This window comes from Corylus avellana, chromosome 2, assembly GCF_965113065.1.
Source record: "Corylus avellana chromosome 2, dhCorAvel1.hap1.2, whole genome shotgun sequence".
Classification (NCBI taxonomy): domain Eukaryota; kingdom Viridiplantae; phylum Streptophyta; class Magnoliopsida; order Fagales; family Betulaceae; genus Corylus; species Corylus avellana.
Window position 1 is genome coordinate 20,395,716 of NC_142491.1, and position 72,089 is coordinate 20,467,804.

The 72,089-nt window shown below is 38.5% G+C and overlaps 3 protein-coding genes and 1 pseudogene across 3 annotated transcripts; all 4 read right to left on the reverse strand.

Moving 5' to 3' along the window:
- Window positions 1-756: 756 nt before the first annotated feature.
- Window positions 757-2,810, reverse strand: LOC148587455 (cation/H(+) antiporter 4-like). Its single transcript, XM_088512622.1, has 3 exons — window positions 2,556-2,810; window positions 1,683-2,469; window positions 757-944 (listed from the first exon to the last, which is right to left on the reverse strand). The coding sequence occupies exons 1-3, from the start codon at window positions 2,808-2,810 to the stop codon at window positions 757-759; spliced, it is 1,230 nt and encodes a 409-aa protein (XP_088368748.1).
- Window positions 2,811-21,899: 19,089 nt separating this feature from the next.
- LOC148587456 (uncharacterized) lies at window positions 21,900-22,865 on the reverse strand. Its single transcript, XM_088512623.1, has 2 exons — window positions 22,470-22,865; window positions 21,900-22,370 (listed from the first exon to the last, which is right to left on the reverse strand). The coding sequence occupies exons 1-2, from the start codon at window positions 22,863-22,865 to the stop codon at window positions 21,900-21,902; spliced, it is 867 nt and encodes a 288-aa protein (XP_088368749.1).
- Window positions 22,866-32,698: 9,833 nt separating this feature from the next.
- On the reverse strand, window positions 32,699-35,684 carry LOC132169550 (cation/H(+) antiporter 4 pseudogene; annotated as a pseudogene).
- Window positions 35,685-43,946: 8,262 nt separating this feature from the next.
- LOC148587457 (uncharacterized) lies at window positions 43,947-44,303 on the reverse strand. The gene has a single exon (XM_088512624.1). The coding sequence runs from the start codon at window positions 44,301-44,303 to the stop codon at window positions 43,947-43,949; it is 357 nt and encodes a 118-aa protein (XP_088368750.1).
- Between the last annotated feature and the right edge of the window lie 27,786 nt (window positions 44,304-72,089).

Consider the following 72,089-nt stretch of genomic DNA (forward strand, 5'->3'; position numbering starts at 1 on the left):
TCTTTGCCTATATATACAATGAGAACGAAGCTGAGACTTCATTCCGCCAAAAGCAATTTTCTTTGCTTTCTTTCAACAGATTCATTAACTGTATTGTTAAGCTTAACATCCTTGAGTATCTCAGAGTCAAAAAAATATTCGTCCCAGTAGGCATCACCTTCATTGTGGGCGGAAACAAAGTGAACCACAGTTAGAGTTATTTTAGAGTGATTGGCCATGCGTTTGGCAAAAGTAAGTGCCTTTCGATCATCATTACCTCCAAAGAAGAGCATTGCAATAGAATATGATGAATTTGATGAAACCATTGACTGTCCTAGATGACCACGGTCAATCAAGATGCCAACAGAGCAGGGGGCTAGGTCAAGCACATTGCAATTTAAGGTCCTCATGGTATTGTCCTCTGATTCAACAATAGAACCATCAATTGACCATTTTCGGTGGAACGGCAATACTATGATGGATGTGAGTTTGTCCAATCCAAGGATGCAAATGTTCTCGTGCATGGACTTCAGTGGAGAGATTAATGTGAAGAAGTTTACAGATACAAAACCTGGATTGTCTTGTTCAAAGCGATCGAAAGCAATAATGATATTATCGGAATATGAACTATTAGATACAGTCTTTTTCTGCATTTGGTGGGAAATAAAAATAGGAGAGGTCCGACCAATTAGTTCGATAAGGTGAAGAACATAAATAGCAAGGGGCCTTTCTCTTGATGGGCACGAGACTTCAAGTAGTTTGGTTATAGCACCAATGTTATCTGGCTTGTGAATGCATGTGAGGATTCGAAGCTCTGCGTTGCGTGTGCAATGCATTACATTTCTTTTCTGGTAACCTGCGTATTGCCATGAAGGATCGTACAGGAACTTCACCAGGAGTGGCACAAAAATTGCAACCAATAAGATGTGTAAACATATCAAAGCAAACACCTGGTCTGTAAGGACCTACACTTAAATAAAACAAAAATGTTAGAGAAAACCATCTAATGACCTTGTTCAAGAAATCACAGTTTTTAACTACTACAAAATATGTGCTAGAAAATGTATTTTCCAATATAGTATGATGTTTCAAGAAGATTAATATTTTTTTCATACTTAATTATAGGACCTTTGCAAAAAATACTCTATAACCATGAAATATCAACCCATCAAATTGGCAAAAAAGATAATTTACTATAATGCTTTGTTCCTTTTCTTTACATCTACATTTTTATTTTATTTAGGGTAACTATTGTATGTTGAAATCAAGAAAGAGGGAAACGAAAGAAAAATCCAACAAGCAATTTTTTTTTTTTTTTCTCTATGCTACCAATGTGAAAGGAATGAATGGTAGGTATGAATTAAAGAGGATACAAAAGTTAGCCAATCATTAAAAATTAAATCAAAGGCCCCCGTAGTGGAACCAAAAAGAGAAAGGCAATTACATTTTCTAGGAAAAGAAATAGGGAGAAAAGATGGTTACCTCGATATCTCTATTGAATGTGTTGATAGAAAGTTGGACTACACCTTTGCAACTCAATAATAGAGAGAGTGCAAGAGCATCATTTAAGGGCATTTTGGAGTACAAGGCAGGTACCAAACAAGCCACCATTTTTACCACAAAAATCAAAAAAATGATGACTGCGGTGATTTTTACGAAATTATTATCAAATTTGATTTGGCTGAAATCCACCCTCATCGCACAAGTAGTAACGTAGAGTGGCAGAAACACATCTGAAGTGAAGCAGTTTAACTTGTTGACAATAGCTGATCCTAAAGGTGGTCCGTCTGGTATTGCGAATCCCAGAATGACAGGCCCAAAGATTAGAGTCTGACCAAAAAAATGAGAAAACAACGCGGAGCCAAGGAAAACTACAATGATGGCATCAATGAAGATGCCTTTGACAGGCCTGCCTTTCGGTGTCTGTCTGACTATCCAAAGCATTGCTGGATGTATTGCAAATATACTGAAGATAATATAAATCATGAAAGCTCCGGACTCTTCCGCGGCGATCGTATTACCACAATCCCTGCTAACTCTAGAGAAGGAGGCCACGACGGTTATAATCACGCTTAACAAATCGGTTACCATTGCTGCAGAAAGGCTTAATCGGCCCAGCTCGGAATTCAGGATTTGGAGGTCTTCAAGAAGGCAAACGAGGACCGGAAATGGAGTTACACAATGTTGTATTGTCACAAATGGAAGTAGAAATGCTTCTTTTTTATTTAGCGGCCACAATCTTTCAAGTTGCATTTCGACTAACAACCCAATTAGCAATGGCGACAATATGCATGCAATCCCGGTAACCATGGCTTTTCTTCCTGTTCTTTTTATCATTCCTAGATCCATTTTCACAGTACTCAAAAAGAAGAAGAGTATGAAACTGAAGTGAGAAAACATATCAATTATTTCTTGACCTGTCAACGAGAAGAGAACTTTTTTGATTATACCGAAGCGTCCCAAAAGAGACGGACCAAGGATTATGCCAACCTGGTTCACAAAAAACCAACACAATTGACTCCCCTCGAATGCAAACAATTTCAAACGAGGAAAACAAAGAGGAAGAGAGCACATACAAGAAGTTGTGTGGTGAACTTGGGTAGTCCATGACGCTTAAGAACGTAGTGGGCGGCTTGGTTGAGGGTGAAAATGATAACCATTTGCAGCTGAAGCAGTGGCAACGTAAACGACAAACTCCCAGAACCAATGTAGTTCCACGAGCCGAATGAATCGATGGGGCCAGGCAACTGAGTGCAGTCGATTATGGAGCTCCTGCCGCTTGTATTTACATATGTGATTGTATCTTCCACAAGCAGATCATTTCCTGCCATGCCTCTTCTTATTTTCTCACAGACAAAGTTGATGGAGAAGAAAAATTTAATTTTAATTTGTCAAATTAAAAACAATATTGGGAGAAACTATTTCTCAGAGTCACTATATATTGTATTCTCAGAACATGTGATTTATAAGTTGGTCATCTTCTAGAAAAGGATCGGATCATCTTATGGTTGTAATCTTGTTAACATTCACCTTCTAATAATGGGTTTCTCTTAATATGGTTTTCATGTATTGAAGATTATATATTGTCATCCCTTTCCAATGTTTATCTAATCTTTCGAGAATTTAGGTCAATGCCGGGTCAGCCTAGGTTGTTGGTTTCATCTGTACACGTGCGCTTTATATATAGTCCTCTTTTTTATTTTTAGGACATATGGCATGTTTTAGGAGTGACGCGTGGCAAATCTTTAGTTTTCGTTAACAGAGTTATCGATTTTATCTTTTCTCATATAGGTCAGGTACCATTTTTGATTGTTTTGGAAACCTAGGGAGAAAAAAATAATAATAATAATAATTACTTAACCCTAAAATTTAAATGTAAAGTTTTACGTAATTAGCATAAATAAATGCTAAAGAAAACGAGAATAAAGTTTTAATCGATAAAATAATAAATGAAAGATATATTTTGATGAAAATAAATTGCGCACATAATTAAGGGTAGACGTACGTACTACCTAGCCACTTGATGAAAATAACTTTAGCACATAAGATCATTTCTATTGGAAGAGCCAAATGTTACTTTTATTTAAAATTGCTCTTCAAATGTTTAAAAAACCCCTGCATTGGATTAGCCAAAAGAAAATGTAAAATAGATATTTAATTGGAAGAGCTAAAAAAAAAGGCTAAATGTAGCAGCATTTTTTAAGGGAGCCATTTTACTTTTTATTGTTTCTCACTTGTTTTCTCTTTTTCCCAAATCTTTTCCTACTTTTCTCTGCATATTCTCTTTTTCCCAAAACTTTTCCCATTTTTCTCTCACATGTTCTCTTTTTCCCAAAACTTTTCTCACTTTTAATAATATTTAAATGATATAGATAAAAATATAGCTAATCGGATGTGGATGCATTTAAAATTCATTAGCTAAACTAGATAAAAGTGAGTTTCGATGAGCTATTTTGTATAAAAATTTGGCTCATCCATTGGGAATGCTCTAATCAATAAACATTTTATTGGACACGATGCTTTCTTTCCACTATAGATCTCTTCTATCTACCTTATCATTTTATCTCTTTCCCTCCTTTATGCTTCAATGGATTCCACGTTCCAGGACATGGAGGACCTCATTTCCCTAGCTCTTGCTTCTTCCAACAATCTCTCCCACTCCCACTCCCTTACCCGAAATCCACCATCAAGAACAATCTCACGCACCCACTACAATCAGCTTGCTTTTCCTTATTTACCCCCATCCAACTACACGTGGCCTACATCTAACTCGATCTCCTTCCAACACATAAGAACCAAACCCTCTACTAAACGTTACCACTCGTATTCCAAACCAGAGGATGAACTCCTTTCTATTAAGAAATCCAAGCTGGATGACAGCGCTCCTATCGAACAAGACACTCATTAGATCACAGGTCTGGTTTACTCTGAATGTCTCTGATCCTCCCCATCAGCCTTGGATGTTTTCTTTTGTGTATGCTCCCCATCGGCATCTTTTACAGCCAGCTTTTTGGGAGCATCTATTTGACATTGGAGTAAAAATATTATCAAGAGAGGAGATATTTGGCCAAGATGCTTTCTGCAGCTTTATCATTGAACTTAAATAGAAAAGAGTTACACTTGTATTTGATCACATCAAGCTAACAAGATAAGCTTTGATCTGATAAGAAGATTTAAACAAAGAATAAAAGATAAAGATATAATATAGAAGATTACAAACAATCAAAAGAGAAGTGATACAAAGAAATAACTCTTACAAGGGATAAGTAAGAGTCCTAAAGTAATACAAATAAATAACTCTTACAAGAAATAAGTAAGAGTCCTAAAGTGATACAAATAAATAACTCTTACAAGAGATAAGTAAGAGTCCTAGTGATACAAATAAATAACTCTTACAAGAGATAAGTAAGACTCCTAAAGTGATACAAATAAATAACTCTTACAAGAGATAAGTAAGAGTCCTAAAGTGATACAAATAAATAACTCTTACAAGAGGTAAGTAAGAATCCTAGCGCATTTCTTCTGAGTAGCAGCAGACTCCTTAACAGGCCCCCTCAAACTCATGGGAGGAGGAAGAATCATGAGTTTGTCACGCAATTCCAGAAACTGAGAAGAAGTTAATCCCTTAGTAAAGATGTCAGCGCATTGATCAATGGTGGAGATAAACTGAATCACAATATCCTTGTGCATAACCTTTTCTCTAATAAAGTGATAGTCTATAGCTATATGCTTTGTCCGAGCATGATAAATAGGATTAGATGCCAATGCAATGGCTCCAAGATTGTCACACCAGAGCTTTGGTGGAGAGAAAAGGGAGATCCTCAACTCCTTTAGAAGCATGCGTAACCAATATAGCTCAGCAGTGGCAATGGCCATAGATCTATACTCCGCCTCTGTGCTTGAACGAGATACAGTTGGTTGCTTTTGGATTGCCAAGAGATTAAGAAATTGCCAAGAAAGACAACACAACCACTTGTGGATCTTCAGTCAATTGGATCACTAGCTGAATCAGAGTCACATAATGCTTCTAGATGAAGACGTCCCTTAGTGAAAGACAAGCCATAATCTGGAGTTCCCTTCAGATACCTTAATACTCTCGTAGCTGCAGTAAAATGATTTGTAGTAGGACGGTGTAAAAACTAACAAAGATGATTCACTGAGAAGGATATATCTGGTCTTGTGAGAGTGCAATATTGAAGTGCACCAACAATATGCCTATACAGGGACTGATCTTCCAATGGTTCACCATCAAATTTAGTCAATCTTTTGCCCGAAGTGCATGGAGCAGAATAAGGTTTAGCTCCTATCATATGAACTCAATGTAGAAGATCAATAATATATTTGGACTGATTAAGATACAAACCAGCAGAAGTACGATGTACATGTATGCCCAAGAAATATGACAAATTACCCAAATCCTTCAACTTGAATTCAATTTGCAGTTTTGAGATGAGATCATTAATGCTGGATAGATTATTTCCAGTTATAATGATATCATCTACATATATAAGCACAAAGATGGTAAGAGAATCTCTATGAAGCAAAAATAAGGAAGTATCCATCAATGATCCTGTGAAACAGAGTTCAAGTAGAGCTTGAGTAAGTCTATGGAACCAGGCTCTTGGTGCCTGTTTTAAGCCATACAAGGCTTTGTGAAGCTTACAAATTGAATCAGGATATTGAGGATCAACAAATCCTCTTGGTTGTTCCATAAAAACTTTTTCATCAAGTTGTCCAAGGAGAAAAGCATTTGATATATCAATTTGTTTCAAAGACCAATTATAATGAACAGCTAATGCTAGAATCAATCTCACAGTTGCAGGTTTTATCACAGGACTAAATGTTTCTGTGTAATTTATACCATCTCTTTGTTCAAACCCTTTGGCCACTAGCCGTGCTTTATACCTCTCAATGGTTCCATTTGGTTTTTGTTTGACTTTATACACCCATTTGTTTATGATGACATTTCTGTTGTGTGGTCTTGGACAAAGAGACCAAGTATGATTTTCCTGCAAAGCTTGGAACTCACTTTCCATGGCAACCAGCCAATGGGGATTTGAGGCTGCTTGAGTAAAGGTGCTCGGCTCACTAAAGGTAGAGATAGACACATGCATGGCTTTTAGGGGATGTTTGGTAGAATAGTAAAGCTTGAAATCAGTAAATGTTTTAGGTTTTAGGCTGCCTGTTTGGGATCTAGTAACAATATGAGGTGAGCTTGGTGGATTAATTCAGGTAGGTAGTGAAGAGATGGAAGGAATATGGTCTTCTAAGATTGGAAGAGATATGTCACAGGTAGGTGTTGATTCTATAGGAGAATCAATGGTTGTAGGTGCGGTTCGTGTGGTTGTAGGTGAAATAGGTGGAGAAGGTGTAACAGAATCTGTTATCACAATTGGATTGGATTCTGTAGGTAAAGAGCTTGAAGTTGGTATTATTGCAATGGGAACAATTGGAGGGGATAATGGTTCAACAGAAATTGGTTTATTTGTGATCAAATCAGGTGAAATATTGTTAACTTCAATGAACTGAGAGAGTAAGGGAATAATACCTTGATTCAAAGAATAGTCACTTGCTGAAGCCATGTGGAAGGCAGTACCTTGTGCCGGAAACAACTTCTCATCAAAAATCACATGCCTTGAGATAAAGACTCGTTTGGTGGAGGTGTCTAGGCACCTATATCCCTTTTGATTTAAACAATATCCTAGAAAGATGAATTGTCTACTTCTGAATTCAAGTTTGTGTCTATTATAAGGACAAAGAAGAGGATAACAAGCACAACCAAATACCTTTAAATTACTATAATCTAGTTCCTTATTGTGAAGTTTAAAATAAGGAGTAGACCATTTTATAGTTTCAGTAAGTAATCGGTTAATCAAATAGACAGCAGTATGGCAAGCCTCAATCTAGAATTTAGAAGATAAATGAGATTGAGCAAGAAGTGTAAGGCCAGTTTCTATGATAGGTATGTGTTTTCTTTTTGCTATCCCATTTTGTTGGGAAATGTGAGGACATGTTATTCTATGAAAAATACCATGAGAAGAAAAAAAAAATTTTGAATTGATGAGATGTATATTCACCCCCACCATCAGTTTGGAGCTGTTTGATCTTTGTTGAGTGAAGATTTTCAAGTAAACTCTTAAATTTGACAAAACAATCAAATACTTCAGACTTTAATTTTAAAGGAAAAATCCATGTATATCTTCAAAAATCATCTACAAATATAACATAGAATTTATAACCACTAACAGACACAACTGGAGACGTCCAGACATCACTATGAACTAATTCTAATGGAGAATCGGTAACATGAGTTGAATCCTGAAAAGGTAGTTGTTTGCTTTTGGCTAATTGACATCGCTCACATAAAGAAAAACTAGACTCTAAATGACTGACAAGTAGATGTTGAGACTTGAGAACAACAGAATTGGGATGTCCAAGTCTATTGTGCCAAGTGACTTCACCAGCTTTGACTCCAAGAAAGGCAACATGATTGCTGTGTTTATTGACTCTAAGAAAGACAACAGGCTTGTTATGTTTATTGATGAGAAATTGTTTCAGCTAAATTGGGTATAGACCATCCTCACTTGGCCCCTGCAATATTATCTCCCCCGAGAGGTTGTCCTTTACAAGAAAATAAGAATCTGTGAGTTTGAAGTGGCAATTATTATCATGACAGAAACGATTTATTGAAAGGAGATTAGCTGAAACATCAGGACAATGTAAGATATGTTTTAAATGAACAATAGTGTTTTGGAGTTTGAAAGAAGAAGAACCCGTATGAGTGATGGGAAGAGAGCTACCATTGCCTACAACAACCTGTTCTTCCCCATTGTATGGCTATTGGATTGTGAGATTTTCCAAGTCAGCAGTGATATGGTTATTAGCCCCATTGTCAGCTAACCAATCATCATCTTCACGAAGAGCATTAGACTGAGCAGTCATGGCTGCAAGCTCACTTGGAGGGTGTCTTCCTTGGTAGGCATAGTCCATGCGATGATAGCAGTCAAGTGCTTGATGGCTTGTCTTACCACAAATTTGACAAGGAACCCGATTAGTGCTATTAGAAAAGGTAGAATTTGTTCTACTTGAAATTGAAGCACAATTTGTTTGCTGAGGAGAATAGCGCTAACTAGCACTATTTGTTTGCTGAGAAGAATAGCGCTGACCACCAAAAGGCTTATGTGGTTGATTGCGTGCATTGTTCTTGTAGAATTTGGGCCTATGAGTATTTGGCTTTTGAGAATAAAGCGCAAATGAGGTGGTCTCATACAGTTTATTCTGCTGCAGTAGAAGACGTTCATGGTTGAGCAGGGCAGACTAAAACTGATCTAGAGGCATAGCATTGTTATTTGTAACAAGAGAGAAGGTAGTGATAAAGGCATTAAACTGAGGATTCAAGCCTCCAACAAGGTAAGAGATAAGGTCTTCCTCTTCAACTTTCTTTCCAACAAGAGCTAGTTCATCGACAAGGGACTTGACTTCTTGTAGATACTCAGAGCAAGTCTTAGTTCCTTGATGAAGAGTTTGTAATTGGTGCCGTAATTGACTGATGCGTGTCCTAGAAGGGCATGCAAAACGGGTAGCCAATGCAGTCCACACCTCATGGGAGGTCTTCAAGCCGTAGACTGTTAGAACCACTTTCTTAGAGAGACAAGTGATAAGCCAGCTAAGAACATACTGGTCTTTTCTTTCTCATATAGCAGCTTCAGGATTGATAACATCATCCTCTTCAGCAGTTTTGGGAAGGAATTTAGGTGGGCATGGTTCTGAGCCATCAACGATGTTCATAAGACCATGAGTACGAAGGATGGGATGAATCTGAAGGCTCCAGAATAAACAAAGAATAAAAGATAAAGATTTAATATAGAAGATTACATACAATCAAAAGAGAAGTGATACAAATAAATAACTCTTACAAGAGATAAGTAAGAGTCCTAAAGTGATACAAATAAATAACTCTTACAAGAGATAAGTAAAAGTCCTAAAGTGATACAAATAAATAACTCTTACAAGAGATAAGTAAAAGTCCTAACGCACTTCTCCTGAGTAGCAGCTGACTCCTTAACAATTGGCATGTCTTTCCCAGGTTCTTGGCTTTTACTTAGGGATTTTAATTCCATTATTCCTGCTTCAGAGAAGAGTGGTGGACGTGCTTTGAGGATTTTGAGGATTTTGTTCATTCCAATGGTCTTACTGATCTGGGTTTCAATGGAAACATATTTACTTGGAGTAATCACAGACCGGGCATTAGAAAGATTAGACAGGGGATTGGCCAACCATGATTGGGTTCTCCTTTACCCAAACTCCTTGATAAATCATCTTCCCATGACCAACTCAGATCACTGTCCTTTGTTGCTGTCTCTAAAGGGTTCTTATCATAATCTCCCCAAGCCTTTCAGATTTTAAGCTTTTTGGACAAGGGATAGTTCCAACCATGAAGTGGTTGCAGAGGCCTGGTTACCTAACTTGAGAGACTCTAGAAATTCTGCTGCTTTCTCTCTGTTCAAGAAATGGAAAAGTACAAAATATGCTCTTAAATGGTGGAACCAAAATCACTTTGGTAACATTCAATATCAGATCAAGAAGTTGTTAAGAGAGATTGATTTAATACCATCTTGAAGTGCCTATATATCCATATATTCTATTTGTTCTGGACAGAAGTTAAATGTCTCCCAAGTCCTCTTTGTTCCTGAGCAAAAATTGTAGGTCCTCCCTATTACTGTCATGAAGAGCATCCTCAATCTCTCTGTCATTCCTGCAAAAGCCAAATACTTGGGCATTCCTCTTTTCTTCAACAAAAGCAAGAAGCTTACCTTTGCAGATCTCAAGCAAAAGCTGTTAGCCAAAGTTTCTGGATGGAGATCCAAGCTTCTTTCCCAAGCAGCCAGACAACTCTCATCAAAGTTGTGGCAAACTCCATACTAGCCTACAATATGTCCATTTTCCTACTGCCAAAAGGTTTTTGCAAGGATTTAAACTCTATTTTAAGGAAATTCTGGTGGATTTTCCTCCCAAAAAGAGTCACAATTCACTTTACTGGCTTGGGATAACATTTGTTAACCTAAATCTCTGGGTGGTTTAGGCATCAGATCCTTGGATACCATGAATCTATCATTACTGGCTAAGCTGGGATGGAACCTGACTATTAAGAATCCTATGCTTTGGGTGAAAGCCCTTGCTGGCAAATATTTGAACTTTGGTCAAAGCTTTCTTAATGCAACTCCTAGGCCTTTAGATTCTTGGCTTTTGAAAGGATTATTGAACTCTAGATCTATTGTGGAAAGGGGTGCTTGCCTTGCAATCTCTATGGGATCCAACATAAATGTCTGGTCTGGTCTGACCCTTGGATTCCAAATTTGGACTCTTTCAAGCCTTGTCCAAATCCTAATATGTAATAGCCGGAATTATTTTGGAGAAAATAAATATTTAAGGATAATTCGGTATTTGTTATTATGGGTTTTAATTGGTAATTTTATTTTATAAGATCCGAATTTGTTAATGATGAGATAATTATAAGTTTTGATTTTCTATAATATTAGAGGGTTTAAATTGAGGTTCGTAGATTTATATGATTAAACCACAAAAAGGAAAAGACAAGAGGTGGTAATTGTGGATAATGGGTCATAATTTTGTGGTTTAAGGAACTAAGAAAAAGAGGGGTAATTTGGTACACTTAGAAGTAGGTAGAGGGACTTATTGGGAATTAGCTTCAAGGGAAGGAGACAAAAGCATAAGAAAGAAATGGAGTGTCATGTGTATGTTGGGAGCACAGAAGAAAAGACAAAGAAAGAGATATGGTGGACAAGGAAGAAAACAAGAGAAAGATCAGACCAAAACAGGGGGGCATGCGTGAAGAGAGAAGTTCTAGGATAAGAAGACAAGGAAGAGAGAAAATAGAGAGAGAGAAGAGACAACCTGCTGCACGGCAGCAGGCCTGCAACAAGCTGCTGCAGGGAAGCATGCTTGCTGCAGGCAGCATGCGTGCTGCCCTCCACGTCTTGACGTGGAAGGGCAGCTGGCCCGTGAGTGAGAGGGGGAGCGCCCCCCTCACTTTATAAGAAGCAGGGAGCTTGCTCCCTGCATCCGCTAGATGCATGAACAAGAGAGAGAGAGGAAAGCGGAAGAGGAAGAAAGGAAGGGTTTTCCCCTCTGCCCAGACCAGACCGTGAGAAAGAGAGAAAGGAGAGCTGAGACCAAGAGAGAGGAAGAAAGAAAGAAAATGAGAAGAGGAGAAGAAAAGAAAGAGAGGGCTAGGGAGAGATGGGATTTTGAGAGAGACCCAAGAGAGAGCTACGATTTTTGGAGCGGGTCACTTGCTTGAGGCTAGGTGGCGCCGTAGGCGGAGGAACATCCCCAACACTAGCAGTTTTCGAGTTTGAGATGTGTCGGTAAGCGATTTCTAGCAATTTCTAGTAATTTCCTTGGGTTATTCAAGATAGGCATTTTGTTAGATGATTTTTATTTATGGCTTTTAATCCCATATTTAAGGTTAGCATTTGGTGTTGATTCCTTTAAAGCCTTGTGATTTTTGGGGGAATAATTATGGTGGCTAGATATTAAGGGTTTAATATGGGGTTATAGTGTTCTTGGCTTATTATTTTGTGACACTTGGGTTGTTAACTAATAGAGTTCTAATGCTTTGATTTAGAGGTAGCCGGTTGGGTATTAATTTTAGGGTATCGATTTTATATGGTTATGACCAAATGGAGAAGAGAGTTAAGATTCTCTACTAATGACCAAAAGTATGGAGATGTGCTTTGTAGTTGGCCTGTTATGGTTTTGTTCTTCTTATTATGATTGGGTACCTTGGGTTCCTATTAATTAGTGTTTTGATGTGTCGTATTGTTAGCTTGAGAAGGTGGGTTGTTTTATGAGTTAAAGTTATGGCATTGCATGGTTCATGGCCGAACGAAATGTATTTTAAGGGTCGTCTTTGTGGGCGACAAATGATATTTCCATGAGTTGCTTATGTATAGAGGTTGCGATTGTGTTGAGGTTTAAGATCCTAGAAGGGGTTGTAGATGGTATTATACTAACTAGGATATTATGTGACGCTAATGTAGGGTTTTTATATAAAGCCTCCAAGAGGGTTTTCAAGGGATCGACCGCAATTATAGAACACTACACGTCAGTGTGTGTCGAAGGAGAATATAAGGATCAAGGTAAGTGGGCTATCTTGTGTTAGTATGTTCATGAATAATGACCCGGTGCATTTTATACATAATGCTTTCAAAGACAAACACGGGTTATCTCTTGAACTAAATAAAATAACATTTTATGCATGAAAAGTGTGATATGAGCTATTTTTATAAATATTGTCTCCAAAATATACATGAACTGTTTATTGGGCTACTTGATAATATTATATGTGATGTGATGCTATTTATGATGTGACAAATATGGTGACACCGGTACCGTGTGTGTGTGTTATGTGTATATGATTGGAGGCAGTGCAACACACCATTTGTTCGATGTGGCCTCATAAGCCGTTAACCCTAAGTAAAGGGAGTTAGGTTAATAGGGTTCCGTAGAAAGGGGATGAACGGACCAGTCCTTGTCGAAAGGTGATGTGTAGGACAACCACAACCTTACTATGTGGGTTAATCAGAGCGAGCTATGTTATGGAAATCTAGTCTTACTTTGTAGATGGTACAAGCAGTTGCAAACAAAGGGCTTGGTTAATATCATTTAAAGCTATAATATTGTGAAGGCATCCCAATAAATATTTTGAGAATAACGATATCCATGCTTAACCTTTTTATCTAGATATAAACTATTCACTATCACACACTAGCACAAGATTACCTGCTTTCTAAGTCGTTGAACTTACCCCTTACATTTCTACACCAAGGGAGCATGATGGTGTTTTATAGAGAGGCTAGCTAGGGTTGAGTAGACTGGACCTGAAGGTAGATGCGACCGTTCGATGTAAATGTATTTGATGCAGAGTAGGATTGTGGTGAACATGAAAAACAGCAAGTAGAAGGGATAAATATTCCTAAGATTGTGAGACTATCACAAGAATATAAGAAATCTTCTTAAAAACTAGAGCCTATCTAGGGTTTAAGGAAAAAACACAAAGAAACTCAACTCTGAGTATTCTTATTTAACAAAACTCAATAATAATCATAAACTGAATTGTTAAAGGCTATAAGCATATATTTATAGCCAATACTCCTAGTCCTAAGATAACAATGAAATAAAGTTAATTTAGAAGTCTAAGAAAGACAACTAAACCAAATAAAAGACTAACAAAGAAACCTAATAGAAATAAAGACTGAAAGATAAGATAGAATAAATGACTAACAAAGAAACCTAATAAAAGACTAAAAGATAAGATAAGCCTTGAATTCCAATCTACATCATCCTCCCGAGGTTGGAGAGAATTTGCCCTCGAATTCGAACTGTCTTTTCCATGGTCCTTCGGGTGCCCTATTAACTTGTTCTATTCTTTGTTCCTCAAGATCACAACAAGACCACACCCCATAAGAAACGTGGTGGCTCTAATCATCAGCAGACTACGACAATGATGTTGAAGGCCCTGCACCTCCCCTTGCCGTGTAGACTTGTCATGCTTTTCTCGTGCCTTGTCTTTCCCATATACCATGAAAATCTTCAAATGACTCACAAAGACCCTTTCAATCTTTGACAGAAAAGCCTTTTCCACCATATAGATCTCATCACAATTTTTGTTAGAATAATTTGATAAAATAGCATCTATCCCAATGAAATCAACATAATCATTTGGATCAACACTAAAATTGAAGACTTTATTTTCGGGGCTCTTATCAGGCACATGATATGTAGAATTGTCGTCAAAAAGTGCAAAATTATCCGAAAGATTTACCTCTTCCAAGGGTTCCTCTTCTTCATGAAAAATTGCAAAACTCTTCGAAACACTTACCTCTTCCAAGGGTTCCTCTTCTTCATGAAAAATTACGATACTCTCTGAAAGGTTTACCTCTTCCACTTGTTCCCCCAATTCTTCAAGCTTTTTAGGACTCTTAATGACGTGCGGATGATTATGAACATTAGACCCCGGCACTAAATCAAGTTGAGGTTGAATTTCTCACAATGATGGAACCGCTTTTGATAATTTTGCTCGAACCATGTCGACAAATCTTCCCAGCAGCTACTTTATCGGCCCCGGTACCACTCTTTTGATGTCACTTTCCTTGTCCGTCATCTCCTGCTTGGCTATAAAGGATTGACCATCCCCTTGTGAAGGTTTTGGCTCTGCCTATGGGCTATGTAGCAACGTCAATCTAGTTTTACCCAACATGAAGCTGTACGTGTTCTTTGTTTCATTATGGATAGCAGCTTTATCATCTTGCCATGGCTTGCCCAATAACAGGTGACATGTCTCCATGTCGACCACATCACACCACATAGTATCCCTATATTTAGCTCCAATAGAAAAGGATACTAAACAACGTTTAGAAACTGTTACCTTGTTTCCTTTCACAAGCCATTCTAATTGATAAGGAGTAGGATGTCTCTTGGTCTCGAGCCCTAGCTTCCAAACAGCTTCCTTCGAGACTACATTCATATCACTCATTGGATTGATGACAAGCTTGGCCACCTTGCCTCCCATGGTGCTTGTAGTTTGAAATTGTCGGTACGTACCTCCAATGTATCGAGACACCGATTGATGCTTGACCTTCGCCATCTCCCACGACACCTTTTTTTTGTAGGAATTTTCTATTTTTTTCTTTTTGGGTGTCGAGCTTGACGCCTGCATCCCGTGATATAGCATGGGCTTGTGCCGTTGAAAATTCCTTCTGCACTCTGTGCCCCACATAAGGATTGACAGGTTCACCCTCGACGATAAATTTGTCTTCTGCCCCCACATATCTCGGTTTTGGTTGACGCCGACAAACACTCGAACCATCCATGTCGACCAAGTGATCGATAGGGACCCCGTGTTGGGTGCACGCACGCCCCTCCTTCTGCATGGTTAGACCACCAAACCTCTCCTCCATGTGCCGCAAACGAATCGCTAGTTGCTCCTTATGTGCTGCCTTCATGCACATATGCACCTCGTTCATGTCTGCAAAGCAATTGCTCCTCTCCATTCATGGAAAGTAATTGAGCTTTGATACTAACTGATGCAGTGTAAGATTGTGATGAACAAGAAAAACAGCAAGTAGAAGGGATAAATATTCCTAAGATTGTGAGACTATCATAAGAATCTAAGAAATCTTTTTAAAAACTAGAGCCTATCTAGGGTTTAAGGAAAAAACACAAAGAAACTCCACTCTAAGTATTCTTATTTAACAAAACTCAATAATAATCATAAATTGAATTGTTAAAGGCTATAAGCAAATATTTATAGCCCAAGACTCCTAGTCCTAAGATAACAATGAAATAAAGTTAATTTAGAAGTCTATAAAAGACAACTAAACCAAATAAAAGACTAACAAAGAAACCTAATTCAAATAAAGACTGAAAGATAAGATAAAATAAACGACTAACAAAGAAACCTAATAAAAGACTAAAAGATAAGATAAGATAAGATAAGATAAGATAAGATAAGCCTTGAATTCCAATCTACATCAATATTGATCGGGTTATGACTTGAAGACCTATTGTAGAACTTCGAAGGTTATTTGTGATATCTAGCATTTTGAGATGTATTTGTATATTCTAGGAGGGTCCAAATATTATTTGTAGTATCATGTATAAATAAATTGATGACTCAGCTTACATTGGGATTTTAGTAATGCTTTGATTGTAATGATAAATAGTTACACAAAAATAAATTCATGGACTTCCCCTGCTTAATTACTCTGATTGAGAAAAATAGATCCCTGTGGACTTACCAGCTTTGTGGATAAGTCTGGGAGGCACGTGACAATTTAATTACCAAATAATTAAATTTTCGGAGCTTTACATTGTCTGATGGATCAACTTCATTTTTGTGTTGAAGATTTGATCAGTTAGTCCAACAGAAGTTGGAATTCTTCTTTGCTTGAGGATCTTTTTGATATGAATTCGGTTAACTAAATAAAGAACATCCATATTCCTCTTCTTCCAGCAGCTGACAGATGGACTTGGATTCTTACCGAAAATGGTCTCTTATCAGTTAGTTCAGCTCATGAGTTATCTTATAATTCTCCCTCTCATAGGCCTTCTCCTCTGACTCCTGAACTTTGGAAAGACCTTTGGAGTCTAAAAATGCAACATCGGCTCAAGCATCTTTTATGGAGACTTACTTGGAACATTCTACCTATTAGACAATGCTTTGTTAACTTCATAGACAGCAATGACCAAGTAGATTAGTTTTGTCCTATTTGCAAGACAGCTCTGGAATCTTCCTCCCATCTATTTCTTGATTGCGGTTTTGCCAAGATTCTTTGGGAGGAATTCTCCTTGGCCTTTCAACTTTGAGGTATTTAGCTTTTCTCGTTTTGCAGACTGGATCAAGGTAATCCTGAAGCCTTCATCTTTTCTGCCGACAACATCCAACTCAACCCTATCTAGTCTCTATAGATCATAGCCAATTCAGTTCAGGCTCACAAAAGGCTTGGTTAGATTCAGCACTTCCCTTTACTTGGGCTCCTCCTCTCCCGAGCAACTTCATGGATAATTTTGATATTGCGGTTAAGAGTGACTTCTCAGTTACAGCTATGGTTCTTAGTGATTCTAACGTTAAAATTATCCATACTGCCACCAAACGTCTCTCTACTATTGATGCAACCATTGGGAAAGCTCAAGCAGCTCTGTTAGCCTCTTAAGTAGCTTCATCTCTTGGATTTTTTTCTTTAACCTTGGAAGGAGATTACATCGCAATATTATTCTTGCTATTCAACAACCTGAACTTTTCTTAGTGTGGAACTTTGCTTCCATTATTTCTAATGTTCAAGTACATTTGCTATCTTTGTATAGCTGAAAGGCTTGTAAAGTATTTAGGGGTACCAACTTTCGTGCACACTGTTTAGCTCGATGGGCCGCTTCCAACCTCGTGTTTGGAGGCATTCCCGACTAGTCATCCATTCTCTCTTCCATTCATACAGGAGTGGGAAAGACCCTCCCTTGTAATCCTTACCTCATTTGCTTAGAAAAAAATTAAAAATAAATAGAAAAATGGAAAAATTCACTTTAGGTAAAGTTTGTGGTGTTTTTCAATTTGAACCCCAATGTTTAAAAATTTACAGTGTACCCCGTAATGTTTCAAAATTTTGCAATTGAGAATCTTGATGTGGTATTTTTGTGACCAAAAATATCAATTATAAAAATTGCCACTCACAATAGAACGAATCTCGTAGGATAGGGCAATATTGAGGGTGTCGAACCTCAAGGACTGCATGGGTTTAATTATCAGAATTTAAAAAATTAAAATTAACTTAATTAAAAGAGAATGATTTGTTTGTGTGAATTTAAAGTGCATAAAATAAACGGAAATAAAAAAAGTAAATGTATGAGAGAGAGAGTAGGGTATTGACTTCACCACAATCCACACATCAATGGTTAACCATATTTAATTCTAGCAATTCATTCTATCCATGTTATAATTTTAACAAGAAAATAATCTCATACAATCAATGGAATAGCATAACCCATCTTCGGTTGGCACGGACTGTCTACCTAAATTGCACTAAACTAGGGTGTCCATCTTCCCTTGGCATGGCCTATCTAACTCTATTGATTGCATGCTAATTAAGAACCATTGTATAACCATCATTCTTATAATCACAGAAAATAAGAATGATTTGAGTTCAATAATAGTAAAATAATTTCTAAGACAAGATAAGAATTTTACTAATATTGAATTGGAATTTAAAGAACAATTGCATTTAATATGAAGAACAGAAATCAATTGTAGCAATCCTCAGAGTTATACAATCACATGCATAAATTGAAAGACTAAAAAAAAAATACAATCAAACCATTGTGCATTGAAAGGGCTACATCAATACCCCACAATTGGGTTTAGCTGCTTATGATCTTCTAAGCTCCACAGACTATTTTACTGAATTTTGCTCTAAGAGGCGGTGTGTCTGTTTACAATGTTTAGAGCCTTATTTATAGGGAATTAGAAAACCCTAAAACCCTAGAAATCCTTAGAAAATCGGAAGTCAGTCTCCCAGTCCAATTGGGAGACTGAAAACCAAGCCCAAGCTGGAAAGGAGTCTTGCCGTGCACTGTATGCCCGTGTGCGCTCGATCCAAGATTTGGTGCTCTCGAGCGCAGTGCGCTCGAGCCTAGCTGATATGCGTGCGAGCGCAGGTATGTGCTCGATCCTTGGTTGCAGACGCTCGAGCGCAGGTGCACTCGATCCCAGGAGTGCTGCGCTAGATCCTAGGTCCAGAATGCTCAGCTTTTTGTCTTTTTAAGCCCAATTTCCAAAGGTTTGTCAAATGAAACCTGAAACTCAAAAACAAAACAAAATCAAACAAATAACAATGCTAAGGAATTAACATATGTAAATTAAGGGGCTTGAATGTGCAACATTCGGCGCTTATCACACCCCCCAACTTACATATTGCTAGTCCTTGGCAATATAAAACTGAAAATAAACTGAAAAACAAAAAGATAAATCCAGCTTTCGTGGGATGTACGGTTGCATTTAGCATAAGCAACAAGTGTTTTAAACCCCTAAGAGTTCCCTAGAGAACGAGTGAAGTCTCGTGAGGGTTTTCCAGGAATGATACCCACAAACATTTTATACCTATGTAGTTCTCAAAAATGCAATATCATGACCATCATGGTTCTCAGTCACAAACAGGCTTAATAAAACAAACACTATCTTCACAATTTCAGGCAATCACAACTTAGCTTCAATCATGGCAGTTATGAGATATCACAAGATTCAACTAGTGAACTCAACAAATAGTCAAGGGATTTCAAAACTAATCTCAATCATGCATGGATTAATAATTAAAATTCATTGGACTTCCTATCGGATAAGCAACCAAGGCAAAAATTTCTCTCTTTTTTTTTTTTTTTTTGATCACTTATAGCTCCCTTAAGCTTTCTAATTGACCCATGTATCGAGCGTTAAGCCAATGACTCCCAAACCAGTTGGTTTTAGGGCATTAGGTGTAAAGACACCCCTAAGGACTTATTAACTCGGGCCAAAAAGGCTACAAAGCTAAGCTTTTTTTTTTTTTTTTATCAACCAATCCAAACTTCTCACTTTTTGACGCGAACACTCACTGCTTAATAAGGCAAGAGGTCCGGTTACTTGGTGGAAAGTTTAAAATGATCATTTTTAAAAAAAAAAAATTGAAATTTATGCCAAAGTCGATTTCCCAATAAGTTGCCCAACTACATTCCGAATATTAAAACCAAACATTCTTGATTCCAGATTTTATACCCCACAGACTATATGCTAGTGTGCTTGTGAAAATCAAATTGAAACAAGTAATATTTCATGCTGCCAATGAGAGTAACCCAGTTTTAATTCCTTAATCAAGTGATCATGTATTCGTCATATTAAGCCCATCAATGAATTTCAAACCACAACAGGAAAATCAATTGCATGCTTAGAACTATCATGTATATGCCCACACCCCCCAACCTAAAGTGCACAATGTCCTCAGTGTGTGGAAAACAACAGTAAAACAGTGCAATGGTACAAATACCGAACCCGTCACTGTGGCGCAGAAGAAGATGCTACTGGAGCAGGTGGCAACCGTGCTACAATGGCACGTAGCAGGTCTTATTGGGCTTCAAATCGTTCACTTGCCTGCGCCTATCCTCTGCTCTCTAGGTCATAAGCTTAGATTGGAGATCTTGCAGTTCTTTGTGGAGGGACTCATATTGTGACATGGTCATAGTAACGGTCGCCGCCGCTCCCGTGCTGTAGACCGGCTCCGCTGGAGGTGGCTCATTGTGTATAGGCCCATCAGCGTCCCTAACAACCTCAGCTGCTGCAGGCACCCGACGTCGTCTCGGCATGTGGGAATAACTTTGATTCCACTGGATCAGGCCAAACTGAGGATGTGTAGAAATAGGTCCATCAGCGGGTGTACCCTTTATGCCTCAGGTCTGAAAGATCTGGGTGAGGAGAAAAGGGAATGGAGGTCCCCATGACGCCGAACCCTGAGTGCACCTCACAATCGCCCTGTCCCAAAACTTATGTATCTGATCCCAAATGAGCTGGGGGATGGAAATCCAAAAGCCTCTCTGAAAGGCGCATAGAGCCGCAAGGAAGGGGCTGCGCCTCTGAGTCTTGTGTCCAAAGGGACACACATTCCGCTGCAAGACGAAGTCCACGAACCATAGGCGGGATGGCAGCAGGACCTTGCTCGTGCAGTTGCGGAGGTCGTTGGTGTAACGTCCACTGCAAATATCATCCACAATGTACTGCAGTGTGAGGTCGGCCGGCAAGTCCGAGTACCGAGGTGAGCAATCTCGAGCCAAAATGTCCGACGAGCAAGTATGCGAACATTGCAAAGCAGCAGCAATGTCGTCGGGTGTCAGCTCAACGTCCATGCCCGCCACTGATGAAGAAAGAAGACCCGGCCGAGTACAGTCGAAGGTAAGGTGGGCATAAAATTACCGGACCAGCCCTTCGTAAGTGATGGGGCTGACTGGCTGGAACAGGGCAGTGAGGCCGCGGCGTTGACATTCTTTGACCGCCCACTTTGTTGCTTGGAGGCTGCGGAAAATGGTGTCGACGGCAAAGGAGGTCTCCAAGATCAGCTTTCGTTGCTTCCCACGGCGTGGTAACGGCTGGGATGGGGCCTCGGGGGTGGTATCCCTAGGAGGGGAAGAGCGGGATGTGGAAGCAGTGGCCTGAATCATGATGTTGCTTGGTTGAGCCAATTCGCCGAGCACTTGGTGGGCACTCCAAAAGGGAGGGGATGGAGAACCACCTTACTGGGCTGCCCAACCCCCTGTAAAACAGAGAAAAACCAACACAGAGCAGTCTGTGGACTCACGGACTGCTGATTTCTACAAAAAAAAAAAAAAATTGGAAAAAATGGGGGCAGTGGAGTATTGGGAAGAATGGGAAATGGTAGAGATGAAAGTGGTCAGAGAGGGAGAAAAATAGCGGGGACAGGACGGTGGGGCGGTGGCGTGTGGTGGTACGGCAGCCGTAGGGGGTGCGGCGGTGGTGAGGTTTCGTGTGGTGGCTGTTTGATGGTATGTGCGCAGAGGTGGGGCAGAGAGACGGCTGTGGTCGTGGGAAAGAAATGGGGGAAAAGAAAGAGGGATTGTAACCTAAAAAGGTCACGTGAGGCCTCCGGACAAGTGCTCGAGCGGGACTCGCGTTCGCTCGATCGCACTTGCGCAGAGCGTGAGCATGGGTACGTGCGAGCGCTCCTGAAGGTGCGCTCGAGCTTACTCGTGCAAGTGTGTGTCAGTGTGGAGCTTCTGCACTCGATCCCACTCGTGGTGGGCTCGAGCGCAGGGCCGTGTTCTGAGATCGATCGCATAATGTGTGCGCTCGAGCCCAGGGTGTCAGTGCCTTATTCACAAAGATAGACAGGATCCGTCAAATCGACGGATTCCACGTCTATACCTAGCTCGAAGTTTTGGATGCAGGGCTTCAACCTTTGACCGTTGACCTTGAACAAAATGCCATCCTTTAGGTCCCGCAATTCGACGGCGCCATGGGGCGACACCAAGGTGACTATAAAGGGGCCGTCCCATCTGGAGCGGAGCTTGCCAGGGAAAAGCCGAAGTCTGGAATTGAAGTGCCATACTTTCTGGTCCAGCACAAACGTCTTGGGCAAGATATGTTTGTCATGAAAAGCCTTAGTCCGCTCCTTGTAAAGGCGAGCACTATCATATGCATCTCGCCGCAGCTCCTCCAATTCTGTCAACTGAAGTTTTCGGTGGGGACCAGCTGCTTGCATGTCGAAATTGAACTGCTTGATTGCCCACATAGCCTTGTGTTCTAATTCTACAAGGAGGTGACACGCCTTGGCATATACCAGCTTATAGGGAGACATTCCAATGGGAGTTTTGTAAGCTGTGCGGTAGGCCCATAATGCATCATTGAGGCGCAAGGACCAATCCTTTTGGTCTGGCCTAACCGTCTTCTCTAGAATATGCTTAATTTCCCGGTTAGAAACTTCCATTTGGCCACTTGTTTGAGGATGGTAGGGAGTGGCGACCTTATGTGTGACAGAGTACTTGCGAAGCAAAGCCTTGAAAAACCGATTGCAAAAGTGGCTACCTCCATCACTGATGATAGCCCGAGGAGTACCAAATCTGCTGAAAATGTTGACTTGGAGGAATTTCACTACAACCTTGTGATCGTTGGTCTTTGTGGCAATGGCTTCTACCCACTTAGAAACATAATCCACTCCTACCAAAATGTACTCATACCCGCAAGATGGTGGGAAGGGTCCCATGAAGTCGATACCCCAGACATCAAAAATATCGACAATAAGGATGGGGTTCAATGGCATCATGTCCCTCCGAGACATAGCTCCTAGGCGTTGACATCTCTCACAAGCTCGGCAGAAGTCATAGGCATCTTTGAACAAGGTGGGCCATGTGAATCCGCATTGTAGAACCTTGGTTGCTGTCTTCTTGGCACTGAAGTGTCCACCACAGGCTAGAGAATGACAAAAGGTAAGAATGCTGGAAAATTCACTCTCAGGGACACAACGTCGGATGATCTAATCAGCACAATACTTGAACAACTCTCGCTCTTCCCAATAATAGAATCGAACTTGCTTGAAGAAGCGGTCCTTATCTTGCTTAGACCAATGAGAAGGAATCCGACCTATTGCTAGATAATTGACAATATCGGCATACCACGGCGAATTTCTCAAAGTAATTTCCAAGAGTTGCTCATCTGGGAAGGAGTCATGAGCAGGAACCCGCTGGGGTGTCTCAAATGAAATCACTGACAAATGGTCAGCAACAACATTTTCAGTGCCTTTCTTGTCCCGAATCTCAATGTCAAATTCTTGCAGACGTAGTATCCAGCGGATCAACCGAGGCTTTGTTTCCTTCTTGGCCAGCAGATGTCGCAGAGCAGCATGATCAGAAAAAATTATAACCTTTGATCCCAGAAGATATGAACGAAATTTATCCATAGCAAATACCACAGCTAGCAACTCTTTCTCAGTGATTGTGTAATTAACTTGAGCATCTATCAAAGTCTTACTAGCATAATAAATGACATGAGGAAGCTTGCCTACCCGTTGTCCTAAAACTGCACCCATAGCATAGTCAGATGCATCACACATGATCTCAAAGGGCAATGACCAGTCAGGCGGCTGCATGATGGGAGCAGAAGATAATAGAGAGCGTAGCTACTGGAATGCCTCATGACATGCTTCATCAAAGTGAAAAGGGGTGTCCTTAGCAAGCAAACTACATAAGGGCCTTGAAATTTTGCTGAAGTCTTTGATGAAACGACGATAGAAACCGGCATGCCCTAAGAAAGAACAGATCTGCTTCACTGAAGTGGGCGGGGGTAAATTTTCAATGAGCTCAACTTTGGCCCGGTCCACCTCAATGCCTCTTTTGGACACTATATGGCCCAAAACTATACCTTCCTGCACCATGAACTGGCTCTCCAAAAATTTCTCCACCATGTCGGAGAAGATAGACATCATACATCTCTGGAATGTGGCAGGTGCATTGCATAAGCCGAAGGGCATGCGTCGGTACACAAAGGTGCCGAATGGACATGTGAATGTCGTCTTCTCTTGGTCTTGGGGATCAACTGCAACCTGATTATACCCAGATTAGCCATCAAGGAAGCAATAGTAACTTTGGCCAACAAGACGCTCCAAAATTTGATCAATGAATGGGAGCGGGAAGTGATCCTTCCAGGTATGGGAATTGAGTTTCCGGTAGTCAATGCAGACACGCCATCCCGTGGTTGTGCGTTGTGGAACCAATTTGCCAGAAGAGTTCTCAACGACGGTGATGCCTGATTTCTTTGGAACCACTTGAGTGGGGCTCACCCATTTGCTGTCGGAGATGGGGTAAATGATGCCTGCATCAAGTAACTTGACTACCTCTTTCATTACTACCTCCTTCATGTTGGGATTCAACCGGCGCTGTGCCTCGCGAGAAGGTCGAGCATCTTCTTCCAAACGGATCTGGTGCATACAGATAGAGGGGTCGATGCCTTTCAAATCTGCCACTATCCATCCAATGGCCTCTTTCTGCTCCTTTAAAACTGCTAGCAGACTGTCCTCTTGGTCCTTTTGAAGATCAGAAGCGATGATAACCGGCAGAATGTTGTTAGCTCCGAGAAATGCATACTTTAGCTTTTCTGGCAAGGGCTTCAACTCAAGTTTCGGTGGAGACAGTAGAGAAGGAACAGGAGGAGTGCTTGATGTCACAGGTAAGGGCTCCTTTACTACTCTCCATGGATGGAAATCTGCACTTGCAGCAGTCTCTAGCAATTCATGAACCTCTTTGATGTACTGGTCGGTGTTGAATTCTTCAAAGTCGAAGTAAGTCAAACAGGCTTCCACTGGATCCTTTGTCAGGAGACTAGGTAGTGAATCTTCTACATAATCTTCAATGCTGTCCACAAAGAAACACTCATTCTGATCAGGAGCATGCTGAAAGGCAGTAAAGATATTCAACCGAACCTTCATATTGCCAAATGAGATCTCCATGACTCCAGTTCGACAGTTGATACATGCGTTTGCTGTGGCTAAGAATGAACGCCTAAGGATGACAGGAACCTGCTTCTCAAGATTGGGCACAGGCTTGGTATCCAGCACGATAAAGTCCACTGGGAAGAAAACTTTATCCACTTGGATGATCACATCTTCTACAATCCCTCTAGGCTTCTTAATCGACCGATCAGCTAGTTGCAAAATCCCTATGGTGGGCTTCAGCTCCCCTAGGCCCAGATGCTGATATACTGAATAGGGAAGTAAATTCACTCCAGCTCCAATATCTAAGAGTGCCTTATCAATCTCTCTTTTTTCGATGATGCATGAAATTGTAGGAGCCCCGGGGTCCTTGAACTTCAGAGGAGTGTTGTGCTTGATCAGGGAACTCACTTACTCAGTCAGAAGGACTTTCTTGGGGATGTTATTTCTGGTCTTCCTTTTTTGAGTACACAAGTCTTTAAGGAACTTGGCATAGGCAGGCACTTGTGCAATGGCATCAAGAAGGGGGAGATTGATTTTTACCTGTTTGAACATCTCCATCATACTTTGTATTTTCTCTCCTTGTTTCCCAAAGTGGGAAGGTGCGTTGAGACGTTCGGGGAAGGGGGCCCATGGCTCATATGGGATCTCTGGGGTGGATGCTGCTGATGATGAAGCCTCATTGCTCACTTGCTTTCTTTTATCATTCTGCAAATTCTGTGCAACCTCCATGTGTTCATCCTTCTTCTCCTCCACATGATTGTCAACTATTTTGCCGCTTCTCAAGGTGGTGATGGCTTGAACTTGCTGATGGTATGAAGTGCCCTCATCTATCATGTAGTGCCCCTTAGGGTTTACCACTAGTTGACTCGGAAGTTTTCCTTCGTCCCTTCTGTTGATAGTGTTGGCAAGTTGCCTAACTTGAGCTGGATTGGGAGGGTGAGTTGACTATTTCCTCTTGAGATTTGATTGACTGCTTTATCTCGCTGGTCAGCTCAGTCATTGCTTTTAGAATCTAATCCTCAAAATTAGACTCTGAGGGAGTCTGGTAGTGCTGCTGTGGAGGTCGGTAAGTGGACTGAGGTTGGTAGGGCTGCCTGTTGGATTGAGTGTGTGGCCCTGGGGCTGAGTTGCCCAAATTTGAATTCTTCCACGAGAAATTTAGATGATTTCTCCACCCGGGGTTGTAGGTATTGGAGTACGGATCATTACCCAGTCTGGAGAAAGCTGCATTAACCTACTCATTAGAAATGTCAGTATAATTTCAAGTAACAGGGCAGTTATTTACATGATGCATAGGACTGGAACAGAATGAGCATGCTTCAGTGTGCGTGTGAGCAGCAATAGGAGCAAAACCAGCAGTCAACAGAACTTGATCTAACTTCTTGGTGATAGCCTCAACTACTTGGTTGGCCATGTTTGGGGAATGGCCGGCTTCATACAAACTCTCCGTCTTGGGTGCTTTAGGTGCTGGTGCCCTTCGTCTGGCGGAAACCTGTTGAAGAGAATTGTTACTCAAGTTTTCAAACATAGACCATGCTTCATCTTCGCTTTTCAACATGAATGTCCCCCCACATGATGGATCTACTATTTTTCTATTGGACTCGGTCAGGCCATCATAAAAACACTGCACTAGCTCCCATTTTGAGACAGCGTGGTGTGGACATGATCTAAGCAGGCTCTGTAGTCTATCCCAAGTCTCATGGAAATCTTCTCCCTCATACTGGGAGAAGGTAGTAATGGCTCTCCTAGTATCATTGGTAATGCCTATGGGAAAGTACTTCTTAAGAAATTCTTGTTGCAATTGAGCCCAAGAAGTGATAGAATTGGGTATTAAGGACTGGAACCAATGTTTGGCTTTTTCCTTGAGGGAGAAAGGAAAAAGACGCATCCTTAGGGCATCCTCAGTGAATCCATTCATTTTAGTGGTCTCACAAATTGCTTCGAAATCACTGAGGAATTCATAAGGATTTTCAGTGCTAAGCTCTAAGAAGGAAGGTAAACTTCGTATAGTGCTAGGCTTAATTTCATAATGGGTTGCCGTAATTTCTAGCAACCGAAGACATGTGGGAGTAGTGTAAGTGGTAGGAAGATAGTGATCTTGCAATGCTACGTGGTTACCATCCCCCATGGTCTCAGTGGAACGCTCTTCTAGCAAATTAAAGTTCTTTTGGGATCTAATTTGTTGAAGGGTGCGTTCAATTTCAAGGTCGCAAGAAATTAGTGGAAAAGACAAAGAACGACGACCTCTAATAAACTAAACAGAAATTTAAAAAGAACAGAAAAGAAATAAGCTAAAAAAAACAGAAAACCAACAAAGCTCACAAACGGCCTTAGAGTGCACTTAGGGTTTTGGATGCAGGCTGCCGCAAGTGCGCTCGATCGCACGACAAGATGCGCTCGAGCGTACTGCCACAGATGGGTGCGAGCACAGGAGTAGGGGGCTTGAGCGCTACTGGCTTGGATCCTGCTGCAGTGCATTTGTGCGCTCGATCGCACACGACCTGCGCTCGATCGCAGTCACAGAGAAGGCTGCTTACGGACCTGTTTACAAATTCTAAAATAAAATAAAAATAAAACAGAAAACAGAATTAAAGTTAGCAACTTAAAGCAGAAAAATAAATTATTAAGCTAAAATTAGTCCTTAAAATTTGACAATAAAACCGTTAAGTAGTCCCCGGCAACGGCGCCAAAAATTGATGTGGTATTTTTGTGACCAAAAATATCAATTATAAAAATTACCACTCGCAATAGAACGAAGCCCGTAGGATAGGGCTACATTGAGGGTGTCGAACCTCAAGGACTGCAGGGGTTTAATTATCAGAATTTAAAAAATTAAAATTAACTTAATTAAAAGAGAATGATTTGTTTGTGTGAATTTGAAGTGCATAAAATAAACTAAAATAAAAGAAGTAAATGTATGAGAGAGAGAGTAGGGTATTGACTTCACCACAATCCGCACATCAATGGTTAACCATATTTAATTCTAGCAATTCATTCTATGCATGTTATAATTTTAACAAGAAAATAATCTCATACAATCAATGGAATAGCATAACTCATCTTCGGTTGGCACGGACCGTCTACCTAAATTACACTAAACTAGGGTGTAGTACGATCCGTCTTCCCTTGGCATGGCCTATCTAACTCTATTGATTGCATGCTAATTAAGAACCATTGTGTAACCATCATTCTTATAATCATAGAAAATAAGAATGATTTGAGTTCAATAATAGTAAAATAATTTCTAAGACAAGATAAGAATTTTACTAATATTGAATGGAATTTAAAGAACAATTGCATTTAATATGAAGAACAGAAATCAATTGTAGCAATCCTCAGAGTTATACAATCACATGCATAAATTGAAAGACTAAAAATTAAATACAATCAAACCATTGTGCTTGGAAAGGGCTACATCAGTACCTCACAATTGGGTTTAGCTGCTCATGATCTTCTAAGCTCCACAGACTATTTTACTGAATTTTGCTCTAAGAGGCGGTGTGTCTATTTACAATGTTTAGAGCCCTATTTATAGGGAATTGGAAAAAGCTAAAACCCTAGAAATCCTTAGAAAATCGGAAGTCAGTCTCCCAGACCAATTGGGAGACTGAAAACCAAGCCCAAGCTAGAAAGGAATCTTGTCGTGCACTATACGCCCGTGTGCGCTCGATCCAAGATTTGGTGCGCTCAAGCCTAGCTGATATGCGCGTGAGCACAGGTATGAGCTCGATCCTTGGTCGCAGACGCTCGAGCGCAGGTACGCTCAATCCCAGGAGTGCTGCGCTCGATCCTAGGTCCAGAATGCTCAGCTTTTTGTCTTTTTAAGCCCAATTTCCAAAGGTTTGTCAAATGAAACCTGAAACTCAAAAACAAAACAAAATCAAACAAATAACAATGCTAAGGAATTAACATATGTAAATTCAGGGGCTTGAATGAGCAACATTCGGCGCTTATCAACTCTCCGTTACTAATTTCCATCTAAGTGGACGAAAATTAACCCATGTGGATCTCACGTGAGAACAATATGCTGAAACTTCCAATTTTGCCTCTCCTCAGTAAAACAAAATGCAAGCCATTTCCACTGCAATCAAGAAACCCTCCAAGAAAGGCTCTGAAACAATCCTTCTCCGCCATCTCTTATATATCTCTTTGTTGCAACAGAGGAAGAAAGCCAGAAACCCACTCCCTTGTTGGGAAAATTGATAATTAATTGGCAACCAATTTCCCACCAGACCTTTATTCAAAAGATAAGTTTGGAAAGAAAACACACGAGAACACACACCAATTACACACGTACACTATGAGTTTATGTGATTTGGCAATATGCCTACGTCTATGAAGCGTGATCCGGTCTCCTTCTTTACTATTGAGAAATATTGAGTACAATGGTACAAGCCTAAACCCCTCAAGTTTAATATCCCAAACCCAAGCCCTTAACCCCTTGTACACCCCCACTCAATTGTCCCTTTCAAATACCTAGTAAAGAAGAACTCTCTACATTTGTAAATGCCACAAAGTGTTCTCACCAATTTGGATTTTCCTGATGATCTCAGCCAAGGACTACATGTCCTTTTATAGAGGGTTAATCACAAAAAATATGAGAACAATTTTCATTTAGTTGCTGTTGGGAAAACGAAACCGTCATAAATATAAAGTATTTTCCATGATGAAGATAAACACTGCGGCCCACATGTTTACCCACACACGTTTTCTACAAAAATTCAATTCCAAGTTGTTCTTGGACTCATTTTAAAACTAACCTTATCCTCTTATAGATAAATAGAACTTGAGCCCATCAACTTGAATATTGATATATTTTCCAACAATTATCTTCACACTTGTTGACAATTTGAGCCATTCAACAATCTCCACCTTGGCAAAAATTTGGCAACCTCCACCTGAGATCTCAGGTCCGCATCTTGACCGATGCCCATCCCCATGCCCAGAGATGTCGTACAAAACACTATCTACACCAACAGTAATAATTCTACAAGAATTATCATGCTCCACCATAAAGAGCACATGCACTTAGAATTAAACCATTCCAAGAATTTTCATTTTTTGGCACATGTCCAAAAAAATCTTGCTAAAAAATTTGGTGCAACTTCCATGTTTGGTTCCCCCGGAAGTTCATCAGCCATCGACACCTTTTTCTACCACATACTCAACATCAAAAAACCAAACCAATGTCTCCTATGCAAATGTGGACTCGCTAATAGAACACATTCATTATCCTGACATTTTTAGCGGTCATGCCAGAGGATGTACATGCCCATATCAAAGAGCATCATCATAATCATCTCTCACTGCAATGAGAGAAACACTATTAGCGTTTTTGGAGCAATCTACCGAGCCTGCTCCTCTCAACGTTTTATGTAGCCCAGATTGGATTAGGATGTCCTGGACTTGTATTTGCCACAACCCAAAGTTCAGTCCCCCGTCGAACCTTTCAATCCCAAACTTCAAGGACTGCATTTCTTCTTAACGAGTAGAAATCCACAACCAAGTTCTGATACCAATTGTTGGGAAAATTGATAATTAATTGGCAACCAATTTCCCACCAGACCTTTATGCGAAAGACAAGTTTGGAAAGAAAACACACAAGAACACACACCAATCACACACGTACACAAAGAGTTTACATGGTTTGGCAATATACCTACGTCTACGGGGCGTGATCTGGTCTCCTTCTTTATTATTGAAAAATATTGAGTACAATGGTACAATTCTGAATAGCTCAAGTTTAATATCCCAAACCCAAGCCCTTAACCCCTTGTACACCTCCACTCAACTATCTCTCTCAAATACCCAGTAAAAGAAAAACTCTCTACACTTTGTAAATGCCACAAAGTGCTCTCACCAATTTGGATTTTTCGAATGATCTTAGCCATGGACTACATGTCCTTTTATAGAGGCTTAATCACGAAAAATAGGAGAAAAATTTTAATCAAATTGCTGCTGGGAAAACGAAACTATCATAAATACAAAGTTTTTTCCATGATGAAGATAAACATTGCAGCCCACATGTTTACCCACACATGTTTTCCCCATAAATTCAATTCTAAGTTGTTATTGGACTCATTTTAAAACTAACTTTATCCTCTTATAGATAAATAGGACTTGAGCCCACCAGCTTAAATATTGATATTTTTTCCAGAACAAAGCGTTTATGTTACTGCAATGGCAAAGGAGATGAGAAATTTGAGTTCTTGGATTGAGGTTGCACCAGCCCTTCTCATTTCCCCAACTAAACTTCCCACTTCTCCTGTGTTGGAGACAATTCCTGAAGAGGAAGCTAAGGAATACGACCAAGACTCCTAAATATTGGAGTTTGCTTTTCTTTCCTTTTCTGAAATTCTTTTGATTTGTATGAGCAGTTAGTTTGATACAATGATTTAAATTTTGTTTTAAAGGGCTCACAGATTCATAACCTATTCCTCTACGGTTCCAATCTTGTAATTTTCTTTTGTTTCCTAACGAAATTTCTTTTCAGATTGCTCCATACTTCACAATGTTGAACTATATGGGATATTTTTTGGATTCCACAAATTTGATTTCCAATTGAGCACCATGGAAGAATTACATTGAGCATTCAAGATCAAATATTTTTTAGTATTTTGACTCGTTTTGTTTTACTGAGGGGCAAAATTGGCAGTTTTAACATATTGTTCCCATGTGAGACGCACATGGGATAATTTTCGTTCACTTACACGGAAATTAGTAACGGAGGGTCCCAATTGCAAATTTTTGAAACATTAGGGGGTATATTGTAAATTTTTAATCATTGAGGTTCAAATTGAAAAACACCTCAAACTTCAGGGGGTAAAGTGAATTTTCCCCATAAATAAATAAACATTTAATGAAAATGTGGAACCATTTATTGTCACCATGATTGAATCCTTGTCCTTTATTTTTGGGAATTATGATTCTCTCCAGTTCAAAAGAGCGGGAAAATATCAAGTTAGTTATAGTGGAAGGGTATTTTTGACCCCTAAAAAAGTGAAAAAACAAAAATACTCTTCAAGTATAACTAACTGGATACTCTCCTCCGGCCAGTTGATTTGAACTTGAAAGGATGTTGTTCCTATTTCTAGACAAAATGCACAATCAAAGCCAAGCGGATGGCCTTTGGTTTCCAAGCTAATGCACATCAAGGTTGACGCATCAGAGCACATCTGGGATTATGTTGGAAAATAGAACATTTAAATTTAAAAATAATTTTTTTTAATTAAAAAAAAAAAAAGATTTTTTTTAAGTTTTTCCTAAAAGAGTGCATTGACTCTTTCTATAGTAAAAAAAAAAAAATTAATAAATACTTTAGGAATTTTTTTTACCGAATATATCAGTTTTTATTTGACACAACTTTTTAGGTACTAACAATCTTTTTTAAGCTTACTAACACAATCCCATATAGGTTCTACTCTCATTTTCAACAACATAAAAATTTGATAAGAAGCATGTTGAGTATGTGCAAAATTAACTTTTTAAGTGCTTGTTTAGGCGTTTGATCAAAACTAGAGTTTCTCTTTCCCAACTTCCTGAATTTGCATGTGCTAGCTTCCCATAGTACATGTAAATGAAAGAACTATACAAGTTATGTCTTTTAATATAAAATCTATATTCTTTTTGCATAAATTGTCCCCCCTCATATTCCTCCTTTTCACTATTAACAATCGAGCAACAAGTCATATATTTTGTTGTTGTTGCACCACAAAAACAGATGTTCTACTATTAACATCTGATGAGGCAAGCAAGTCTCCAATAACCCCCAACTCTGAAAATTCACTCCATTCTGCCAACCCTGATGTCTGCGGAGTCTCTACGTCATTTCGTCTACCAACAATAATAAGGTCGTATTCCTTCACCATACACCGAATTATCAATGCCGTCTCACGCCCATCTTTCACCAACTCCTCTATGTATGTCACAGATTCATTACCCGTATTGTTAAGCTTAACATCCTTGAGTATCTCAGAGTCAAAAAAATATTCGTCCCAGTAGGCATCACCTTCATTGCGGGCGGAAACAAAGTGAACCACAGTGAGAGTTATTTTAGAGTGATTGGCCATGCGTTTGGCAAAAGTAAGTGCCTCTCGATCATCATTACCTCCAAAGAAGATCATTGCAACAGAATATGATGAATTTGATGAAACCATTGACTGGCCTAGATGACCACGGTCAATCAGGATGCCAACAGAGCAGGGGGCTACTTCAAGCACATTGCAATTTAAGGTCCTCATGGTATTGTCCTCTGATTCAACAACAGAACCATCAATTGACCATTTTCGGTGGAACGGCAATACTATGATGGATGTGAGTTTGTCCAATCCAAGGATGCAAATGTTCTCGTGCATGGACTTGAGTGGAGAGATTAATGTGAAGACGTTTACTGATACGGCACCTGGATTGTCTTGTTCAAAGTGATCGAAGGCAAGAATGATATTCTCAGAATATGATCTATTAGATACAGTCTTTTTCTGCATTTGGTGGGAAATAAAAATAGGAGAGGTTCGACCAATTAATTCGATAAGGTGAAGAACATAAATAGCAAGGGGCCTCTCTCTAGATGGGCACGAGACTTCAAGTAGTTTGATTAGAGCACCAATGTTATCTGGCTTGTGAATGCATGCTAGGATTCGAAGCTCTGCATTGCGTGTGCAATGCATTATATTTCTTTTTTGGTAACCTGCGTACTGCCTTGAAGGATCGTACAAGAACTTCACTAGGAGTGGCACAAAAATTGCAATCAATAAGATGTGTAAACATATCAAAGCGAACACCTGGTCTGTTATGGCCTACACTTAAATAAAACAAAAATGTTAGAGAAAACCATGAGGTGACCTTGCTCAAGAAATCACAGTTCTTGACTACTACGAAATATGTGCTAGAAAATGTATTTTTCAATATAGTATGATGTTTCAAGAAGAATAATATTTTTTTCATTCTTAATTATAGGACCTATGCAAAAAATACTCTATAACCATGAAATATCATCCCATCAAATTGGCAAAAAAATAATTTACTATAATGCTTTGTTCCTTTTCTTTACATCTACATTTTTATTTTTATTTAGGGTAAGTATTGTATGTTGAAATTAAGAAAGAGGGAAAGGAAAGAAAAATCCAACAGGCAATTTTATTTTCTTTTTTCTCTATGCTACCAATGTGAAAGGAATGAAAGGTAGGTATGAATTAAAGAGGATACAAAAAGTTAGCCAATCATTAAAAATTAAATCAAAGGCACCCGTAGTGGAACCAAAAAGAGAAAGGCAATTACATTTTCTAGGAAAAGAATAGGGAGAAAAGATGGTTACCTCGATATCTCTATTGAATGTGTTGATAGAAAGTTGGATTACACCTTTGTAACTCAATAATAGAGCGAGTGCAAGAGCATCATTTAAGGGCATTTTGGAGTACAAGGCAGGTACCAAACAAGCCACAATTTTTACCACAAAAATCAAAAAAATGACGACTGCGGTGATTTTTACGAAATTACTATCAAATTTGATTAGGCTGAAATCTGCCCTCATTGAACAAGTAGTCACGAACAGTGGCAGAAACACATCTGAAGCGAAGCAGTTTAACTTGTTGACAATAGCTAATCCTAAAGGTGGTCCGTCTGGTATTGCGAATCCCAGAATGACAGGCCCAAAGATTAGAGTCTGACCAAAGAAATGAGAAAACAACGCGGAGCCAAGGAAAACTACAATGATGGCATCAATATACATGCCTTTGACAGGCTTGCCTGCCGGTGTCTGTCTGATTATCCAAAGCATTGTTGGTCGAATTGCAAATATATTGAAGATAATGTAAATCATGAAAGCTCCGGAATCTATAGCGGCGATCGTATTACCAAGCTCCCTGCTAACTCTAGAGAAGGAGGTCATGATGGTTATAATCACGCTTAACAAATCGGTTATCATTGCTGCAGAAAGGCTTAATCTGCCCAGCTCGGAATTCAGGATTTTGAGGTCTTCAAGAAGGCAAACGAGGACGGGAAATGGAGATACACAATGTTGTATTGTCACAAATGGAATTATAAATGCTTCTTTTTTATTTAGCGGCCACAATCTTTCAAGTTGCATTTCGACTAACAACCCAATTAGCAATGGCGACAATATGCATGCAACACCGGTAACCATGGCTTTTCTTCCTGTTCTTTTTATCATTCCTAGATCCATTTTCACAGTACTCATAAAGAAGAAGAGTATGAAACTGAAGTGAGCAAACATATCTATTATTTCTTGACTTGTCAACGGGAAGAGAACTTTTTTGATTATACCGAACCGTCCCAAAAGAGACGGACCGAGGATTATGCCAACCTGGTTCACAAAAAACCAACACAATTTACCCCCCTCCCCTCAAGTGCAAACAATTTCAAACAAGGAAAACAAAGAGGAAGAGAGCATGCACGTACAAGAAGTTGTGTGGTGAACTTGGGTAGTCCATGACGCTTAAGAACGTAGTGGGCGGCTTGGTTGAGGGTGAAAATGATAACCATTTGCAGCTGAAGCAGTGGCAACGTAAACGGCAAACTCCCAGAACCAATGTAATTCCACAAGCCGAATGAATCAATGGGGCCAGGCAACTGAGTGCAGTCGATTATGGAGCTCCCGCTGCTTGTATTTACATATGTGATTGTACCCTCCACAGGCAGATCATTTCCTGCCATGCCTCTTTCTATTTTCTCACAGACAAAGTTGATGGAGAAGAAAAACTTAATTGTAATTTGTCAAATTAAAAACAATATTGAGAGAAACTATTTCTCAGATTCACTATATATTGTATTCTCAGAACATGTGATTTATAAGTTGATCATCTTCTAGAAAAGGATCGGATCATCTTATGGTTGTAATCTGGTTTTCAGGTATTGAAGAGTATACATTGTCATCCCTTTCCAATATTTATCTAATCTTTCGAGAATTTAGGTCAATGCCGGGTCAGCCTATTGTTGGTTTCATCTGTACACTTGGGCTTTACATATATATATATATATATATATATATAGTCCTCTTTTTGTGGGACTACTTAAAATTTAAATTTAGCGTTTTACGTAATTAGAATTAATAAATGCTAAAGAAAATGAGAATGAAGATTCAATAGATAAAATACTAAATTAAAGATATATTTTGATGAAAATAAATTGAGCGTATAATATTAATTAAGGGCAGACGTTCTACGCACCTAGCTACTTGATGAAAGTAAATTTAGCACATAATCAGTAAACATTTTATGCAATGGTGGAACCATTTATTGTCGCCGTGATTGAATCCTTGTTGTCCTTTTATTTATGGGAATTAGGATTTTTTCAAGTAGGAGAATATTTTGAATGGTATTTTGACCTTTTAAAAAGTGAAAACACAAAATACTCTTCGAGTATAACTAATTGGATACTCTCCAAGTTATTCGAACTTGAAAGGATCTTGTTCCTATTTGTGGACCAAATGCACAATCAAAGCCAAGCAGATGGCCTTTGGTTTCCAAGCTAATGCACATCAAGGTGGACGCATCAGAGCACATATGGGATTACGTTTAAAAATACAACTTTTAAATTTAAAAATAATGTTTATTTTTAAGTTTTTCCTAAAAGAGCATTTTGACTCTTTCTATTGTAAAAAATTCAAAGAAATACTTTTGAAATTTTTTTACCAAATATATCAGCTTTTTATTTTACACGACTTTTTAGATACTAATAGTATTTTGGGAAAGCCTCTAAAATTACCAGCCATTTGCAATATAGCTCCCCAATGTTCAAAAAGTACTAAAATAGCCCCCAAAGTACCAAAATATATCAAAAAGACCACTTCTTTTTTTATATTCCTATAATACCCCTATTCTTTTAACAAATAAAATAATAAAATAATTGTGAAAAAAACCCCAAACAATTTTTTTTTTTAAAAAAAAAAAACCAATGGAAGAATAAATACAATAAAAATATTTTTTGGAATAAATAAATAATTAGTCACTGTAGTTGGCCTAAATTACAAATTGCTTCATGTCGTATTAAAGTAAAATCAATTTGGTAGTTTGATGGCCTACTTTAATACTTTTTTTTTTTTTTTTGAATATCTCAAGAACGTACCTTTGATTTTACTTTAATACGATATGAAGCAATTTGTAATTTAAGCCAACTACAATAACTAATTATTTATTCCAAAAAACATTTCTTTTTGTTTTTATTCACCCATTAGTTTTTTTAAAAAAAAAAAAATTGTTTAGTGTTTTTTTACAATTATTTTATTATTTTATTTGTTAATAGAATATGGGTATTATAGGAATATAAAAAAATAAGTGATCTTTTTGATACATTTTAGTAGTTTGGAGAGCTATTTTAGAACCTTTTGAACATTAGGCTGCTATATTGCAAATGACTCGTAGTTTGGGAGGCTTTTTTATATTTTTTTCCAATATTTTTAAGCTTACTAACACAATCTCAGATAAGCTCTACTCTCAATTTCAATTACATGAAAATTTGACAAGAACGATGTTAAGTATGTACAAAATCAACTTTTTAGGTGCTTGTGTAGGCGTTTGATCAAAACTAGAGTTTCTCTCCTCAACTTCCTCAATTTGTAGATGCTAGCTCCCCATACTTGTACATGAAAGAAACTTACAAGTTATGTCTTTTAATATAAAATCTATATTCTTTTGCATAAATTGTCCCACTCTTATTCCTCCTTTTCACTTGAAAATGAAATCAATATTCCATGCATAAAACCACTACCAGAAAATAAGAAAAATTTAAAAATAAAAATTGCTTGCAATGCATCCATGTTGGATAGACTAAGGCATGCAGCCAGCCCACATAGGCGTACGTAGACCATCTATTCTTATGTCAGCATTGGGCCAAGTGTTTTAGCTAAGTGGGCTGAGGCCTGTAAATGAACAAGAGAGAAGCAACCTGGGCGATCTTTGAAGGCCCATAATGAACAGTAAAAAGGCCACAAAATAATAGGCTTGCATAAGTGGGAATCAAAATCAAAAGCTCTCGGATTCCATTATTCCTTTTTAGTTTTTAGCAACTGCCCTAATGGGTAACAAAACTCTTAGAGATACATTTTCTTAGTGCCAAACACTAATCAATTCACACGTGTAGAAAAGAAAGAATTAAACACGAGATCTTAAAGAAAGAATGTTTACCTTATCTTTTGCGAATTAAGGTCAATGCCTGGTCAGCCTAAGTTGTTGTGTTTCATCTGTACACGTACGCTTTATAGTCCTCTTCTTGTGGGACTACTTACAATTCAAATGTAAAGTTTTACGTAATTAGCATAAATAAATGCTAAAGAAAACGAGAATAAAGATTTAACAGATAAAATAATAAATTAAAGATATATTTTGATGAAAATAAATGGAGCACATAATTAAGGGTAGACGTACGTACTAACCAACCACTTGATGAAAATAACTTTAGCACGTAATCAATAAACATTTTATGGGACACAATTAATGCTCTCTTCCCCTCTAGAGAATTCCTGCTCTTTTCACTGTAGATCTCTTCTACCTTATCATTTACTCTCTTTTCCTCTCTCTCTCTCTCTCCCTCCTTTAGGCTTCAATGGAGGACCTCATTTCCCAAGCCTCTTCACTTAATTGAATAGACAACCCCCCAACCTCCTCCCTAGCTCTTGCTTCTTCCAACAATGTCTCCCACTCCCTACCCAAAACCCACCACCAAGATCAATCTCACCCAACCTGCTTTTTGTTAGGAGTGAATACCAATTATCAAATACATGGCGGAATTAATATATCCATTTTTGTCCAAATTAAATAATCTAGCACCCAATGATAATTCTCCACACTACAGAAAAATAATCAAGCTAACCCACAAGCAAAATACCAATATTTTTACGTGAAAAACTCTCCAATGCGAAGATAAAAACCACGGGACCTAGTCTAGTTAAATCTTCTACCATCAACAATAATGAGTTTACAATTTCTACCCTAGAGAAATATCAGAGGTATCTCCACATCAAGAATACATGCATTCTTTGATTAACACATAGATTGATCACTATAAAAGTGGATTTCAACAAGAACAAAGAAAAATCTCACCAAGTGAGTATGAGTCAGCAATTTGATGGAGAAGGATTCCAACGATCAACATACTAAAATTTCATCAAGATCGGACAGCAAATGATCCCCCAATCTCTGACGGAAGTGGCTGTGAGAAAAACTCAATTTTTCTCTCTTCTCTCCCCCGAACGGCGCTGCCCCTCTCTCCTTGATGTGGTATTTTTGTATCCAAAAATATCAATAATAAAAATAACCACTTGCAATATGACGAATCTTTGTAGGATAGGCTAAAGAGAGGGTGTCGAACTTCAAGGACTGTAAAAGTTTTGTTATCAAATTTATGAGATCAAAAATAACCTAATTAAAAAGAGATTGACTTTGTTTGTGAAATTAAAGTGCATGAAATTAAAAGAGATTTAAAATAAGAGAGAGTGTAGGGTATTGACTTTACCTCTATCCGCACAACAATGGCTAATCATATTTAATCCTAAAAATTCATTCTATGCATGCTCTAAAAAACAAGAAACTACCTTATTAAAGAATAAGCATAATCAATCTATAGTTGGCACAGATTGTCCACCTACCCACTAAGATGCGGTATGACCCATCTTCCCTAGGTATTAATTATCAAATTCGTTAACATGATACATACAATCAATGAATAAGTGTAATATATCTTCGGTTGGCATGGACTGTCTACCTAAATTACACTCAACTGGGATGTAGTACAATCCTTATTCTCTAGGCATGGCCTATCTAATTCTATTGATCATATATCAATTAAACCCATTGTATAACCATCATTCTCATAATCATAGAAAACAATAATGATTTGAGATTAACAAAAGTAAAATACTTTCTAAGACAATGGAAGAATTTCACAAATATTGATTTTGGAATTTTAGAACAATTACATTTAATAATTAAGAACATAATCAAAATGTAGCAATTCTCATAGTTGTACAACCAACATGCATAAACTGAAAATCTAGAAATTAAATACAATCAAACCATTGTGTTTGAATAGGGTTACATCAACACCCCACGAAGGGATTTAGCCGCTCATGACTCCGCTAAGCCTCCAAGAAGATTTTTGTATCTAAAACTAAGCACACATTTCCCTTGAAGTTTAAGGTCTATTTATAGGGAGCAAACAAGTCCTAAAAGCCCTAGGAAACCCAAAAAAAAATCGTAATTCACTCTCCTAGTCAAATTAGGAAGCATTCCTAGTAAAAATCAAAATAGGATTTGTCCAGATTTGCATTCTTTTATTGCAGGACGATTTTGGCATTTAATAATTAATTTGTCTATCTGCATTTAATAATTAATTTGTCCAAATTAGGAAAATCATATTTCCCAATGATTTGTATTACTTTGACTTAGCTTTCCAATGCCACTAGAATCACCTCAATCCGATATTTGAGCAGAAAGTTATGGTCAAGATACTGAGACATGTGCAGAATCCAAATTTGAATCCAAACCGATTTTGACTCCAATTAGAAAAATTTCGATTTAACCATCTCTTTTACTTGATTAAACTTAACAACATCATATAGGTTTTCTATTATGATTGGTTAAGCTTAATCACATCTTCTAGGTCTTCACAAAGTGTGCTTTTAAACCCAAAATCAATGGAATTAATTTCATTTTTATTTAAAACTTGAAAACAATAAAACAACACAAAATCAAACAAATAACAATGCTAAGGAATTAACATATGCGAGTTAAGGGGCTTGAATGTACAACATCCGGCGCTTATCATACCTCCAAACTTACATATTGCTAGTCCCTTAGCAATACAAAACATGAATAAAACTGAAAAACAAAAACAAAAAGATAAGTCCATCTTTCGTGGGATGTACGATTGCATTTAGCATATGTAACAAGCCTTTTAAACCCCTAGACATTCCCTAGAGGACGAGTGAAATCTCGTGAGGGTTTTCCAAGAATGATAATCACAAACATTGTCATCATTATGTCATTCAAAAGAATAAAACATCACAAAAATAATGGTTCTCATTCATTAGCAAGCTTAAAATTATAAACTCCATCTCCAAAATTTCAAGGAATTCACAAATCAAATCACTTACCAATGGCAGATTGAGATACATCAAATTTCAATTAGTGCAAAGTGAACTAACACATAATCATGAGGCTTCAAAATAATTCCAATATGAATGAATCAACATCTTAGAATTCATTGGAGTTCCTATCCGATGAAATAACCAAGGCAATTTTTTTTTTTTTGTGTAGGCTTTGCAATGCTTAGCTCTCTTAAGCTTTCTAATTGACCCATTTATCGAGTGTTAAGCCAATGACTCCCAAACCAAAAGGTTATAGGGCATTAGGTGTAAAGACACCCCTAAGAACTTACTAACTCGAGTCAAAAAGGCTACGAAGTTAAGCTAGCCATTTTATTAATCAACCCAAAAATTTCACTTTTTGATGTGAACACTCATTGCTTAATGAGGCAAAGAGATCCAATTACTCAGCGAAAAATTCAAACTTGATTTTTATATATATATTTACTAGCATGCCAAGGTTATTCATCCAATACGTTACCCAACAAAATTCAAGATCATGAAAACAAACATAATTGGTCAAAAATTTCATACCTCACAGATATGTGCTAGTATGCTCAAGATAAATTTAAATTGAAACAAGAAGCATCGCATGTTGCCAAAAGTAAGTAGCAAGACTCAAAATCCCTAAGTCATATGATCATGTGTTCACAACTTTAAGCCTACCAAGGAAATTCAAACCAAAATCAAAGCTCAACTATATGCTTAAGAATGACATAACAACAATAATAGACCGTGTTTTGTTTTTCCATACCCCCAAACTTAAATCATACATTGTCCTTAATGTATATATAGAACTAAAGAATAAGATCAAGAGTATAGGAATACTTGAATAAGCAGATGTGGGCATAACATACCCCTAAACTTGAATGTAAAAACACATGTCTTGAAAGACAAAGTGATACTCCAACCAAATACCAATCAAGTGCACACATTGTTGTAAAAATATAATCAAAGAATGAAGCAACAAAGGATAAAATAAACCTGGATGGAGATCATGTACCCTGGTGAAGTGAGGAGTCGAGCACACAAGACCTGCGCTCGATCCTATGAGGTATTTCTCAATGTAATTCTGAGTCCCGAAGGATCTTACCTCGATCCTTCAAAAGTCCAATCAAGCTCTTCCATCCCTTCTTCTTTATGATCAGGTAGCACTCCACAAGGAAGAGGACTCCTCTTAATATCCCAAAATTGCTTCTCTCAACTAAAAAGTCCTGAGGCTCCCCATGGTGGGACTCAAGGTATTTGTCCCAAACTGGTTCCCTAGACAATCTTTTGTCTCTATGAGGGTCCTGGGTAGCCGAGGAACTTGACAAAATATTTTTCACCCCAATGAAGTCCACTTTGGTAACTTCTGAATGAAATATGTCCCCTGTGGGGTTGTCATCAGGTGTTGGAGTACTTGAAGTAAGAGGCATAGGCTCCGGTCGGTTTCTCCATGATGGGGCTTCAGATAGAGGATCAGGAAGTAGGTCTTCAATAGTTTCTCCAATGTCATCCAAGAAGAAACATGTCTTCTGATCAGGTGCATTCTGGAAGGCATTGAAGATGTTCAGTGTGATCTTCATATTCCCAAAGGAGATCTTCATTATTCTGGTCTGACAATTGATGCATGCATTGGTTGTAGCGAGGAAAGGACACCCAAGGATGACAGGAATTTGCTTATCTAGATTTGGAACCGGTTTTGTGTCCAAAACTATAAAGTCAACTAGATAGTAGAACTTGTCCACCTTGATAATGACATCTTCTACAATCCCGCGGGGTTTCTTGATAGATCGGTCAGCCAATTACAAGACAGTACTTGTCAATTTCAATTCCCCTAAGCCCAGTTGCTGATAGACCGAGTACAGAAGAAAATTAACACCATCGCCTAAGTCAAGGAGAGCTCTCCCAATCTCGAGGCTTCCAATGATACATGAAATTGTAGGCGCTCCAGGGTCCTTGAACTTCGGAGGAGTGTTATGTTGAATCAAAGCTCACTTGCTCGGTAAGAATGACCTTCTTGGGGATATGTTTTCGAATCTTCCTCTTCTGGTTGCACAAATCCTTGAGAAATTTTGCATATGCCGAGATTTACTTGATGGCGTCAAGGAGTGGGATGTTGACTTTGATAGCTTGAAGACCTCCATCATGTCTTGTATCTTTTCTCCTTGCTTCCCAAAGTGGGAAGGTGCCTTGAGACGCGCTGGGGATGGGACCTTAGGCTCATATGGTACCTCAGGAGTGGGGGCAGATGACGAAGATGCCTTAGTGATTACTTGCTTACCCTTGTCCTGATGCAGATTCTATAGGGCCTCAATTTGCCCATCCTTCTTTTCCTCCACATGATTGTCAACCAGTCTTCCGCTTCGCAATGTGGTGATGGCTTGAACTTGCTTCAAATGAGAAGTGCTTCCTTCTACCATGTATAGTCCCTTAGGGTTGGTCACCGGTTGACTTGGAAGCTTTCCTTCGTCCCTCCTGTTGAGGGCATTGGCAAGTTGTCCGACTTAAGCTTCTAATTTGGTGATTTCGTTGATTCGGGCTTCTATATTGGCGATGGATTGAGAGTGAGAATTCACTGTCTGAGTCAACTCGCCCACCTTGTCAGTTATCTCGCCCAACTTCCCAGTTATCTTGCCCATCTTGCCGATCAAATAGCTCATCATTTGCAGCATCCGATCCTCAACGTTATAATTTGACCGAGGAGGTAGTGTGGCCTGGTATTGCTGCTGTGGGGGTCGGTATGTGGAAAGAGGTTGGTAGGGCCGCTTAATGGATTGAGCTTGATTTCTCCATCTCGAGTTCTAGGTATTGGAATACGGATCATTACCCGGTTGTGAGAAAGCTGCATTGACCTACTCATTAGAAATATCAGCATAATTTCCAGTAGTAGGGCAATCATTTATATGATGCATAGGACTAGAACAAAATGAGCATGGTTCAAGTCGTGTGTGCAAGTGAGCAGAATTAGGAGCAAGACCAACAACTAATAATTGATCTAATTTCCTAGTGATAGCATCAAGAGCTTGGGTAGCAACATCTGGAGAATGTTCTACTTCAAAAAGACCATCGGCCTTTGGTGCTTTAAGTACAGGTGCCCTACGTCTTGTGGAAGCATGATGAATAGAATTGCAACTCAAGTTTTCAAACAAAGCCCATGCTTCATCCTCACTTTTTAACATAAATGTCCCCTCACGGGATGCATCTACCATTAGTCTATGAGGCTCAATCAAGCCATCATAGAAGCTTTGCACAAGCTGCCATTTTGGGACAACGTGGTGTGGGCATGATCTAAGAAGGCCCCTTAGTCTCTCCCAGGTCTCATGGAATTGTTCTCCCTCATATTGGAAGATACTAGTGATAGCTCTCCTAATGTCATTGGTCTTTCCTATGGGGAAGTACTTCTTCAGAAATTCTTGTTGCAATTCAGCCGAAGAAGCAATGGAGTTTGATGCTAAGGAATTAAACTAATGTTTGGCTCTTTCCTTGAGGAAGAAAGGGAAGAGACGCATCCTTAGTCAATCCAGTCAATTTAATGGTAGAATAGATGTTAAATGCTAAAATATTCATATTTTTAGCCCTTAACTTACATGTGTTAATCCTTTAATTTTAGTTAATTCATGTCATTTTAGTTCATTTATGTGTTTTCCTTGTTTTTGTAGGCTTTTGGAAGAAAATGAGGTAAATCTAGAAGATTTGGGCTCAAAGAGAGAAAATGAGAAAAGTTGGAGCCCCTGACAGTGCGATCGATCGCAGACTCCCTGCAATCGAGCGCACTACCAAAAAAGACAAAACATGAAGCGGCCATGTGCGATCGAGCGCACACGGGTTGCGATCGATCACACCCGTGTGCTGAAGAATTCTAGAAGCTGCGGACAGACTCCCTTTCCTTCCATATTAGGGTTTTCCAAGTCCCACTTGTAATAGGACTAAAACCCTATGAATTTTCTAGGTTTATTTGTGTAACAAGGACTTTTAAAGCCTATAAATAGACCTCTAAACCTTGAGAATAATCAAGTTGGAAAAAACACAACTTTGGGAGAGGAATTGGAGGCTACCGTCCAGTTCTTTCTTTACCTTTTCCTTTTTCTTTTATTATGTGTAACTAATTTATTTAGTAGGGCTAGATTGAAGCCCTAGTTATGTTTAGTTAATATTCAATATTGGCGCCTTAGTGATGATCATGTTATGGTATTTAACTTGATTAATTCCTGCTTTCATGAATTCCTCATATATGTGTGCCTGATCAACATATACATGTGGTATGGACTAGTTAGTTAAATCAATTTGGATGACCGAGTCCTGAGTTTAATAAGAGTAACAAAAGAAATCCACACTGAGTTCTTAGGTTAATCAACATGGGGAACTGGGAGTATACACACATGCCCTAGGCCTCATGTGTTTGTCGATTTCCACATAATATATGCTTTCTTAAAGAACAACTTAATATACACCCATGCTAAATCCTTTAAGAAAGAAAAGAGTAAGAATATACACCCATGCCTAACTCGTTGCTTAGGAAAATTTATAGCTTAAAAAGTATATACACATGTCCTTAGGTTGACAAACATTAGATATACATAACATGATCAAAACATTAGCATATTGATATATTATCTAAATATAATTAGTGGTGGATATCAAAGCTGTACCTTTTTATTATTATCAACTCAAATCCAATCCTTGTCTTGTTTTACTTTCGGAATTAATTTGAAGCAAAATTTAGCAATCCTCATGGGAATGACCCCGTACTTGAACTCTATACTACTATGTTGACCTCGTGCACTTGCGGGCAAAACCTACAATTATTTGCCTATTAATTTAGGAAGGTATTTGTAACAAGAAGTTTTTGACGCCGTTGCTGAGGATTGCGGCAAATTTTGTTTAAAATTAATTTCCTTTAGTTGTGTTATTTTAATTTTCAATTTCCAATTTTGGTTTTTCCTTCAATTTATTTTTGTTTTAAATATTTCGGTTTTTCTTTTTTTTTTTCACACTTCCTATTTTGCCTCTGGAGGTGCGCTCGAGCGCTCAACCAGAGCGATCGAGCGCACCAGTGCGATCAATCGCACATCCAGAGAGCAGCACAGTTATTGCACTAACTATAGATCTGATTTTTTTTCTTTTGTTTCATGCAAGGTCATTCGAACCTGCATATTAGTAAGTTTTCTTTTTAAATTTCAATTATTTTTCCTATTTATTTTAACTTTTTGTTATTTTATTCACACATGTGGGGAGGCGTTCCGACACCCCATGGACCATGTTCTTTATACGAAGACCCTTATCACCATGTTAGAAAGTGTCTTATGATGAGACAAATTTCTAACAAATTTAATGGGCATAAGAACACATCGTTCTTTAAACTGGGGAATGGCCGCTATTTTGATTCTTATAACCCAACAAGGAGCCAACAGTCCAATCTCTCATGGCAAGCTCAAGCTCCCGGAATTTATGCTCAACAATCTCATGGACTGCAACATCACCCATCTCAGCAATTCTATGGTTATGCATATTCCTCTCACTTAGCTCCATAACACCAATGTTAGGCTGAACCACCTCCTCTTATAGATATGATAAATACATTGATTAAAACTACATAGCAAGCATCTGAGGAAATGAAGACCTACTTCAAACCAAAAGGCAATAGTCTCAAAGAAGAAGAAGCATATCAAGAGGAGCCATCTCCCATATATGATCATTTGGATTCTTCTCCACATCAACAAGAACCACCTCCTCTAAAAAGGTCTAACTTAGAAGAAGCAGTTGCTACTTTAGAAAAATAGTATGCTGACTTTACAAAACATGTGGCGGCTCATCTTAACCGCATGGAGGAAAGAGAGTAATCATTTGAATGGATGGAGGCCCACCTCAAGCAAAAATCAGATACATTTAAAGAAGAAGAAGAAGAGTGTCAAAGTCAGTTGGTGGCCAATCCTAATGAGCATTACATGGAGGAAGAATGTACCTACTATCATGCACAAGCTGTCACACTAAGGAGTGAAGAGGTGGTTGAAAATGAAGTAGAAGAGGGGAATGGGGAGCAAACCAAAGTTCTAGAAGAGGTACATCGGGAAAAGGAAGAGAGCACTAAAACTTCTTCGACATCTATTCCCGAATTCCTAAGAATCCAAAAGAGAAGTCTGTTGGGGCTATGTAATGAGCAATTTGAGGACATCAAGATAGAGAAGCTCCCTGAGTTTTCTTCATACTTTATTCCAGTTCATGATTCCCCACCGGATGAGAAACTGTTTAAGAAAACTCAAAGTGGCCCTCCCCGATCTATAGACATCTGGAATCACCTTGCAGCAGAAAAGATTCATTCCCTTTGGTGCAAAAGAAGGAAAGATTGGTGCTTGAAGTTTAAAGTACCACCGTCTAGCTGAAGACGTTAAACTTAGCGTTCATGGGAGGCACCCCATAGTTTATCTTGTTATTTTATTTTTGTGTGTTTCATTTAATCTTATTTATCTTTAGTTTTGTTCCCTTTTACTTGTTTTTGTGGTTTCTTATTTTGAAGGGGCAAGTGTGCTTCACTTCAAGTTTAGGGGTGTACTATGAGCCATGCTTTCCAAGATGATGTGGTCCATCTCACGGGTACATTCTTTCCTTAAATTTAGACACATTGGGGACAATGTGTCATTTAAGTTTGGGGGTATGGGCACACATGTTGTTTACACACACTTTGTCTCAGTTTCATGTTATTTGTTTGTTTATTTGTTTATTTGAAAAAAAAAAAAAAAAAAAAAAAAAAAAAGTTTTTATGCATGTTCATGTTTACCTAAAAATTTTGGTTAATCTCAGTGAGCTTAAAATTTTGAACACATAATCTGATGAGAGAATTTGTTAGCTTGATTACTTGCTTAGGACAGTTGAGAATTCACATGTTTGATCTGATCTTACACAAGCACATTAGCACATAATTTGTGGGGTATGACATAAAAGTCTTATGTGTGTGTTTCTATATCTTGGGTGAAACTGGATGACTTATTATATGGATACTTTGTCATATATATATGTGAAGAAAAAAAATGATGATCATTGATAAGCTTTTCACTAAGTAACTGGACCTCTTGCCTCAAAGCATTGAGTGTTCACGTCAAAAGATAAAAAATTTTGATTTGATTAATATCATGGTTAGTTTGGTTTTGTAGCCTTTTTTACTCAAGTTAGTAAGTCTTTAGGAATGTCTCTACACCTAATGCCCTAAAACCATCTGGTTTGGGAGTCATTGACTTAACACTCGTTACATGGGTCAATTAGAAAGCTTAAGGGAAACAAACATTGCACAACCTAACTAAAAAAAAAAAATATGCCATTGTTGTTCATTCTAATAAGGATTTCAGTGAACTTTGAGGTGTGGAGATATTACATATTGGACAGATTTGGAAGCCTCATAATTTTGTACTAGTTCACCTTACACTGTTTTCAAGCTTGTGATATTTTAGCATGTCCTTTGTAAGTAATTGTGCTTTGAGATTCCAATTCATTGTGAAGATGGAGTTTATCTTTTAAAGCTTGTTAATGAATGAAAATCATGATCTTGAAGTGATACTTTAATTTTTGGAATAACATTAACTGTGCATGATGTTTGTAGGTAACATTTCTGGAAAACCCTCACGAGACTTCACTTATCCTCTAGGAAATTCCTAGGGGTTTAAAAGGCTTGTTACATATGCTAAATGCAATCGTACATCCCACGAAAGATGGATTTATCTTTCTATTTTCTGTTTTTCCATTTAGTCTTTAGTTTTGTATTGTTAAGGAACTAGCAATATGTAAGTTTGGGGGTGTGTTAAGTGCTAAAATATTCATATTTTTAGCCCTTAACTTACATGTGTTAATCCTTTAATTTTGGTCAATTCATGCCATTTTAGTTCATTTAAGTGTTTTCCTTGTTTTTGTAGGCTTTTGTAAGAAAAGGAAGTAAATCTTGAAGATTTGGGCTCAAAGAGAGAAAATGGGAAAAGTTGGAGCCCCTGACAGTGCGATCGAGCACACTACCAGAGAAGACAAAGCATGAAGCGGCCATGTGCGATCGAGCGCACACGGGTTGCAATTGATCGCACCCATACGCTAGAGAATTCTAGAGCTGCAAACAGACTCCATTTCCTTCCATATTAGGGTTTTCCAAGTCCCACTTGTAATAGGACTAAAACCCTACGAATTTTCTAGGTTTACTAGTGTAACAAGGACTTCTAAAGCCTATAAATAAACCTTTAAACCTTGAGAATAATCAAGCTGGAAAAGACACAACTTTGGGAGAGGAATTGGAGGCTACCTTTCGGTTCTTTCTTTACCTTTTCCTTTTTCTTTTATTATGTGTAACTAATTTATTTAGTAGGGCTAGATTGAAGCCCTAGTTATGTTTAGTTAATATTCAATATTGGCGTCTTTGTGATGATCATGTTATGGTATTTAACTTGATTAATTCCTGCTTTCATAAATTCCTCATATGTGTGCGCCTGATCAACATATGCATGTGGTATGGACTAGTTAGTTAAATCAATTTGAATGCCCGAGTCTTGGGTTTAATAAGAGTAACAAAAGAAATCCACATCAAGTTCTTGGGTTAATCAACATGGGGAACCGGGAGTACACATTCATGCCCTAGGCCTCATGTGTTTGTCGATTTTCACAGAATATATGCTTTCTTAAAGAACAACTTAGTATGCATCCATACTAAATCCTTTAAGAAAGAAAAGAGTTAAGAGTATACACTCATACCTAACTCGTTGCTTAGGGAAATCTATAGCTTAAGGAGTATACACCCATGCCCTTAGGTTAACAAACATTAGATATACATAATATGATCAAAACATTGGTATATTGATATATTATCTAAATATAATTAGTAGTGGATATCAAAGCCCTACCTTTTTATTATTATCAACTAAAAGCCAATCCTTGTCTTGTTTTACTTTTGGAATTAATTTTAAGCAAAATTTAGCAACCCTCGTGGGAATGACCCCGTGCTTGTACTCTATACTACTATGTTGACATCGTGCACTTGCAGGTAAAACATACAATTATTTGCCTATTAATTTAGGTAGGTATTTGTAACAACAACAGATTGCTAAGAATTTATTGAGGAAGTCATAAGGATTTTCATTGCTTAGTCCAATAAAAGATGGTAGACTTTTTATAATGCTAGGCTTAATCTCATAGTTTGCTGCCGTAATGTCCGGTAGCCTGAGAGATGTGGGGACAATGTGTGTGGTAGGGAGATAGTGATCTCTCAAAGCCACAGGGTCACCCATGGTCTCAATGGGACGCTCTCCTAGCAAATTAGAATTCCTTTTGGCTATAAATTGTTTAAGAGTGCGTTCAATTTCGAGGTCGCAAGTAATTAATGGCAAAGACAAAGAACGGCGACCTAACATAAGCTAAAAAGAAAATAAAAACTGAAACAAAAATATAAACAAACTAAGTCAAAAAATTAAAGCGCACAAAGGGCCCAAAGGTGTGCTGGAACTTTGGATGCAGACTGCTGCTGATGCGCTCGAGCGTACTCCCGCAGATGGGTGCGAGCGTAGGCTTGGAAGGCTCTCTAGCGCAGCTGGCTGAATTAGTGCTAGAGTGCATACTTGTACTCGATCATACTCGACTTGCGTTCGATTGCAGTCACAGGGAAGGGTTTGGCAGCTATAGACCTATGTACGAAAAACTCAACAAAACCGAAATAAAACTCAAAAACATAATTAAAATTAGAACCCAAAATTAAAGAAAAGCATAAAAATAAAAATTAAGTTCAATTAATCCTTAAAATTTAGGGGAAACTTCACTGAAGACCTCTGAACTTCTACCCATTTTGAAATACCCTCCTAAACTTCAAAATGTCTCAATTTAGTCCCCTGAACTTTCAATTGCTCTCAATTTGACGAAGGGGTTCAAATTGAGAGCAATTGAAAGTTCAGGGGACTAAATTGAGAGATTTTCAAGTTTAGGGGGGGTATTTCATAACGGGTGGAAGTTCAGAGGTCTTTAGTGAAGTTTCCCCAAAATTTAATAGCTAAACCGTTAAGGAGTCCCCGGCAACAGAGCCAAAAATTGATGTGGTATTTTTGTATAAAAAAATATCAATAATAAAAATAACCACTCGCAATAGAACGAATCCTTGTAGGAATGTCGAACCTCAAGGACTGCAAGGGTTTTGTTATCAAATTTATGAGATCAAAAATAACATAATTAAAAAGAAATTGATTTTGTTTGTGAAATTAAAGTGCATGAAATTAAAAGAGATTTGAAATAAGAGAGAGAGTGTAGGGTATTGACTTTACCTCTATCCGCCCAACAATAGCTAACCATATTTAATCCCAGAAATTTATTCTATGGATGTTCTAAATAAACAAGAAACTACCTTATTAAATAATAGGGAAAACTTCACTTTGGCCCCCTAAACTTCCACTCGATTTTACAAACCTTCCCTAAACTTTCTAATCTCTCACTTTTGACCCCTAAACTTTGATTTGCTCTCACTTTGGACATCTCTGTTAGTTTTCAACGTTAAACTTAAACGGTTTGACTTTTTATACCCATTATACCCTCACGTTAAAACTACACCGTTTTAAGCCCCAAAACTATAACACCCACACAGCCCAGAACGACGTTTTGGGCATTAAAATTATTTTATTTTATTTAAAAAAAAAATTAAAAAAAAAATCGGGGTGGCTGGATCAAAATGGGGTGGCCGAACCACCCCATTTTTGCCCAAAAGGGTGGCTAGAGCCACCCCCAAGGCCGGTCTAGGGGTGGTCGAACCACCCCCATGGCCAAGGGGATGGTCCGACCAAACCCAAAAGGCCAAAAAAAAAAAAAAAATGGCTTTGGGGCTTTTAGGGGTGGTCCAGCCACCCCCAAAAGCCCAAACCCATCCCCAAACCCAATTTGTTTCCCTCTTTTTTTTTTTTTTTTTGGCCTTTTGGGGGTGGCCGAACCACCCCTTGGCCATGGGGGTGGTAGAACCACCCCCAAACCGGCATTGGGGGTGGCTCCAGCCACCCCCTTGGCCAAAAATGGAGTGGTTTGACCACCCTATTTTGGCCAACGGGTGGCTGGAGCCACCCCGATACTTCTCAATTTTTTTTTTTTTTAATATTTTGCTTAAAAAAAAAAAACAAACAAACAATTTTAATGCTCAAAATGACACCGTTTTGGGCTCGGGTGTTTTTTTTTTAAAAAAAAAAAATTGAATATTTTGCATTTTCTTTTCTTTCTTTTTTAAATTTAAAATATATATATATAATGCCCAAAACGGTGTCGTTTTGAGCTGGGGTGGGTACTTTAGTTTTGGGCATTTTCGAAATTTCAAGTGGGCTGGGTGGGGGTATAATGGGCATAAGAAGTCAAACCGTTTGAATTTAACGTTGAAAACTAACAAAGGGGTCCAAAGTGAGAGCAAATCAAAGTTCAGGGGTCCAAAGTGAGAGATTTGAAAGTTCAAGGGGGGTTTGTAAAATCGGCTGAAAGTTCAATGGGCCAAAGTAAAGTTTCCCCTAAAGAATAAGAATAATCTATCTACGGTTGGCATGGATTGTCCACCTACCCACTAAGATGCAGCACAACCAGTCTTCCCTTGGCATAAATTATCAAATTTTTTAGCAGGATACATACAAACAATGAATACGTGTAACCCATCTTTGATTGGCACAAACTGTCTACCTAAATTAAACTAAACTATGATGTAGTACAATCCGTCTTCCCTAGGCATAGCCCATCAAATCCTATTGATCATATGTCAATTAAACTCATTGTAGAACCATCATTCTCATAGTCACAGAAAACAAGAATGATTTGAGATCAACAAAAGTAAAATACTTTCTAAGATAAAAGAAGAATTTCACAAATATTGATTTTAGAATTTAAAAACAATTGCATTTAATAATTAAGAATATAATCAAAAGGTAACAATTTTCATAGTTATACAATCAGCATGCATAAACTGAAAATCTAGAAATTAAATACAATCAAACAATTGTGCTTCGATAGGGTTACATTAACACCCCACGAAAGGGTTTAGCCGCTCATGATTCCACTAAGCCTCCAAGAAGATTTTTGTATCTAAAACTAATCAGACATTTCTCTTAATGTTTAAGGCTTATTTATAAGGAACTAAAAAAGTCCTAGAAGCCCTAGGAAACCCAGAAAAACCGTAATTCACTCTCCAAGTCAAATTAGGAAGCAATCCTAGTACAAATCGGAATTTCATTCGTCCGGATTTGCGTTCTTTTATTGTGCAACAATTTTGGCATAGCAAACGTCCAAAATAGGAAACTCCTATTTCACAATGAATTGTAGTACTTTGACTTAGCTTTCCAATGATGCTAGAATCACCTCAATCCAATAATTTACAAGAAAGTTATGGTCAAAATACTGAGACTTGTAAAGAATCCAAATTTGAATCAAATCCGATTTTGACTCCCATTTGAGAAATTCTGATTTAATCATTTCCTTTATTTGATTAAACTCAACCATAGCATATAAGTCCTCTATTATGATTGGTTAAGCTTAATCATATCTTCTAGGTCTTCTCAAAGTGTGCTTTTAAGCCCAAAATTAATGGAATTAATTGCATCTTTATTTAAAACCTGAAAACAATAAAACAACACAAAATCAAACAAATAACAATACTAAGGAATTAACATATGCGAGTTAAGGGGCTTGAATATGCAACATTCGGTGCTTATCATTCCCTCTTTCTTCTCTTTCTTTTTCTTTTCTTTTCTTTTTCTCTTTCTGTTGCTATAGCCCTATAGCCCACACGCACAAGAAGAGAAGTCTTCTCTTCTTTTTTTATATATATTTTTTTTTCTTTTCACATGGTGGTGGGTCCCTCACATAGGAGGGAGCACCCACCCAACAAATCTCCCCCTCCCGACTATGTGGGGAGCTCCACCAATCCTGCTGCACTTCTGCAAGTTTCAAGCTTTTACGGAGGCAGGGATTTTGTCATCATATCTGATCCATTCTCATCAATATGGATTTTCTCAATCTGTAACAGCTTCTCATCTAGTGCATCACGAATCCAATAATACCTAACATCAATATGTTTGGATTTAGAATGGAAAGTTGAATTCTTGCTGAGATGGATGACACTCTGACTGTCATAGTAAAGCGCGTACCTCTCTTGTTGTAGACTTGGTTCTTGTAAGAACTTTTTCATCCATAATAATTCTTTGGCTACTTTTGTGATGGCAATGAACTCTGCCTCTAGTATAGACAAAGCAACACATTCATGCAATCTGGATTGCCATGGCACTGCTCCCCCTGAATAAGTAATTAGGTACCCTAAAGTAGACTTTCTGGAATCAATATGCCCAGCCATATTAGCATCAGTAAACCTATCAAGCACCTGTTTACCATTGCCAAAGAACAAACATACCCTCTAAGTACCTCTGAGATACCTGATAATGCATTTCACAGCTGCCCAATGTTCTTTTCCAGGATTAGAAAGGAACCGACTCACAACTCCAACAACATGAGCAATGTCAAGCCTCATACACACCATGGCATACACTAAGCTACCCACGGTTGATGCATAGGACACTTTCTTCATTTCATCTTTTTCTTTCTCACTTGTAGAACATTGCTTTGAACTCAGCTTCAAATGACCTGCAAGTGTAGAGCTCACCAGTTTTGCCTTGCTCATGTTGAATCTGTCCAATACCTTCTTGATATTACTCTCTTGTGATTGCCACAATTTTTCTTTTTTCTTATCACAAGAGATCTTCATACCAAGAATCTGCTTTGCGGATCCCAAATCCTTCATCGAAAAGGACTTACTCAGCTCCTTCTTCAGTTTGTCAATTTTACTAATGTCAGGACCAACAATCAACATGTCATCCACGTATAGCAAGAGAATAATAAATTCTCTATCAGAGAATTTCTTTACAAATACACAATGATCTAATGTAGGTCTGTCATACCCGTGCTCAACCAAAAAGGAATCAAATTTCTTATACCATTGTCTCGGTGCGTGCTTGAGTCCGTACATACTCTTTTTCAACCGACATACTAGATGTTCATTGCCTTTAGCTATGAACCCCTCTGGTTGCTCCATATAAATTTCCTCCTCTAAGTCACCATGGAGGAAAGTAGTCTTCACATTAAGTTGTTCGATCTCTAGATTCATTTTGGTAGCCAAACTCAAAACAACTCTGATAGAAGACATCTTTACCATGGGTGAGAAAATTTCTTCAAAATCAATACCCTTCTTCTAACCAAACCCTTTTACACCTAGTTTCGGCTTGTACCTTGGTTGTGATCTGTTTGGTTCAATCTTGCATCTCAACACCCATTTATTCTTGAGTGCTTTCTTGCCCTTAGGAAGTTTCACCAAATCATATGTGCGATTCTCATGCAAGGATTTCATCTCGTCTTGCATGTCTTCTAACCATTGATTTTTCTGGTCATGTTGCATAACCTCTTGATAACTTTTTGGTTGTTACCCATCAGAAAGTATCACATACTCATTAGCTAAATACCTTCTAGAAGGCTATCGGTCTCTAGTAAATCTCCTCAATTGAGTCTCAGCGGTTGGTTCTGAAGAGGCTTGTTCTTGGTGTTCTTCTGAATCCACATTATTAGTTGCAGGCTCACCAATTTCACCAACTGTATCAACCTGTTCTTCTTGCACATCTCCCATGTGTTCATCATGCATCACATAGGTAGAAACAAATCAACACGGTATTGACTGAGAGGCTCTTCCTTTTTCTGATCCAAAGCTTCAATGGTTTGATCTTCAAAGAAGACAACATCCCTGCTCCGTATGATTTTCTTATTAACTAGATCCCATAATCTGAAACCAAACTCCTCATGCCTATAACCATGAAGATACATTGCTTGACTTTGCTATCAAGCTTTGACCTCTCATCTCTAGGAACATGGACAAATGGCTTGTAGCCAAACACTCTCAAGTGCTCAAAAGAAACATCTTTCCTTGTCCAAACCCTTTAAGGAATGTCACCATCCAAAAGAACATGTGGAGAAAGATTTATCAAGTCAACTACTGTCCTCATTGCCTTACCCCAAAAATGTTTAGGCAATTTTGCATGAGAGAGCATACACCTGATTCTCTCACAAATGGTTATGTTCATTCTCTCTATTACACCATTATGCTGCGGAGCCTTGGGCACAGTTTTCTCAAGCCTAATGCCATAGCTTCTAAAATATTCTTCAAATGGTCCTCTGTATTCACCACCATTATCTGTTCTGACACATTTTAGCTGCTTTCCAGTTTCCCTTTCAACCTTCATTTAAAAGAATTTGAACACATCAAGTACCTAATCTTTGGTTTTCAAAGCAAAAATCCACACCTTTCTAGAATGGTCATCAATAAAAGTCACATAGTAAAGTGCACCATCTAGAGTTTTAATGTTCATAGTACAGACATCAGTGTGAACTAAATCAAGAATATTATCCTTTCTTGAAGAAGAAGATTTTTGAAATGAAATTCTTCTTTGTTTTCCAACAAGACAATGAGTACAGGGCATTAGTAACGTACCTTTATTATTAGGTAGGAGCTGCTTCTTGGCAAGAATCTGAAGTCCCTTCGCGCTCATGTGACCAAGCCTCTTATGTCATAGCTTAGTGGAGTTTTCATTCTCAATAACAATCGCATCTCTCTTGACTAGTCTTGCATCTGTCTTGTAAAGAGTGCTAGTCTTCTTTCCCTAGCTAAGATAAGAGAACACTTGCTCAGTTTCTATTGTCCACCTCCAAGGTAATTATGGTAACCTTCGTCATCAAGTTTCCCAATAGAAATCAAGTTGAAGCGCATTTCAGGAACATGCCTGACATCCTTGAGAATCAATTTGAACCCAATGTTGGTTTCTAGTTGTATATCTCTCATGCCAACAATTTTGCACTTTGCTTCATTTCTCATCCTAACCCAACCAAAATTGCCACTGGTATAGGAAGAGAAGAAATATTTATGTGGAGTGATATGAAAAGATGTTGTTGTATCAACTACCCACATAGATTCATCACATGTGAGATTAGCATAAGCTTCATCAAAAGCAAGTACAACATCACCATCAAGTGCAACTGCTGCAGTGTCTCTTTCTTCTTTTTGTTCTTCGCCTTTTTCTTTCAATTGTTCTCTTTTAAATTTCCTACACTCCATTTTTATATGTCCAGGCTTGCCACAGTAGAAACATTTTATGTCTGCTTTTGAGTTGGACTTTCCTTTTGACTCGTCACGATTATCATACCTGCAAGGTTTTCTGTTTTTACTTCTTTCCCACCTTTCTGTAACAAGTGCCTCTGACTGAAAAGAAATACCCTACTCTTTTCTTCTTGCCTCTTCATTGAATATGTTGTCTTTTACCATACATATAGTTATCACACCGTTAGGAGCCGAATTACTAAGTGAGACCACCAAAGTTTCCCAATTGTTTGGCAACGAACTCAACAGAAGTAATGCTTACACCTCATCATCTAACGCAAGTTTCATGGTAGACAACTCATTCAACAATCCCTGAAAATTACTCAGATGCTCCATAACACTTTTTCCATCTTTGTACTTCAAATTTACAAGCCTTCTTATCACAAAGGCTTTGTTTTGAGCAGTCTTTCATTCATAAAGACTCTCTAACTTCTGCCAAAGACTATAAGCATCAACTTCTTTGGCTACATGATGAATGACACTTTGATCAACTCATTGCCTGATATATCCAACGGCTTTCCTATTCATTTTATTTCAACCTTCGTTGGTTGTAGAAATTGGTTTGACACCTTTCAACTCAATGGGATCAAACAATTCTTTACAATACAAAATATCTTCCATCCTAGTCTTCCAAATTGAATAATTTGAAGCTATGAGTTTAACCATGCCATTAGATGACTCCTCCATTTAATTTACACAAGAACTCAACTCAGACATTTAACCAAAGCTCTAATACCATTTGTTAGGGGTGAACACCAATTATCAAATACATAGCGGAATTAATCTACCCCTCTTTGTGCAAATTAAATAGTCACACTAGTACCCAATCATAATTCTCCACACTGCAGAAAAATAATCAAGCAAACCCACAAGCAAAACACCAATATTTTTACGTGGAAAACCCTCAAATACAAAGGTAAAAACCATGGGACCTAGTCTAGTTAAATCTTCCACTATCAACAATAATGAGTTTACAATTTCTTCCCTAGAGAAATTTCTAGAGGTATCACCACATCAAGAATACATGCATTCTTGGATTAACACATAGATTCATCACCATAAAAGTGGATTCCAACAAGAACAAAGACAGATCTCACTAAGTGGGTATGAGTGAGCAATTTGTTGGAGAAGGATTCCAATGATCGACACAAGTCAATACGTAGCTCTTGTCGTCAGGAACAACATACTAAAATTTTATCAAGACAGGACCACAAATGATCCCCCAATATTTGATGGAAGTGGCTGTGAGAAAAACTCAATTTTTCTCTCTTCTCTCCTCCGAACGGCGCTGCCTCTCTCTCCCTCTTTTGTCTCTTTCTTTTTCTTTTCTTTTTCTCTTTTTGTTGTTGTAGCCCTACAGCCCACACGCACAAGAAAAGAAGTGTTCTCTTCTTTTTATATATTTTTTTTTTCCTTTCACATGGTGCTGGGTCCCTCACATAGGAAGGAGCACCCACCCAACAAATATATTGTTGGGGTTATCCCACATTGGTTGTGGAAGGGACTGGTGGTCAGTTTATAAGTGTGAGGGAAAGCATCACCTCTTGAGCTAGCTTTTGAGGTTGAAAGAGGTCCAAGACCACCCAACACTGATATCAAAGCCCAGGTTTACCAACAAGTCTCGGCCTAACAGTCCACGGGATAAACAGGTTGTCGCTGTTCCGACCCAGTACCCGATGTGTGAGGAGGAGATTGTTGGGGTCATCCCACATCGGTTACGGAAGGGGTTGGTGGTCAGTTTATAAGTGTGAAGGAAAGTATTACCTTTTGAGCTAGCTTTTGGGGTTGAGAGGGGCTCAAGATCATCCAACATTGGTATCAAAGCCAAGGTTCAGCCAACAAGTCTTGGCCCAACAGTCCACGAGAGAAAAAATTACAGTTTACCCCCCCAAAGTTGACAGCATTTTTCAATTCGTATATCAAAGTTTCAATTTTTGCAATCCACCCCAACAAAGTTTCAATTTTTTTCAATTCGACCAATATTATCTCAAAATTCTCATATTGCCCCCAATTTTTACTTTTTATATAAAAATTAAAATTAAAACAAAATTAAAACAAAAAAACAAAACAAAACAAAACAAATTTGGAGGGTGCAAAAATGGCTAGATGGCCAGCCACTCCGATTTTTTTTTAAATTTAAAAAAAAAAAAAAAAAAAAAAAAAAAAAAAAAAAAATTAGGGGAATATGGGAAGTTTTAGATACAATTGGTCAAATTGCAAAAATTTGAAACTTTGGAGGGGTGGTTTGCAAAAATTGAAACTTTAGTGTTCGAATTGAAAAACGTTGTCAACTTTAGGGGGTAAACTATAATTTTCCTAGAATTAAAACTCTATTTTAAGGAAATTTTGGTGGGGTTTTCCTACCAACAAGAGTCACAATCTGACTTTACTGGCTTGGGATAACATCTGTAAACCTAAATCTCTTGCTGGCAAATATTTGAACTTTGGTCAGAGCTTTCTTAATGCAACTCCTAGACCTCTAGATTCTTGGCTTTGGAAAGGCTTATTGAACTCTAGATCTAGGCCTCTAGATTCTTGGCTTTGGAAAGGCTTATTGAACTCTAGATCTATTGTGGGAAAGGGTGCTTGCCTTGCAATCTCTATGAGATCCAACAGTAATGTCTGGTCTCATCCTTGGATTCCAAATTTGGACTCTTTCAGGCCTTGTCCAAATCCTAATATGTAATACCCCGAAATTATTTTGGAGGAAATAATTATTCAAGGATAATTCGGCATTTGTTATTATGGGTTTTAATCAGGGCCAACTCAATGGCTAGGCCACTGAGGCAATCGCCTAGGGCCACCAGTTAGTAAGGACCTAAAAAAAATTTTAATTTTATTTTAACTTAAGGCCTAATTTTTTTTTTTAAATAAGGCCCAAAATTTTTCCCATAAAAATTTAAGGCCTCTAAAATATGGCTCCAATATAATAAGCCCATTGTAAAATAAGACCAATTAACCCAAAAAAACAAATATGCCACATCAATTTTTTTCGACAACTAGTTAAAAGTTAAACTTAAAAGTCATGAAACAACAATAAGAATGAAAATAATAATAAAATTATAAACATATAATAATATTATTTAATTAATATTTAAATATTAAAAAAAAAAAGGTCCAACTTCAAAATTTCGCCTAAGCCCCCCAAATACATTGAGTCGGCTTTGGTTTTAATTGTTGATTTTATTTTATAAGATCCGAATTTGCTAATGATGAGATAATTATAGGTTTTGATTTTCTATAGTATTAGAGGGTTTAAATTGAGGTTTGTCGTTTTATTTGATTAAACCACAAAAGGAAAAGACAAGAGGTGGTAATTGTGGATAATGGGTCTTTTGTGGTTTAAGGAACTAAGAGGGGTAATTTGGTACACTTAGAAGTAGGTAGAGGGACTTATTAGGAATTAGCTTCAAGGGAAGGAGACAAAGACATAAGAAAGAAATGGAGTGTCACGTGTATGTTGGGAGCAAAGAAGAAAAGACAAAGAAAGAGAAAGTGGCGGAGCCAGAATTTCAGTTCAAAGGAATCAAAATTAAAAAATATCGTTAACAAAAAGTTGATTAAAAAAGATTAAAAAATGTTATTTGAATTTGGTATCTATCATTATGATGATAATCAAAAACTTTTATTTTTAAACAATAATTTACTGATAGATTTATTAAATATATCTCGACGCAAGCTTCTTTAAAAATTAAATGGAGATCACTATAATTATTTTTGTTCTCCATGATCTTAGTTAACTACAACTATATATATATATATATATATATATATATTGAGCTATTTAAATATACAAGCGTACACATTTTCATTATTTAAAAATAAATTAATGAAAAAATTTGATTACAAACGTGAAATTTTTCTAGAAAAAGAAATTGTAAAAAGAAAGGCTAACTTTATGCTCAATTCAACTCAGAATTTGGCATTTCAATGCTTTCACCATTTCACGCAACGTACGGGCTATAGAGCGTCTTGTCAATGGAAAAAAAAAAAAAAGGGCAACGGATTGAAACGGTGCGTTCTTTTCATATTATAAAGACTAACGTGTAAAAAGGGCACTGTTTGCAACTGTACATACTTGTCTTCTTCATGATTTTAAAGAATAGCCTAATTTCTATCTCTGAAATAGTTTGAAACAATGAAACTAAAAGTTTGGAAATCGTATGCCTTGCCGCTGCCGGTAATTTGGATGCCTCTGGTGAGTGGTTGAGGGTGGGCATCAGGGTATCCAAGAAAATCTATTGGGGGTAAGGAATTTTTTTGGGGGTTGAGAGGGGGCATATGCCCTTCTTAGTGCCAAACACTAATCAATTCACACGTGTAGAAAAGAAAGAATTAAACACAAGAGCTTATTGGTGGCAGGTGGGTGTTAGTGGAATAGATTTGATGCTTAAGTTAGTATAGAGTTTGGAAAGGTGATATAAGTGCACTATGTCGGAGTTTTAAACTTATGACCAAGTGTCTCTTTTACTTTACATAAGTTTTCCTTTTAAAGTATTCTTGATGTAACTACTTTTTAGCATATGTTTAAAGCCTAATCGTGGGGTTTAATTTCCTCCATGATAGCCTAGGCATTGGGATCCGGCGTTCCTAAATTAGGAATGTATTTGGCATAATTAGACACTTGATGGCCGACATTTCACCCTCAGTATTGAAGGTCAAAGGTAATCCCGATCATGAGTATATATTAGATTCACAATGCTCAAGTAGTTGGACAAGTCAACCATGAGAAGGAGGAGATAATTGTTGGGAGTAAAATTTATCATGGGTCCTACTCAAATAATAACACAAGCCAATTACATTGGGATAACTACCCACTACATAAATTATAATTGCATCCATAAGAACTTCCTATAAAAATGGGTACACGTACACCCCCAATAAGGAGAGATCTCTCTAGTATCAAAAAAAAAAAAAATCTCTTTATCCATTTTTACACTTATGCTTAGATGCTCACCATATTTACCTGAAAATTTCTTCATTACGATTCTTTTCAAACAGTGTACTAATTTTAGCATTGGAATGACTTCAGCCCCGAGAACTGGCAAATTTTGAATAACCATTTTGTCTATTTTGAAGATAGCATATCAACCATCCGGCCGCGGAAAAAATTGGTTCAACAAAATAAAAAGGACAAAAATAAAAAACAAAACAAGATAAGGATGTAGTCTTATTCAAACTTCATCACAGTCAAACCTAGATATTTTTATAATTAATACTAGTGAAAAGTAAAATAATAAAGGGAGAGGAAGACCATGCTAGCAAAGTCATGTAGATCAGATCCCCAGCAATAGATAGGAGATTGCCCAGAAAAAAATTTTAAAATCATGGTCATTCAATGTTATCCAAGGTTCTACAAGTTGCAACGTGTCTCACTCAAAATAAAATAATAAAATATTATTTACATTTAAAAAACAAATGTAAAATAAACTAATTAAAATAATTAATTAAAAAATATGGGCTGACTAGCCACCTCATTTTTGTCAAAGGGGGTGGCCGGCCACCCCAGCTTAGCCATGAAGCCACCCCCAAGGGCCGGTTGGGCTATCCCCAAAAAATATAATTTATGGGTTTGGCGCTAAGGGATGGCCGAACCACCCATTGGGGCCATGAGCGTAGCTTCGGCCACTCCCAACAGGTACTTGGGGTGGCCGAAGCCACCCCCTAGGGTGCCAAGGGGTGGCCGAACCACCCCCTAGGGCGTTAGTTATGCCTTTTTATGTGTCGAAATCTACATCTTGTATATAGTTGTACGTATATCATCATCTTCCCTAGACCAAAAGTTGCTGATTTACTGAAATTTATGACTTCTCTGCCCACGCTACACTCTCCTGCCTCATTATAAAACTAATCCTCCATTTCCTTCCATCCTCGCCCTCATTGCCTTCCATTTTTCCCCCTCTCTCTCTTTGTCTCTGTCTGATATGGGTTTGGAAGCTTTTTTCTGCATTTTGTTCTTCTCTTTTACAACTCTTTTCTCTTTGTTTTCTTTGTTGGTCTTCATCTTGAGGCTTAAGCCGTGGTGCACCTGCAAGGACTGCCGGAGTGGCCTTAGGGGGTGGTTCAGCCATCCCATGGCTAAGATGGGGTGGCTAGCCATAATAGAGAACTAGACCCATATGGAAATAAACCCCACACACCAGCCACACATCAAGCAACGGCTACAACACACAAGGCAACCCACAAGCCAGCCACAAATCAAGCAACGGCTACAACAGAAAAGGAAACCAAAATCAAATCAAGACAAGCAACGGGCAGAACATTCTAGAATCATTCTCTGTGTATTCCCCTACCTATTTTGTAACCTCAAATATTATGTATATATATCTAAGTGTAACAATGAAATAAACAAGTCAAAAATATTCACAAAATCTTCTCTTCTATATGGTATCAGAGCCATAAACAAGCGACCCATGTCGTGCCTTGCTGCTGATTTTTTTTTGTTCATTGAAACCTTTTATCAAACACCTTGCAGCAATGACCTCCTCATCTACCACAGCTAGCCCAACCACGCCCAATCCCACGCCTAATCTCACCCCAACTTCAACCACACCCAATACCACCCAAACACAGTAGCCCATTCCCACCACCCAACTCTCAAGTTTTGCCCAATCTATTACCAAACTCAACAAAGGAAATTACTTGACCTGGCGTGGCCTTGTAGAACCCTTCCTCAAAGGTCACGACCTATATGGTTTCCTTGATGGCACCAAAACTCCACCAAGCCCACAAACCTCCACCTCTCCAAACGGCACACCCACTGTCTCCACCGATCTAGAAACTCTATGGTGGCTTCGTCAGGATCAATTGATCCTCAGCATGCGCATGTCATCCATATCGGATGACATATTGCCCCAAGTCCTTGGTTGCAAAACTGCCCAAGACTTGTGGAAGACACTTGATCAGACCTTTACATCCGAGTCACAAGCCCGCACGTTGAATCTTTGTCTTCAACTCACCACGACCAAAAAGGGCAACCTGAGTGTCTCCGACTATTTCTACAAAATCAAACAAATTGTCGCAACCCTTGCCGCAGCCGGCCATCCAGTCAGTGACTTTGAATTTACAGCCTCTCTGCTCGGCGGTCTGGGTCCTGAATACGACCCCTTTGTGACCTCAGTCACCACGCGTGTAGAGCCCCTCTCCCTGGATACTCTGTTTAGGCACCTTCTTGCCAATGAAGCTCGTCTTGCTCAGCACCATCAAACTGACTCCCTGTTCCCCACAGCCAATATCGCTTCTCGGAGCTTCACTTCTCACTGTGGCCGTGACACAAACAGACGCCTCCCACGCTCCTCCGGCCAAGATTTTCGTTCAAGGGGGAGTGCACCACCTTCGGCTTCTAGAAATAAGGGAGGAATGGGTCACTCCTCAAATTATATTTCCTCCATAGGCCCTTCTAGATCCAGCCCACATATGGGCTCTAGACCCACATGCCAAGTTTGTGGTAAAATGGGCCATTCAGCCCTAAATTGCTACCACCGGTTTGATCAAGCCTACTAGGCTACTGGCCCAAATTTGACAGCATACACAGCTGCATCATCCTCCTCTCGGGACCTAAATTGGTACCCAGATACTGGTGCCACCCACCATGTCACCTCCGATCTCAACAACTTAACCCTTCACTCAGAAACATATGACGGGCCCGATGAGATCCAAGTGGGCAATGGTACCCGTTTGGCCATCAAAAACACTGGCATTTCTAAACTTTCTCCTCAATTTATTTTATGTCATGTTTTACATGTTCCTAAAATTACTAAGAATTTACTTTCTGTTCAAAAATTTACTACTGATAATAATGTTTCTATGGAATTTCACCCTTCTTATTTTTTTGTTAAGGATCGCAAGTCCGGGAAAGTACTACATCACGGTCCGAGTAGAAATGGCTTATATCATTGGTTTCCCCCTTCAGCTGCACCACCATGTGTCTTTCTTAGTGAACGTACCACCTTTGTGAATTGGCACGCCCGACTTGGACATCCTGCCGATCGCATTGTTTGCCATGTCGTCTCAAATTTTAATCTTTCCACTACATCCAATAAGAAGCCCACTGTTTGCCCTGCATGCCAGAGCGGCAAAAGTCACCAACTTCCATTTCCTTTTATCTGAAAATAAATCAAGTGTCCCACTTGAATTAGTGTTTTCTGACGTTTGGGGACCTTCCCCTCTTTTATCCAATAATGGTGCACGCTATTATGTGATATTTGTTGATCATTTTAGTAAATTCACTTGGTTTTACCCAATTACATGTAAATCTGATGTTTTCCCTATTTTTCCCAAATTTCAGGCTTATGTCGAACGCCTTTTTTATCGTAAAATCAAATCCATCCAAACGGATGGTGGGGGTGAATTTCAAAAAGTACGTCACCTTTTTGCCTCTCATGGCATTCATCATCGGATTACGTGTCCACACACTCACCAACAAAATGGGTCTGTGGAACGTAAACACCGACATATTGTAGAAATGGGCCTCACTCTTCTAGCCCATTGCTCAGCTCCCCTTATTTATTGGGCCGAGGCTTTTCAAACAGCATGTTACCTTATCAATCACCTCCCTACACATGTCCTTAATAATACATCCCCCTTTCAAAAATTATTCAACCTTCGGCCCAATTACAACTTTATGCGAGTGTTCGGTTGTGCTTGTTGGCCTCATCTTCGGCCCTATAACAAGCATAAACTTGATTTTCGCTCCGACACATGCATCTTTATCGGCTATAGTTCCTCTCATCGTGGCTATCAATGCCTCCACCCACAAACTGGATGCATTTATATTTCTCGCAACGTTATCTTTGATGAATCATCCTTTCCTTTCACCTCTATCTCCCCTCCCCCACACACGTCTCCTTCTCCCTCACACACTACTATCTACCCTCCCCTCCTTCCACACACCCCCATCATCCCATGTCACCCACTCTCACCAAATCACAAAGATCCAACCTCCTTGCCTGTCTCCCTGCCTACCCCTCCCACTCCTCCAACTTCGAACCCTACTAACACCACTTCTTCTCTTTTGCAGGTTTTACCCTATCTTTCGAATGGCCCACCTGTGTTGCCTCCCACTCAACATCGCATGCAAACTCGCTCAAAGAACAACATCTTCAAACCGAAGACTCTTTCCGACGGCCTCGTTTGCTACCCACTCCCTAAAGCTCTCATTGCCACCGCTGGCTCAGATGACATTGCACCCACGAATATTGAGTTTGATGCCCTCCTCAGCAATGGCACTTGGACTCTCATTCCTCCCACTTCCGACATGAACATTGTTGGTTGCAAGTGGGTTTTCTGTCTCAAACGCAAAGCTGATGGCTCTATTGATCGTCACAAAGCACGCCTAGTTGCCAAGGGTTTTCACCAACAACCCAGCATTGACTTTGGCGAGACCTACAGTCCAGTTGTCAAACCCACCACCATTCGCTTGGTCCTCTCCCTTGCCATATCTGATGGCTGGCCGATCCGTCAAATTGATGTTCACAATGCCTTCTTACATGGATGGCTCTCCGAGGATGTGTATATGGCCCAACCTCCTAGCTTCATCCACCCTCAGTTTCCTCATCATGTCTGCAAGCTCCACAAAGCACTCTACGGCTTAAAACCAGCCCCTCGTGCTTGGTACTCCCATCTCAGTGATCGTCTTTTGGAGCTTGGATTTGTTGGTTCCCACTCCGACTCTTCCCTATTCATTCGTCGAACCCCTCCGGAAATCACTTATGTCCTCATCTATGTGGATGACATCCTCATCACCAACTCCCTTCCTCAAGGGACATACTCACTCCTGCAATCCCTTCACGATGACTTTGCCATCAAGGACCTTGGACCTCTCAACTACTTTCTCGGCATGGAGGCCATCTCCACCTCCGATGGCATTATTTTATCTCAACAACGCTACATCCTTGACCTTCTCCGCAAGAGCAACATGTCCGAGGCCAAACCTATCAAGACTCCTATATCCACAGCCCACACCCTCACCCTACGATCTGGAGATACACTCATTGATCCGTCTCCCTATCGCAGCCTTGTCGGTGCTCTTCAGTATTTATCCCTAACTCGACCCGACATATCATTTGCCGTTAACAAAGTTTCTCAATTCATGCATCAGCTAACCTCCCTTCACCTGCAAGCTGTCAAGCGCATCTTACGGTATCTTAAATCTACCATTTCCTATGGCTTGCTCCTCCGTCGCTCTCCCTCTCGCACCCTCCAAGCCTATTCAGACGCCGACTGGGCTGGCTGCCCCGATGATCGCAAATCCACCAGCGGTTTTTGTATCTTTCTTGGCCCTAATCTCATTTCTTGGTCCTCTCGCAAACAACGCACAGTCGCCCGCTCCAGCACTAAATCTGAATATCGCACTCTTGCTACCACTGCAACTGAACTCCTTTGGCTTCAATCTCTGCTCTGCAATCTTGGTATATTTCTTCCTTCACCCCCACTCTTTGGTGTGACAACATTGGTGCCACATACCTCTCTGCCAATCCCGCCTTTCATGCTCGTACCAAGCATATTGAGATTGACTTTCACTTTGTTCATGATAAAGTTGCCGCCAAACACTAGCAGTACGTTTCATCTCAAGCAAAGATAACTTAGCCGACATCTTTACCAAGCCCACTGCATCATCTCATTTTTTCCTCATGCGCACCAAGCTCAACATAGTATGCCACTTGTCTCGCTTGAGGGGGCGTAATAGAGAACTAGACCCATATGGAAATAAACCCCACACACCAGCCACACATCAAGCAACGGCTACAACACACAAGGCAACCTACAAGCCAGCCACAAATCAAGCAACGGCTACAACAGAAAAGGAAATCAAAATCAAATCAAGACAAGCAACGGGTAGAACATTCTAGAATCATTCTCTGTGTATTTCCCTGCCTATTTTGTAGCCTCAAATATTCTGTATATATATCTAAGTGTAACAATGAAATAAACAAGTCAAAAATATTCACAAAATCTTCTCTTCTATAGGCCACCCCCTATGACAAAAATGGGGTGACTGACACCTTATATTTTTAAATTATTTATTTTATTTTATTACTACTTTATTTTACTTTCTTTTTAAAATGTAAATAATATTTTATTATTTTGCTTTAAGTTGGACACGTGGCAACTTGTAAACCTTTAGATGACATTGAATGGCTAGAATTTAAAAAAAAAAATTGATGGGCAATTTTTCACCTATTGTTGGAGATTATGATCTAAGTCATATGGACCGTCTAGGTGGGTGATCATAATCTTCTATTTCGTACACCTGTCAAGTTTGTAGGGTAGTGGCGTAGGGTTATCCAGGTGCAGGGCACCAAAACCTAATTTCAACTTTAATGTTTCCGGTCTACCTTGCCAACCTTGGTAAACACGCTAACCAATTAGGGTTGTGAGAATGAGTTGAAAAAGTGGGATATGGTCATCTTCATGAAAATGTGTCTTTTGTGGCCTAATTTGATGGGATATTCTCACTTTCCTTTGAGCATATCCTGCCTTTCTTACTTCACGTTTCTAAAGAAAATTCATTTTCCAAAGGCAATAGTTTCATGAGAGTGAAATGATTATTTTGTGTACTAGGTATGTTAGTGTCTTGATATGATGTTGACACGGTGGTAATAAGCTACAATATATGATTATCTTTGAGCTAGCTAGGCCTCACAATAATTTCGAATTGTATATTGAATGATTATGGGACAAGAAACTACTGGTTTCCTATTCAATTAAAACCCAAATGGGCAACATTTCTCTCATCAATTTTCAAATTTTAAGGTTGCATCCTTAATTTATGCATGGAAAATTAACTCATTTCATATCTCTCTTCATAAATCTTTAAGCCATGGAATGCATTTGTAGTATCAAAAACGGCATATGGTTTTAAATTCCCTCTCTTTCTCTTAGGTCAATACATCTGCCATTTCTCTCAGGATTTTAGGGGCTTCAGCCAATAAATTGTTATTAAGGTATAGATTTCCTCCCTCATTCTATTGGGAATGGAAGTATGGCGTGGACATTCGGTTAGCTAAATGAAAACTTAGCTGAGAAGCATTATTCTTTTGAAAATTAAGTGCTCCGATCTTGACGGCTAACTAGGTTGTGGGCCGTCGGACTATCACTACAAAAAAAAAAAGATGATTTTTTGACATGTCTACAATAACACACTTTTTGCCACGTCAAGAAAAACTTTATTGACATGTTGAATTTGCCACGTCAATAATTATTGACGTGTCAAAATAACACGTCACTATTTATTGACGTGTCATTTTGACACGTTAATAATTATTGATATGCCATTATTTCACACGTCAAAAATTAATTAATTAATAATATTAATTATTTGTTTTAAAAAAATATTAGATAAAAAAATTTAATTAGTACCTATATTAGGTAACAAAATTTAATTGGTACCTATGTTAGATAAGAAAATTTAATTGGTATATGTATAACACATATATATATATATAAAATTAACTTGATTCAAAATTTAATTGGTATATATATATAATTGGTATATGTCGTCAAGAATTTCTTGACGTGTCACATTTTGACACGTCAATAATTATTGACGTGTTACATTTGAGACGTCAAGAATTTTTTGACGTGTCTACAGGTTACACGTCAGGAAATTCTTGACGTGTCACATGTGGCACGTCAAGAAAAAAAAAAATTGATGTGTTACAAGTGACTCGTCAAGAATTTTTTAACGTGTCAAATGTTGGCAGGTCACTAAAAAATGAGCAAGAGAAAATTATTTGGAGCGGGAGTTCTCTCTTAATTCAACTTCTTTCCCTCTTCTTTTATTTCATCCCCCACACACTCTCTCTCTCCTCTCTCAATCTCCCTCTTCTCTCTGCAGGCCCAGTATCCCTAGCTCCCTCTTCTCTCAGATGGGAAGAAGAAAAAGAAAAGGAGAAGAGAAGCAGAAGAGAAGAAGAAAAGAAGAAGAGAAAATCTGACTCTTTTTTCCTGTTGTGTTTGAGATTTTGATGTTTTATTTGCTGATGGGTTTGGGTTTTTGAAGATTTTTAGGGTTTGATTTTCCTGGTTGGTTTGGTTTGATTTTTCAGGTTGATTTTGAGACTGATCTTTCAGGTGATTCTTGAAAATCCAGGCTATTAGTGAAAGATTTTGGAAATGGGTCTTATTCTGTTTCGCTTCAGGTTCATCCGGATTTTGTTAGGGGATTTTTCTAGGCGATTCCTATTCAAGCAAATGTACCGAAAATTAATGGAGAAAAGAAGAGAGAGAGAGAGAGAGAGAGAGAGAGAGAGTGAGAAAATGAGAGAATGGCGTGTTGGTGTTGGGTGTTGTCCAGCACTAGAGAAACGAAAGGAGAGAGAGAGAGAGAGAGAGAGAGAGAGAGAGAAAGAGATGATGGTGAAAAAAGTTTTAAAAAAAAAAATTAATAATTTTTAAATTTTAGTGACATTTCGAAATTGGCACGTCAACAAATTTATTGACGTGTCAATTTCTGGCACGTCAAAAATTTATTGATATGTCAATTTATTACACGTCAATAATTTATTGACGTGTCAATTTCTGACACGCCAATAATTTATTGATGTGTCAAAACTGACATATCAATAAATTTGTTGATGTGTCAAAATTGACACATTAATAATTGTTTTTGACGTGCCACTTTTTGACACGTCAAAAAATTTCCATTTTTAACACCCCTGAATTTTAACGTCCGACACACGTCAATAATGACACATCATTAAAGTTTAGTGACGTGTCAGGTCACCTAACACGTCAAAAACACCCATTCAAGAAAAAAATCCATTTTTTGTAGTGTGTTAGGTCGTCGGCTCGATGATGGCCTGTGATTCTTCATACTTTTAAAAGACAGTTGGCTTTTTGCTGGATTGGCCCCATGGAGGTCATCGGTATATACCGAGGCCCTCCATCAAGTATCATAATCAATCATTCTCCCAACAACACTCCAACTCTCATCCTTACAAGTTTTCATCCTTTCGAGATGTTGGATGGTACCAAAAAACCCTTTAGATCATCTTAAAACCTACAAGACCCTACAAGACCCTTTAGGTTATGTCTTTTAGTTTTTCAAGAGTTATTTTACATGGGAATTATATGAGATGTAAATGAATAAAGTTATTGTGAAGAAGTTAAAAGGTCATTTGTATCCTATAAATACCTATGTAAACAAGTTATTTTATCAAGTTGAATAAAGTTGAATATTATTCATCTTCCTATCTTGTGTTCTCTCTTAGTGAGTGTTGTTTCCAATTTTCAACATAGTTGAGTTGTTTCCTTTTTGTTTTGTTGTTGCTTATAGCTTGTTTGTTATGTTTTGTTTAGTATTGGTAATTGTTTAGGCTAAATCTAAGAATATTGAGATTTTGGTTGTTGTTAGGCAGAATGGTGAATGTTGTTAGCAGCTCGAAATCCAGTAGTTCTCTACTGGGGGACTTTGTATTCTTTGTGTTGTAATAAAAAATTTCCTTCATCCAAAATAAAAAATAATAATAATAAGAGGTAATTTTATTAAAGACCCGTGAACTTTCACCCGATTTGACAAATTTCTTCTCAAACTTTAAAATCTCTAAATTTAATCTCCTGAACTTTTAATTGCTCTAAACTTAGACCCTTCCGTCTATTTTAATCGTTAATCTCAAACAAAAAACGAAAAATGTGACCTGCACGTGATTTTTTACCACTGAACTACCTATTATACCCTCATGCTCACTCACACTTACGTACTGACGTGGCCAAACCGAAACGAACGAGAAGAAAGCTTACCGATGATGCGAAAAAATTTGTGACTCCAAAGAAGATCACTGGGGTTGGCTCACTCGCCGCGACTTCCACCCATCCGGCGAAGGCTCCGATGATT

Bases quoted from the DNA above. Each gene is read 5' to 3' on its own strand.
- LOC148587455 (XM_088512622.1), bottom strand. From the start codon at position 2,810: ATGGCAGGAAATGATCTGCTTGTGGAAGATACAATCACATATGTAAAT. The intron at 2,470-2,555 runs GTATGTGCTCTC...TTTGTGAACCAG, and splicing joins AGTTCACCACACAACTTCTT to GTTGGCATAATCCTTGGTCC. The intron at 945-1,682 runs GTGCGATGAGGG...ATTTAAGTGTAG, and splicing joins GCCACTCTACGTTACTACTT to GTCCTTACAGACCAGGTGTT.
- LOC148587456 (XM_088512623.1), bottom strand. From the start codon at position 22,865: ATGTCTCGGAGGGACATGATGCCATTGAACCCCATCCTTATTGTCGAT. The intron at 22,371-22,469 runs GTTAGGCCAGAC...TCTCCCTATAAG, and splicing joins AGCATATTCTAGAGAAGACG to CTGGTATATGCCAAGGCGTG.
- LOC148587457 (XM_088512624.1), bottom strand. From the start codon at position 44,303: ATGGTAGATGCATCCCGTGAGGGGACATTTATGTTAAAAAGTGAGGAT.